Below are 72089 nucleotides of genomic sequence, written 5' to 3'. Positions count from 1 at the left end.
TGAGACAGAAAGGACTGAAAACTGTGTGATCATGAGCTGAGCTTGGCCTAAGGCCCTTTGAGGCTGATTGGTTCTACATCTAGGTTTGTTCTCGTTTGAGTCGAAGCCTTCATTTTGATCCCCTACAGTCACTTTCCTCCTCCATATGTGCCCGTCCTTTGCCAGTTAGTTGATACTGCCACTTGCTTCATTAAGCCTTCCAGCTTCCGAAAGCAAACTTTCTGTGTCTCTTTTCATCTCTTCTGCTTAACAGGCTCATATAAAAACCATCCAAAAATGGATGACACCAGAGGAAGGATAAAGTTTTCAGCTGCTGACCCCAACAGCAAACTGTACCTGCTTCTGTTCCTGGCTTACTTCGAATGAAAACATTCAGAGCAGAAAGATCATCTGTTTAGAACCAGCATTTCAAAAGGCTCAAGGTTTTGTTTTTAATGTTATGAATTCAGCACGTAACTAGAAATATTGGCAGAAGGAACTGGGCCATTGGTCCATGTTGCCAGCTCTCATTTATCTTGCCAAAAACAGCTAGTAAAATGCTGCAAAAAGAAGATGCCAGCAGTAGTGAATTATGGAATAACGTCCCTTTGCAGGAAGCTAAAGAGGCGCTGGACCCTTCTCAAGAACTATTTTGCTTTGCTCTGCTTTTTGCTTTTCCTTTCCTTTTCCTTTTTCCCCCATTGCTGTTCACTTTGTAATAGAGACAGTCTCACAGTTTTCAAGGTTTACTTTTTGTTTTCTGTTATGTATGCCAGGGAGTGCTGTGTTTTAAGTGAGTCAGTGGCATAGCGAGAGGAGAATGGGCCTGTGTTCAACCACTTAGTTATTTTTACACTTATATCCTGCTCTTCCTCCAAGGAGCTCAGAGTACATGGTTATTTTTATCCTCACAACAACCCTGTGAGGTAGGTTAGGCTGAGAGATCCATGACTGGCCCAGAGTCACCCAGTGAGTTGCATGGTTGAATGGGGATTCAAACTCAGGTATTCCCAGTCCTAGTCTGACACTCTAACCACTATACTATGCTGCCTCTTAGTATGGGCAGCCTTCCACCCCCACAGCAGCCCCCCCCGGCATGCATACACACATGCATGCTCAACCCCACCACCACCACCACTCAACTGGGCCACCTCACTACCACTCCTGCGTTCTGCCCACTTGTCAGGGCTTTCAGGCCCATCCTGCTTCCATCCGGCCCACAAGCCCCCCGGGAATGAGGGCACGCATGTGCTATGTGTCTCTATCATTCTCAGCAGGCTCCCAGCCCAAAGGAAGTAGGACAGACTTGGGAGGCAGGGTGAGTGGCATTGGTGGGAGCAGGTGGCTGGTGGCAGCTGGTGGTGGCGACAGGGACAGGCAGGCTGGCCAGTTGGCAGGCCAAAGGAGGGAAGGAAAGAGGCCTGCTGGCTGCCACCACTTGGGAGCTGTAGAACAGAGGCACCACCGGTGGCGAGCAAGTGGTGGGTGAGAAGCTGGCAGCTGGTGGCAACAGCAGCAAAAGTGGCCAGCTGGCCAAGGGGAGGGGAGTGAGATGGCTCTCAGATGCTGGGTGGCTTGCGTCCCTTGAACACATCCACCCAGTTCTAGCTCTGCCCCTGGAGTGAGTGCTTTTTGGACCTTGGCAGCTCATGCAGGGCTTGAAACAGTAGCTCTTGGATGCAGCTTCTGCAGACCCTAAGTAGTAGCAATAAAGAACAGTTGTGTGTTGAGGCCTCTGTGATGCTTGAATTTTTGATACCAGCACAACACATTCCTAAAGAGGAAATCCCTTCATTTTGCTAAGAAGGGATTCCAAGCAAATAAGTGATCAGTTGAAGTGCCTGTACACCTTCTATTAATTCATTACATCTCTTTCCGCTACTGGAGTCAGGCCACTAAGCCAGACTTGCAACTGAGGGCTGTGATTAGTTCCTCCTGACCCCACATCTCTCTAAATAGTTCTAAGTTGAACAACCTCACAGTTCTAGGGAACAACCGACATTCTATTTCCTGCTATGCCTAGTCAACCGAGCAGTGCCTGTTCCCAGCTGCTTCTGCTCCAACTTTCTGTCTCTGTCCTTCTAGTTACACTCCACATTCCTCCCATTTTCAACTTCAACAGATTTAACGATCTGAAAGATTTCCAGCTAAGCTTCATGCCATTCTCTTAGACTTTGTGCCACACAGGGCTGGCCCTACCATGAAGCAAGAAGAAGTGGGTCACTTCCAGGGGACTTTAGAAGTGGGGCCAGTTGAAGTGTATAAGATCGTGGGCCAGTTTTCAGGGGAACTCAGTAGTCCACCTTGCCCAGTCTACTGAGGAGGGAAAGTAAAAAGGAACAACCCTGTTTCTCCTCTTATCTTCCAAACAGAAAAGGAAGGAAGGGTTAGACCAGTGGAGAGGAGAGCTGGTCTTGTGGTAGCAAGCATGACTTGTCTCCTCCCCTTAGCTAAGCAGGGTTGCATATGGATGGGAGATGATGTGTGAGCACTGTAAGATACTCCCCTTAGGGGATGGAGCTGCTCTGGGAAAAGCATCTGCATGCTTGCATGCAGAAGTTCCAAGTTCCCTCCCTGGCACCTCCAAGATAGGGCTGAGAGTGATTCCTGCCTGCAGCCTTGGAGAAGCCACTGCCAGGCAGTGTAGACGGTACTGAGCTAGATGGACCAATGATCTGACTCAGTATATGGCAGCTTCCTATGTTCCAAGTGGTTTCCAACCAGGGTTCCTCCAGATTTTGCTGAACTACAACTCCCATCACCCTGGTTGGGAATCACTGGGGTAGATGATAAAGGAATGGATTTTTTAAAAGACAGATAGATCAAGGAAACAGAGGGGAAGGATGCCATTTGAGGTTCTTCTTTAGGCCACAAAATGTCATGGGCTGCTATTGGTGCTGAATCCTTGTGGGGCCCTTGTCCTGACAGCAGCAATCAGAGTCCTGATAAAGACCTTTGACTTTTCACAGATCTCTGTAAAATGTCGAAAATCTGAACACCCCAGAGCTGAAGTACTCCAATGTACAAGTCGTTTCAGAAAATTACTCTTCAATGCACACATCTTCAAGTTATGCCAGTGGTTTTAATTAAATTATAAAAGCCAGGGGGGAGGGGTACAGTATTGCCATGCTGCTTGTCTGTACTTCAGCAACAGATGTAAATGATCCAATTTGTAACAGTGCTTGGCTTCATTGTGAACAGGCAACCAAAGACTAGAGTGGCCATTTTCAGTACAGTTAACCAAACTGCTGACTAGAACATAAGTGGAAAGTACTGTGCCATGTGTCTTAATGTTTTACCTGCCCACAAAGCAGTACAAGATTTTCTATGGTTCCAGTCATTGCACAAGCATTTACAAACTACAGTTCCAATGAGCTGTAACCTCCTCTTTTTAGAGATGATTTATCAAGTGATTTTGCCATGATGGCTCTGGGTTGAGTTTTTCTAACAGTCAATAGCTGAAATTCTCTAAACTGTACTCTTATTTTCTGCTTTTATAATGCTTCATCTGTCAAAGGAAGTTGGTTATTAGGCATATTTCATGAGAACACCATGGAAGATAGGAGGGTTACAATATACTAGCTCCAGGTGAATAGGAAACCTCTCTGCATGGTTGAAAAACACCAATAGCATCTCCTATAAAGCCCAAATAACTCATATGCTTGTGCAGCAATAAGAAATACATGAGACTATAAAATGTTCAGCACCCAACACTGATTATTTCTAATCTACAACCAGGACACTGAGCTGAAAAAATGCTAGACTTGCATGCTTTTGACCCTGGAGCTCAAAGATTCACTATGGTCAGGTCAGATCTTTATTACGGTCAATGACCAGCAACAGAACAGAAAAGAAAAAGATACAGTTACACAAGGTATCCGTACATTTCTGGCTTATATTGTTTAAGCAGAAACTTCAAGAATACAATGAGCCCTAGAAGCTAAAAAGGGAAATTTAGCTACTTTTAAAGTCACAGGTGGGTCTCTATCATCTAAAAGAAAATTAACATAAAAGACATCCAAGTTACCTGGAAATTTCACTAATATTGGTAAAATCAAGTCTAGCCTCAAATCATGATAAAAGCAACATCAGAGAAAGACATGCATTGTTGACTTACTGGAGCCACAAGTACATTGGTGTTGCAATACGTACACTGGTGTTGCATGCATACACTGCAATCTGCCTTCTAATAATGCTAAGGGAAGGGCATTAAAACGGGCCCTAGAAAAAGCCCAGCAACATTATGAACAAAATTGTTGTTCCGTTACAGTGCAATCCTATACAGGTTTATGTATAGGATTGCGCTGTAATCTGTTAGAGCACAATCATGTGCTGTACTGATACACTGCTGAGGGTCAGCCACTTATCTTTCTGATAAAACTACTGAAGGTTAGCAATGTATCAGAAACATTTCACAGGCAATGCTCCAAACTCTAAGAGCTCTTGTTCAACAGGGGGACTTGGGTGAGGGTTCCTGATGTGTCCCCTCTTTTCCTCAAATCATGCACATTTTATTAGTCAAGATGTTTGCCAGTGGGATTTACATAAATATGTAACAGCCTCCTTGTTGCACAAGAGCTGGAGCATTGCCAGTAGGGATGTGCACGGAACAGTTCGGTTTGAATCCAGACTGGACTTGAACCTGACCGGACCAATTCAGTCCGGCACCCCTTTGAACCCCTCCCCCCCGGTTCAGTTCAGTCCAGGAAAGTTCACAAATTTTTTAATTATTATTTTTAATTTTTTTTTAACCTTTATCCCCTTTGGGGGGCTTCTTCTAGGCCACAAGGTGGGAGTCCGTGAAGGTTCCCCTTCCCCCCACTGGCCTCGCTCATCACTGCTGCAGCCCGTTTGGCTGCTTTTTTTGGCCTGTTCGGGCCTCAGTATTTTGGCACAGTGGCCATTTTGTCCACTGCCGTGCATGCGCAAATGGCCTCTGTGAGGCCTGGCATGGCCCAGGGCCTCACAGAGGCCATTTGCGCATGCATGGCAGCCATTTTAATAATAATATGGTTTCTTACGGCACATTCGAGCCAAGTTCTCCTCCACTTGAATCCTAGTCATCTACCTTGCTGCTTCAGACCCCGTAACTCCTCTGTATAACAAGGGGCCACTTTTAAAGCAGGGCAGAAGGGATGCATAATTGAGTAAGATATGATTCCAAGGCAGGTAAATATGTAAGACCTTCACTGATGAGAAAATTTGGGACCCTGCTTGAATCAGTTTGGCACTCTATGTCCATTATACGCTGTTTGATAGAACCTTTTGCCTGATCATATACCATATTAAGTAGAATCAAAGGGGAAAGGCCCAAGGATGCTATTTTTGTCTCAATTGACCATTTCCATTTAGATTGGTAGTCATCACATAAGGTTAAGGGAGCAAGACCAACGGGGCGAAAGGATAGTCTGAGCCAATAGCTGAGAATGGACATGCATGCCCTGGCCTCCACTTGGACCAGGCCTGTTTGATCAAGTGCGGAGTGGCATTATTTATAAATAAATAAAATAAATAAATTAGAGATGGAACTTGGAGGACTGCCCGTAGGAAATTGGATTGCACACATTCCAGTGGGGCGAAGCTGTGAAAGGGACCCAGTTGTGTGCCATAATGAAGCTGTGCTATAAATCAAATTCATATAACCTCTAATACTCATTTAGGGGATTTAACTTATGGTGATTCGCTGAAAGGGTTCACATGAAAATGTGTTGTGAGAATAATGTAGGCATTAAAAACATTCCCAGGAATATGCATTTGCAGCCAATGGAGTTTTTATGAATATAAGGTGATGTATATATATTTAAAGTCAATTATTCACAACTTCAGAGTTTCCTTTTTAGGAAAATACAGTAGGCAAATTGTTCGCAACTTCGTGTTAGCAATGTGCATGCACATCTATAACCTTCTAGGCCTTAATTCGGTTCTATTTCCTAGTTAGTACGTCAGTTTCCTTTGTAATTCTTGTTTATGTGAGCACTAATTTACTATTCACTACACTGCATAGAAGAAAGCAAAGCAAAATAACAATGGTTATTACTATTAACAATAATTTGGAATTAAAATGAATAAATGCATTCTTTTTACTTTGATGGATGATTGGAAAATACTATATTCTTTTCTAGCATGCACACTCATTAAAGTTGAATGTGCACTTGGAATGATGCCTGAAAAATCAAAAACTCCAAATACACAAGAGTCTAACGCTGTCAGATTTTAAATATAAAGAAGTCTTATTCTGAGTAGTTTAATAAATGATTGTGCCATTTTATACCTTTATTTATGCTCCAAGGGCTTGGCTGTACAGGTGACAAATATGTTAGCCTATTCCACAAAGGGAAACATAAGCAATTTCATTATAGTTAATGAGATTAGTGCTCTCTTCCTTAAAGGTGTGTGAGTGCGTGTGTGTGTACACAACACATGTACACACACACACATACACACACGCTTTTAGAAATGGCCAGTATGAAATACCTTGTGATATTTAGCTCATAAACAATATTTCTAATACAAACGACAATGATGACAACTACTATGATGACCACTAATACTACTACTACAAACTCCTTGTCACTCCTTGGCACCTGTTTTTATTATATAGCAAAATGTGAGCTTTCTAGCAGGAGGCATGAAAGTGCTAGGGGAATCACAAACTCTTATTGGACATCCTCCAAATGGGTGGCTTGACTAGGCTGGAAGGCTGAGTTAAGGGCCATTCGTTGGTGAAAATACCTCCCTAATTACACCTCATTCATGGAACCCACAAGAGGTGAACAATAGTTGAATAAATGGCCAAATCAGGGTCTGCCTTCATATGCCTTCAAGTAACACATGTGCTTGTGGATAAGGTCTTGCTTCTACAGCAGAGGTACTTTTGTGTATGGAGGTTGATATTTGTTGATTTCTCTTTCCACCAAAAGTGCCTTGTGTAATGTACAAATGTGTCTCTGTGGATTGTATGACCCTCAGGGACATATTTGCACATTGCACAGAACACTTCTGAGAGAAGGGAATAAAATAAATAAATAAAAATAATCCCCCATGTGCAAAAATACCTGTGCTTTGGAAGCAGAACTGTATCCACTGCACATGTGCTTCTTTCGGCTGCATGCACCCAGCATTAGCCAGGATGTTGGCCTCTGTGTATAGTGGGCAATGGTACTCCTGTGACTAACATGCTGGGGAGCAGTAAGGTAGAGAGTCATGTAAAGTTAGGTTTTGTTGTTGTGCCTGTAATATCCATGCAAGGGAGAAAGTCGGCGGATGTGCATTCTTCCAAAGAGGCAGCACCCAATAGGAAAAACTAAAAAGCTACAGGAGAAGGTAAATATATTGCAGCCATACACCTCTTGAATGAGAAGCAGGGAGGTGTTCCACAACAGCAACAATCCTGTTGTAGTGACAAAAAACAAAAGAACTCCTTAGGAAATATTGACCTGGTGCAACACAGCGATTAAGACTGCAAATTTAGGTGCATTTACATGGGAATTTGTCCCACTGAGTAAAGTGGATGGCATCCTGACTAACAAAGTGGATGGCATCCTGACTAACTCCTCCAATTCCCCTGTGTGCACACCATTTCACAAGATCCCTTGCAGTTCAGAGCATGGCCTTCATGGTAGAAGCACTCTGTAAGATGTGCTCTCATCTTAAAGAGTAAACAATTTGACTCTCAGCAACTTGATAACAGCCCCGCAGAGCACTTCTAGAGCACTGGTAATGTGCAGAACCAGCTTGACGGTCAAAGGTTTGACATTGAGCCGCTTCAGTTTGAAGGTTCAAGGTTGGACCCAACCACCCGCTGTTTGGTCCAGTCTCGAGCCGAACCCCCTGACTTTCCAGGGGGGTTCATGAATTTTTAATTTTTTTTAACCTTTAGCCCCTTCGAGGGGCTTCCTTTAGGCTGCCGGGTTGGGGGGTCCATGAAGGTTTCCCCTCCCCCCCCCCGCTGGCATCGGTCATCACTGCCATGGCCCGTTCAGCCACCTTTTTCAGCCCATTAAATGTTTTTTTAAAAAAACATGTCCACCACGCATGCACAAATGGCCTCTGCGAGGCCCTGGGCCATGTCAGGCCTCACAGAGGCCATTTGTGCATGCATGGCAGTGGACAAAATGGCCACTGCACCAAAATACTGAGGCCCGAACAGGCTGAAAAAAGCCATTACAACCCAGAGAGACCATATTATTATTGTTGTTGTTGTTGTTGTTAAAAATATTTTTTCATTAAAATATTTCTATACCGCCCAAAACTTGTGGGCAGTTTACAATTATGCCTGTTCTCAAACAGTTGCACCGTCTGCCAATATGTTTCCAGGAAAAATACAAAGTGCTGGTTATCACCTTTAAAGCCCTAAATGGCTTAGGTCCAGGTTACCTTAGAGAGCACCTTCTTATGTATGACCCCCCAACCCTCTCACACTGAGGTCATCTAGAGAGGTCCATCTCCAGTTACCATGGGTGCGTTTGGTGGCCATGTGGAGCCGGGCCTTCTCTGTAGCTGCTCCTGGCCTGTGGGATGCACTCCCAGCAGATAGATATCCGTACCTTGGACTCATTGGCCTTTATGAGAGCCCTAAAGACTTACTTGTTTGGCCTGGCCTTCCAAGGTTATTAAGTTGTTTTTAAGCATTTTTAATTGGTTTTAATTTTAATTTAATTTTAATTTTAATTTTCCCCCTTCTATATTGTTTTAATCTTTTTGTTTTAAATGGTGTTTGTTTCTGTATGTTACTTGCTGTGCACCGCCCAGAGCCTTTGGATGGGGCCATATTAAAATAAAATAAAATAAAACAGATAGATAAAATTCTTTTAAATGTCTCCTTAGGCCTTTTAACGTATCATTATGCATTATAGTTTGCACTTTGTAATCACCCCCTGTATTTTATGCTGGTCTATGACCGTAATAAAGATGATTGATTGAATTTGATTTATCTTAGCATTATTTTAAAGCAGCAGGGCTGGCTCTCACCAGAAGCTCCTACAGTGACCTAATCCTGCACATTAGCTTGGGCCAGTTCAGATGAATTGTGGCTACTACAGGGGTGCATTCCCAGCATATAAGCCATTCTTCAATACTGTATGAATGCAGCTTTGCGCACAGAAAACGGATGCAGACCAGTCCAAATCTTTAATATATGCTTTGACATTTAATCAAATGTATATCAATTTAAAGGGCAACTTTCACTGCATTGTTTTCAGTCCTGACTCTCACTAAAATGTTCCAAGCCAATGAATGGCTTTTCCACTGAAGTGAATGGGCTAAACCAGATGAGCTGAGGGAAATACATAAGCAGTCCCCAAACATATTCCCCAAATGTGCCCCTTGACTTGCAGGCCATTTTTCTGCTCTCTCTTTTTTTCTTGCTCAGATAATTTTGCTTCCACAGGGAAGAGATATGGGGCAGTGTTCTTCACTGTAAGGCCCAGGGGCCAGTGGTGCCCCCCATCAACCCTGATGGCAGCTCCCTGACTAATTGTTTATTGGGCCTGTGTGAAGCTTTGTCCAAAGCTGAATACTCTGCTCAGTCTCCCTGGAAATCTGCAAAGGTTACCATTCTCCCCATGCAGTGCTGTAGCTTTGCCTAGCTCTTGGCGCGGGGGGGGGGGCTCTTTTAAGGGAAACAAAACCCGCTTGAGCACATGCACCATCTTGGAATGTGTACACAGAGTACTGGGAAGTGTAGCCTTTCCCAGTACTTTTCTCCAAGAGCTCTAAGAGAGGGCTGTCTTTCTTAAAGAGCCTCCAGCACTGTGCGGGGATCAGCACAGTGGGAAATGGCTCTCACTTTGAAGATTTTTTTTTTTAACCCAAGCGGCCCCTGCTTGAAAAACAGTGAAGATCACTGAAATGGAATATGGGATAGCTTCATATCGAACGTTTGATCGTTTACTGAGCTGAAAGTAAGCCTTATGTGAAATGAGTACGCCTAAATACTCATATACCTCCCTGATCCTTGTTGTATACCACCCGGGAAATAAAGAAATAAGTCAGTCAGTCTAAAGGATCAATAAACCTATGCACATTTCCTGAGTCTAAAGGAGAGATAAACCTATGCACATTTCCATGAATTTATTTCACTTCCATGTATTTATTTCACTTCTCATTGCATCCATGATTTTCAAGATTACTTTCAGGGAGCACTTTCTGCACTTGTTTGTCTGCCATGGACCTTCTGTGCATTGTGGAGGAATTGGGGTCATGTTGAAATGCACACAGTGGCTGACGTTCAGACTAATATTGGATACGCCAAATAACACTATGCATACCTAACAGAGAAGGATCCATTTTTGCCAATCCACTTTCCTTCTTCAGCCCTCTGTGCCTCCCAGAAATATGTTCCTGAGAGACATATTTAAGGAAGGCATAGAGGGCTCATGAAAGAAGGGAGGTTGGCAAAACTTGCCCCTCCCCCCTTGTCCATGTGAAATGTTATTTGGTGTGTGTAACATTAATCTGGATGTCAGCTGCTCAGTTCCTGTGGAAACTTGGAATTTGTTTAAGAACGCACCTATCAGTCTACTGTGCCTGTACACTGCAGGGGAAAATTGGTATAGGAAGACTGGGTATTAGTCAAGCTGTTTCTCAGGGCAGCTGATCTGACATTATCGATGTTCTCACAAAAGAATCTCGGGCCCAGATAAGCTTCCAGTATTTTATTCGTTCATTCAGTCATTCATTCAATTTATTTATTTAGCATATTTTTATACCGCCCCATACAGAAGTCTCTGGGGAGTTCACAATTAAAACAACCATCAAAACATCAACACGATTAAAACAATTTAAAATAAAAATAAAAATTCTAAAACCCAAAACTTTAAAACTATAAACTAAAAGCCTGGCGAAGCAGGTACATTTTCAGATATTTCTTTAAAACATTCAGAGAAGGGAGGACTCGAATTTCCTCAGGAAGCACATTCCAGAGTCCAGGGCAACTCTAAAAAAGGCCCGGTTTTGAGGCACCACCAGCAAAGCTGGTGGCCACCGCAAATGGACCTGCCCGTATGATCTTAATAGGCAGCACACCATCTAAGATGGAGAAGAAGGTGTTCTTTCAAATACCTCGGACCCAAGCTGTATGGATATGCGAACAGGTTTGACGCCAAACAGGTTCAACGTCGAACCAGTTTGGTTCGACTGTTCAAGGTTGAAATGAACCACCCCCTGTTCAGTCTGACCCTGGACCAAACCTGCCCCCCCCCGGGGGGTTCACAAGGTTTTTTTTTTTTAAAAAATGTAATTAAAAAAAACAAAAACGTACCCCATCCTGGGGAGTTGTCCAAGTCAGTGAGGTGTAGGTCCACGGAGGTTCGCCCTCCCCCACTGGCCTCTTCAGCCTTTCCCCCTTGGCATGGTGGCCATCTTGGAGGCCACCGCACCTGTGCAATAGGCCTTTGCATGGCCCATTTTTGGTGCAGCAACCCAGGCCACACAGAGGCCTATTGCACAGGTGTGGTGGCCTTGATATATGGCATAAGGGAAGCCGTTGGGGGGAGAGGTAACCTCTGCAGACCCGCCCCACCTCCACTGCCTTGGACAACTCCACCGGAGGGTGTAAGGTTAAAAAAAAAATTAAAGCTCGCAACCCTGACTGAACTGTGGGGGGAGGGGGATCGAGGGGGTGCCAGACTGAACTGGCCCAGTCTGGTTCAGGTCCAGTTCAGACTCGAACCAAACCGGACCAGTCGGTTCTGTGCACACCCCTACCAAGCCATTCAGGCCTTTATAGGTAATAACCAGCACTTTCTATTTCACCCAGTAACCTATTGGCAGCCAGTGTAGTTCTTTTTAAATGGGTGTAATGTGATCTCATCGGTCAGCCCCAGAGACCAACCTGGCTGCTACGTTCTGTACTAGCTGAAGTTTCTGAACTACATAGGCAGCCCAATGTAGAGTGCATTGCAGAAGTCAAGTCTGCATGTTACCAGCATATGCACCACTGTTTTATGGTCATTTATCTCTAGAAAAGTATGTAGCTGGCGTAGCAGCTGAAACTGATCGAAAGCACTCCTGGCCACTGCCTCAACCTGAGAAACACAGTCTGCACTACACAATTCAACATGGAATCACAGTTTTTTTCACTCTCTGTGAACAGCTATAGATCATTAAACAAACTTCATTTTGCATAGCTGTTTTTCCCTTTGACAGAGACTAATCTTGCTGAATATTTATTTTTTCTCACAAAGACTTATTGAACAAAGGATAAGAATGCAAAGAATTTCCATCCATTCCCTAAACCTGCTTTCTTTTGTTGCCATACATGCTTGCAACTCAGCTGAAAGAGGATAAATGGAGAGAGAGGTCAGACTCACAGTGTGAAAAATGCAGCATTAAATGAACATTAATCTGCAATACAGGTCCCAAAGAGAAGGAAATTGTCCATGGACTCCTTAAATGTTTGAAGTCATTCACTGAATGGGTGTTGTATTAAGAGTGATCATGTGGAAGTATGAGTGGGCTTACATCAATGAAAAACCTGTTTGCCTAGTGGCACATAGGAAGCGGAGTCTAAATGCTACAGGCTTCTTTAATGAGCTCCATACTTTTTGATTTATATGACCATGATTTTGTCAGAAGCATTGCAGTGACTGGCTCATTAGCCAAGAAGTCTGTGGCTGGTGCCAGTGTAGTTAATGTACTGTCGCACCTACAGGCTGTAGGAAATGCCAACTGAATGATGAAAAATGGGACAAAGCACACATATATATCTTAGTAGCCACACATTTAAGTAAAAAAGAGAGAGGTCTGATCTAGATATTACCAAAATAGCTAAATGCAACAGTTTTTTGTTGGTGATGCATGGCATAATGTATATGGATGGAAATGTTAATGATGATGATGATGATGATGATGATGATGAAGGCAAACGGATAACCTTTGTCAGTGTAAATAAAGTTAGATATTTTATTGAATTGCTATTCTTCCAGAGAGCTCAGAGTACCGACTGTTTGGTTCCAAGATAGTCTTCCATCCAAGCATTTTACAGGTCTGTGCCTGCTTAGCTTCAGCAGTAGAACAGCATCGAATATCTTCATACCATTTTCTGGGTGTTTAACTGTCCTTCTGAAATCAATGGCCTGTGTTCCAAGGGAATGTCACAATTCAGGAGGCAAGGAAGAATCAAAGGCCAAAGGATCACTTGCATGGGGATCTACAGGGATAGCCTGCTAATGAGGTACAGTGAGGTAGCTACCTCAGGCTGTGCTGGTCTGTGACTGTAATAAAGGAATTGAATTGACTGACAGAGTTGATAGCAGGGACTGTCGCACACACACCCTTTGCCTGCTTCCACCAGCCACCTCATCTATCCTCTTTTACAGTTAAGAATCTGTGAAGTGAGATGATTGGGATTGCAGTACCTTGGAGAGCTCCAGGTTGGCAATTTGATCCAACAAAGGCCAGAGCTAGAATGAGATCTTGGCCACCTTCAGATGTAAAGTGGAACTGTGGATCCAATGAACCCATGGTTCCACGCCCCCTTGCCCCCGCTCTCCCATCTGCTTTTGAACGTTCATGAGAGCTGCCTCTCTGCAGTCAGTGAGACCGCAGAGAGGCGGGGGAACTGGCTGTGCAGGTTTCCTTCTTCACAGAAGGACAGGCTGTACAGCCCATCAGGCCAGAGTGTGGGAGGACCTTCCTCCCTCCACTCCGGTTCCATGGAGCCAAAACTGCGGTGCCAGCATTTGGATGTAATGCTGGTTCTGCAGAACCGCCGGTAAAGGTGGCAAAACTCCACACTGACCAAAGGTTCAGAGTGGAGTTTGGGAAGAGAAACCATGAGGAGAAAAACCTTGTAGGGCACTTCTCCTTCCCCATGTATCTTTAAGCTAAAGGACAAAGATCCTCTTGTGTTTCAAAACAGAGCAGGACAAACCATTGCAGAGTAAATGAATACAGAAACCCACAGAAATAATGTAAAGGGAGGTCTTGGACAGCAATGCATGACATAAAAACTGGGGTGTTACAAATACATCCCTGTTTTTATTTGTGAAAAGTTGCAGGGTATACATGTGTTTGGAATTTGGCTGGCAAGTGTGTGCTCATTGCTTTTAATTAAAAGGTTTTAATTTCTAAACAAGGAACAAGAGAATGCAGGAGGAGCTTTGTCAGCCCTGACCTCTTTTCTTAACTGTGAAAACAGATCCTCATGAGCGCTGCCGCCTACCTGAAAATATCAGCTTTTCTTTTTAATTTGCCCCACTCTCCATTAAAATTATTGACTTCCACTCAGCCTAATATATATAGGGTGAATAATTCAATTTCTGTAGGCTGCATTGACAGCACAGGATGTCTGTAATTATGCTTCTTGTTCTTGCATTTGATTAAGCAGGTTGCCTAATAATCCTGGTGTGATAGCTGCAGTATATCATTTGGACCATGGAATAATAGCCTTTGTGATACTTGCAGTCTCCTCTAGTTATTGCAGTGCAGACTTCCACACATAACAAATAAGTAATTTGGAGTATCTGAAGTTAAGAGAAACAGAATGAAAATATACTATGATTGTAACATAAAATATAGTACTATTGCTATTATTATTTCTTGTTTACACAGTCAGACAGGTGTTATTGACTGGTTTGCTTTATCCAGACATCGAGTCCTTCCCAAGGACCTGGGATGGCTGAATTTTATTGTCAATTGTTATAGATATCGTCACAAAATATAGGCTGTTCCCAGTAAAGCTGCTTCTTGTAATTGGCTGATGGTGATTTCTGTGGCCCCTATGGTGTTGAGGTGCTCTTCAAGGTCTTTTGGAACTGCACCCAGGGCAGCAATTACCAATGGGATTATTTGGGTCTTTTTCTGCCTCAGCCTTTCAATTTCAATTTGTAGATCTTTGTATTTTGTGATTTTTTTCTATTTCTTTTTCTTCTATTCTGCTATCCCCTGGTATTGCTATGTCAATTATTTTGACTGGTTTTTCTTTCTTCTCAACTACAGTGATATCTGGTGTATTGTGTGGCAGATGTTTGTCTGTTTGTAGTCGGAAGTCCCATAATATTTTTACATCTTCATTTTCTACAACTTTTTCAATTTTATGGTCCCACCAATGTTTGGCTACAGGTAGCTTGTATTTTTTGCAGATGTTCTAGTGTATCATCTCTGCTACTTTGTCATGCCTTTGTTTGTAGTCAGTCTGTGCGATCTTTTTACAACAGCTGATTAGGTGGTCCACAGTTTCATCTGCTTCTTTACAAAGGCGGCACTTGCTGTTTGTGGTGGATTTTTCAACTTTTGCTCATATTGCATTTGTTCTTAGTGCCTGTTCTTGTGCAGCCAATATTAAACCCTCTGTTTCTTTCTTCAAGTTGCAATTCTTAAACCATTGCCAGGTCTTGGTGATGTCTGATTTTCCACTTATATTGTGCAAATATTGACCATGCAATGGCTTATTTTTCCATTTTTCTGCTTGGTTCTTGACTTGTTCTTTCTTGTAGGCCTGCTTTGTTTCATTGGTGTTGAATAGTTTCTTGTTCTTGACCATTTTAAGTGCATCTTCTTCACTGTCCTTGATATATTCTTCGAGGCCTTTTTTCTCCTGCTCTACTGTTTGATGGACTTGCAGCATTCCTCTTCCGCCTGAGCTGTGAGGGAGGTATAGCATATCTACATCACTGCGGGAATGCAGAGCATGATTGATGGTCATGATTTTCCTGGTCTTATGATCTAGTGTCTCTAGCTCTGCCTGGGTCCAGCCTATTATTCGTGCAGTGTATCTGATAACAGGTATAGCCCAGTTGTTTATGGCTTGTATGGTGTTCCCGCCATTGAGTTTAGACTTGAGGATTTTTCTAACTCTCCTGATGTATTCACTTCCAATTTTTCTTTTAACTTCAGTGTGTGCGATGTTATCAGCCTGGAGAATGCCCAAGTATTTGTAATGTTCTTTCTCTTCAAGGTTCTTGACCTTGCTTCCATTGGGCAGTTCTATTCCTTCTGTGTTTTTTTGTTATCCCTCTGTTCATTATTAATGCAGCACACTTGTCTAGTCCAAACTCCATTGCTATATCGCTACTGAATATACGGACAGTGTTTAGCAGTGATTCGATTTCTGACTGGGACTTTCCATACAACTTCAGATCATCCATGTACAGCAGATGGTTGATTTTACTTGATGTTTTAGATGTTTGGTATCCGAGGCCTGTTTTGTTTAGTATTTGTGAAAGTGGGGTCATGGTGATTACAAACAACAGAGGGGATAGTGAGTCCCCTTGGAAAATGCCTCTTCTAATGCTAACCTGTCCAAGTGTCTCGCCATTGATTGTTAACTGTGTACTCCACATGCTCATTGCTTTTTTAATAAATATCTGAATGTTTTTGCTGACACCAGTTGTTTCTAAACATTTTAGTATCCATGTGTGAGGCAATGAATCAAAGGCTTTCTTGTAGTCAATCCATGCAACACTTAGATTGGTTTTTTTCTCTTGCAATTTTCTAAAATCATTTTGTCAATCAGCAGCTGGTCTTTTGTGCCTCTAGTGTTCGGGCAATTTCCTTTCTGTTCAACTGGAAGCTGTTGGTTAGTTAATAAGTATTGCATCACTTCATCTGCTATTATTCCAGTTAATAATTTGAACATGGTTGGCAGGCAGGTGATCGGTCTATAATTACTTGGAACTGCACCTTTTGCTGGGTCTTTCATTATGAATGAGTTTTCCCAGTTGTTTGCCATTGTTCAATATCACCTCCTTGCAAAATGTGATTGAACTGTTTTGATAGTTGTTTATGAAGGCTTGTTAGATGTTTAAGCCAAAAGCCATGCAGTTCATCATCGCCTGGCGCAGTCCAAATTTTAATTTTCTTTGCTCTTTCACTTATTAATTCTGGTGTTATTATTAGCTCTTGCATTTGTTGGTTACATTTTTTGACCTCTTTCATCCAGCCTGCTTTTTTATTATAATCTATTGGATTGTCCCATAATTTCCCCCAGAATTGCACTGTTTCTTCTTTATTTGGTGTTTCTAGGTTTCTTGCAGTTTCTCCTTCTATGCTTTGGTATAAACGTCTCTGATTCGACTGGAATTGGAGATTCTGCCTGTGTTGTGTAATTCTGGCTTCATACCTGCTAATCTTCTTTGACACTGCTGTTATTTGCTGCTTTATTATTTCCAGGACTTCTCTAATTTTCCTTGAATCTAGGTGGTATTTTTTGATCAGATACTGTTTGGTGTTTTCATTCTTCAGCTTCTTGTCTTTCATATCTTTCAATTTACTAGCATCTGATCTAAGCCTGGAGATTTTATTTTCTAATCTAATCTTCCATTTAGGTGATGTACTACTTTCTTTTTTTACAGGTCCATTGATCTTATATCCGAGCTCTTGTGTTGTTATTGTTGCTGCACTGTACATTAGTTGATTTGTTTCTTGCAAATTCTTGGTTGTTATTTCTGCAAGTGCAGCATTTATATCATTTAATACCTGAGCAAGTTGTTTTTAGAGCTGGAAGTCGAACCCTGGTGGTTGTTTGGTTCATGTGCTCAGTTATTTTTTGCTTTAGTTCTTGTTGCTTTTCTGTTAAATGGCATTTGGGTTTTGAGGTGAAGGCAAAGGGGAGGTTGCCTCGTTTTGATTTTGAAACAGTTCAGCAACAGTGGCATCCTCTATTTCCAACACCTCCTCCACCTGCGCCTGAGCAACTTCTTCAGTTGGTGGTAATTCTTCTTCCATGTCTTGAGCCTGTGTTGCTCTTTGCAGTTCTTCCAGCTCAACTCCTGTGAATACTTTATTTCTTATTATGAATCTTCTCTGGTCTGCTAGCCTTTGTTCTGTTATTTCTGTATCTGGATGCTTCTCTTTCCAAATTTGGTACATTCTTTTTAAATAACCTCTTCTAGTTGGACTAGACTTGTAATAGCAGATCATTATTTCCTTGTTGGCATTTTTTTGTATATTTTTTCTGGTTAAGTGATGTTTCTTCCAGTAACTTTGCTGTCTTCAGCCCTGGTTGCTCAACTGAAGATCCTGAGTCCTGTTGCCCACTTGCCACCAGATGTCCAGGGACTCCAGCACCTGGCATGGTCCTTGTTGACCCGGGCGACGACCGATCCGGTATAGATTTATTAAAGTTACGTCTCACCATATTGTTGATGGGAGAGGCACTCTTTGTCTGGCTCCTCTGGTGAGACCTGTCCAGTATGGTTGGACCTCTGACATAGCTCTCACCTTCCTCAGAGCATGCAAGCCCCACAACCACACCAATGTAGTGCCTCACTGGGGGTTGCTATATTATTATTATTATTATTATTATTATTATTATTATTATTATTCAACAAAAATGTTCTCAAAGTGAAATAAGTACCCAAGACATATACTTGGATGCCAGACCAGCTAAAGCTTCAATGGAATATCTGAAAGGAAATCGCACTGAACAGAGTGGGACTTCTGAATAAACAACACACACACACATATGATTGCATTGCAAAGACAATAGGATTGAAATGGCTGTCCTGTGCACATCTGTTTGGGTATAACCTGTGATGTGCTATACAATTTGGGAGGGGAATAAACAGCCCAGAACCTCACAGGTTGTGTGGATCCCCAACTTGTTTCCTAATATGGACAGTATTTATATTTAATTCTCTAAGATGTACCCGTGGCTAATCCCATGCGTGGCAGCTCTCGCGGGACTTCAGAGAGCTGCCGGATAGCCAAGGGGATGGGGGAAGATTAGCATACAGCCATGGCAGCTCACGGAGTCATGCCTGCTGGTAGAGCTGTGCCAGCGGGCAAAGCTGTGCCAGCAGGAGGAGGAGGCTGGCCAGTGGAGCCACGCCGGCAGGAGGAGCCAAGGAGGCTGCCAGCCAACTGGAGGAGGTGGTGGCAGGCCAGCTGGGCGGAGGCAGCTTGCGGGAAGTTAAGTGCCGGCGGCCAGCTGGTGATAAAACAACAGCAGCAGTAGCGCCGAGCGGGGAAAAATGGCTGGGCCAAACTAGAGGCGCATATGCTCTGCGCCCAGCCCAGCTAGTGTATATCTATTTCAAACATTCAAATTGCTGGTACATTTAGCATGTGGAGAGACAATTGGAATTTGGGCAGCAAAATCCATTTTGCAGGGTACTATGTCACATAGTGGGATCCTACACAAATGTGAATGTGCAATTCACAAATTTGAATATTCAGTTGGCCTCACTTTATGTCAATGTACATTTGGCCTTGCTTTATAAAACTCAGAGATGTGAGTTTTGGTTGGTATAGAAGTGTGTAAAATACGTACATACATACATACCATTGATTTTAATTTGTACATCTTTGACTTTCTCAGTTCCTCTCTGCACATGCAAAGAGTCTTCCTCTCTGTGGAGACTGCAGTTTCACAGAAAGTTGTTCTACTGGTAGCCCTCATTATTTATGGAGGTTCTGTTCTCACCTATAGGTGCAAATACGGAAGCTGCGAATAACGAAATCTTACCCCTATGGGAATCTAGGTGTTAGGTTCCTACACACACACATAGGCTAAAAATGGAGTTGGGGGAAGGGGAGCATAAAAAAGAGAAATAAAGTATTCTACCTTGCTCTCCAGGTCTTCAGCGATGTCCCCCAAAATCCCCAATTCTTCCAATTTTCACAAAAAATTGCAGGAATCTTTTGTAAGAGCCACAAAATGGCTCTGCACTGTAAAATGGCAGCTGGAAATTACATCACAAGTTACTTCCAGCCACTCAAAACCATGAATAGGCAAATTCTAACCTATTTTTATATTGTGGATAAAACAACTGGGTCTCGAAGACCCGTCCATGGATACACAAAACCACGTTTGCTGAAACCACAGATGCTGAGGTCCATCTGTACTGGCTGATATACTGTGCAACACTACATCAGCCTAGTAACACTGCATGCACACAAGTTGTGCAAATGCAAAAACTGCACAAATGACATTACAAAAGAGTAAGCCCAAAAGTCTCCTTTTGTTTCAGTCTGAGTATTTTTGCAAAAGGATTCTTTTTGCCACAAAAATGGCAGGATGTGGATTTCACAGGGAAAGGTGCCACCATAGGAACAGGAAATTTCATTGTGAACTAATCCTCTTTTCCAGGTTCTAGTTTGGCCTGTTTGATTCCTTTTGATTCTGCAACTTATTGATCTTTCCTGGGAAAGATGGAGACTATTTAATAGGGTTGCTAGGTTCTGATGGTGAAATTCTGTGATATTTTGTGATATTCATCACACACAAAAATTTGTGATATTCATCACCAAAAAAATGGAAATAGAGGATGCTTTTCTCTCACACACACACACACACACACACACACACACACACACACGGATCCAAAGAGTCTCCACTTTGAAAATTTTAATAAAAACTAGATAATTTGAGAATAAATAAAGCTCACCACTGTGAAGCTGATGATCAGGTGAACTGTTTGTCTGCTCAGTCTGTTGACCAGGTGCTGAGTTTAGGGATGTGCACGAAACCACGGAGGCGTGGTCCAGCACTGGGGGGCATGTAGCTTTAAGGGGGGGTAGTACTCCCCCACCCCGCCGTTCTTCCCCCTCTGGCGCTGGTGCTGTTAAAAATCTTCATGGGGCAGCAGAGTTCCTCCCTGCTGCCCCTGCCCCCATCGTTGTTCTTCAAAGCCCTCAATGGAGTACAGCTAGCGGTGGCGCGTGACATCATACGGCGTGCGTGCTCCAGTGGTGGAGATGCGTGCGTGCCGCGCAGGGTGCATGCGCGCCGCTAGCTGTACTCCATTGAGGGCTTTGAAGAACATATTAATCCTACTATTTAATGCAGGCTACTCTTTGCCTTAAATGTGTTCTGCACAGGGATGCAGGGATCAGTTACCACCACTAAGTATTTGATGGATTCTCCCCACCAAACATAACAGCCTATACCTGTGTTGCCCCCCCCCCAAAAAAAAGTGAGAAAAACTTTCCCCGTCTGTACCCTTGGTTCTACAGAATATGCAAAATCTAGCTCTACTATTACTATGATATTAGAAATAGATGACTTTTCTTACTCTGTCAGGTTGACCTGCAATGCTGTATGATTTGCAATCTGTTCTCTATTGGTGTTTCCAAATACATAGTTTGTTGCTCATTGACTTAGCCTAGTGTTGGTATTCATCTATTGCCTCTGTAAGCTTTGCTTGACTGAACTGATATATTGTGAACTCAGTGTTTATTTTGAGTTTTAAATAATCTGCAAGACATTTTGGGGCTGCTTAGAAGTCATCTTCATGCTCTGACCAACTTCTCCAAACATAATGAAAGAAAGCTTCTGTCCAGAGGACAGAAACAAAGGTTTCAGTCTCTGACACTTTTTCTACTGTGTGCCTACAACACCATCAGTAAACACTTCAAATTGCAGCAGGCATTGAGCAGCCATTTTAGAAAAACGACAATCACAGTTACAATCTGTAGCACTTTACTTCTCTGGAATAAAGCAAAGCAGTTTTTGCTTCAAAAGCTTACTTGCTTGCTTTTATTGTTTGTTGCTAGGTTTCCAACGCTTTTCACCTCATCACTAGATATATATTGTTCATGAATAACTACTTAGATACTTGCAGTTACTTCAAACACCAACAGAAATCCATTGAACAAGCAGCTTACTATTCCACTCTCTCGCTCCTTACTATGGCCGCGTTTGCACATAATGCCAAACTGGAGGCGAGCCAGCCAGAGGTGTCATAGTCATCTGAATGTGAGAAACCACAGTTTTCTCACAAAAGTGACCTGAGGTTTTAAAGCCAAAACTGTAATCTGAACCTTCGGTTTGTAGTGAATTTTGCTGCTCCAACCTAAGGTTTGAAGACAGCACTGTAGTGTCTGAATTCTGCTACCACCCTAACCTGAGTTTTGTGCTGTGTCTCTCCCTTAAAGTGTCAGTCAAACTTTCTAAATATCCCTATATAAGACACTATTGTTAAGCAAAAATGGAGAAGTGCTGCTGCCAAGCAATCATGTTGCATTCACCACTGTATTAGCTGAAACTATTATGGTGCTGGATATTGGAAGGGGAGTCCCTTTCATATTTGGCCTATATCTGTCCAAACGTCATACCCCTTTGTACTCCACTACTACTTCTTCCCCCTTGTCAAAAATAATTTGTAAAATAAGCTGCAGTGGCAGGGGACCTTTCAATAGTAAAGATCTCAACTGGCAGGCAGGCTCTGGGGCCAATGGACGTGAAGTTGAAAGAAGGTAATTTGGGCCCAATTCAAACTGAGCTCAGATTAACTAATTGTTGTCAGGAGGACCTTTCCAAACTGGGTCTAGAGCAGGCTTCCCCAAACTGCGGCCCTCCAGATGTTGCTGAACTACAACTCCCAGCATCCCGAGCCACAATTTATTGTGGCTGGGTATGCTGGGGGTTGTAGTTCAGCAACATCTGGAGGGCCGCAGTTTGGGGAAGCCTGTTCTAGAAGAAATCACCATTATTAGTTGCCGTTAAATTGTTCCATCAGTTTCAGTGGTATTTAATCACAGTTAACATTTTGGTAAATACTAGAGCAGGAGATCTTGCAAATCAACAGTGACAATTAGGAAAGCAAGCAATGTTGATTTGAACTATGTACATTTAGTATGAGGGGCAGTAGTTTACGTTTCCCCACATTTTGCCTCCTTTCATTTGATCATGAAATAAAATTTTGCTGGGCACTCAGCCACAGCTGCAGCCACCTCTGTAGATCTGCCTGTTCTTCATCCGGGTGAATGATCATATTTTCAAGCCACTAATGATACTGGAAGCTGTTGTGTAATAATGGAATTGGCATTACTTTGGATCCACAGAAGTAGAGATTCCCCAAGGGACCCAGTCATTCAAATCCATATGTCACAGCTACTATCATCAAGCTTTGATACTTGCTTATTTAATCAATTTAAAGTCAAGTCTGCTTATCTCCTTGAATATAAAATATAACGTTATGTCAGGGATTTCCTGATGGGCCACAGGCTGCCACAAGAGATTGGGCTGGCACTCCGGAGCTTACTTTCCCAGTGTGGCCGGCTTCAGTCCCTCCTAGCCATGCAGCCCTGGATGGCTACTTGCCCTGGCCAGGGAGCATCTGCCTGGCCCCCACAGGATAGCAGCAGTGTGCTGTCGCTTGAAGACGGTGAGTCATCACAGGAATAGGGGCAACTCACATGAGATCTCGGCCTGATTTCTCACAAGACTTGCCCCACCTGCCAAGGGATATATAAACTAGAGCTGGCCAGTGATGAGAGGTCAGTCTAGGAGGAGAGTTGCCAAGAGAAGGAGCTCTGTGACTCCCTTGGAGAGCTGGAGGCAGTAGTTCCTTGGGGCAGTCCATGAAAGGAACAGATTGCTGGATGGTGGAAGAGCGCTCCCCCAGTGGCCATAATTCTGAGGTCAGCTGGAACCCTCTATATAGGAGGAGGTGGAACCTTACACAGTACTTGCATACAAATACAAAGCATTGGCTGAAATCGATATTAAATTAATTATGAGTCCAATTCAAATGAATGGGGCAAGTTAGTCATCAACATGGGAAAAATGTTTCTTTCAATGGTTGCACTAGGAACCATGATTAATTTGTCCCATTAATTTCAGTGGGACTTTAATACCACTGAGTACCTTAGTCTGGATGTCAGGTATTTTCCCCAAAACTGCTCATCATGCAAACATAAGTTGCCCTTTTCAGCAAGATGCAAAAAACCAACAAAATTCTGACGTGTATCTTTGTTTTTCCAAGTGGCAATTCCAACCGACTTTTATCATAGGGAGATAATAGGCCTTTTAGTGTGTTGAGAATGGGGCTTTGGATTCACTTGCATTTGTGTGTGTGATTGTTTAAAAACAACTTAGGTTAGTGCTGGAGCTCTCATTGCACTGCAAACGCCTTCCACCACATTGCACACTAATGAACAGCTGTCACAGGGTTAGGGGAAGTAGTAAAATCCCAACAGTCAAGTTGAAGTGATACAGTTCATTACCTACTGAATCATGTTCATACAGGTAACTCCAATCTTGCTGCAGCAGCTTCAATGGACTGTGCATGGCTACATTGTATTACACCTCTGGATCATAAAATTTTATAAAACTGTACATAAAAAATATTGCCAACAAAGACATTTTCTCTGTCTCATGCACATATTCCTCTCTCACAGACTTCTGATACTTAAAATATGCTAGTGTTTGATTTGGGGGAATTAGACAAAACTTGGAAGATGCAAGTTTCTCTAGGAATTGGGCGGTGGGGAGTGAAGTAGCAAGGAATCACAAATAGAAGTTCAATTTCTGACTAACTTTGACTAATATTGTAATTTGGTGACTATCTGTGACCTAGACATTTATTTGCCTTATCTTTATTTTGGATATTCTCCAGTAACTCTACAGACAGATGGAGAGGGTTGAAGTATGTGACATGCTAGTCTTGTAATAAGCTCAGCATGGAAAAAAGTTTTCTTTCTGTGGTTGCACTAGGAAGAAAACTGTAGCAACTGATGGAAAATTGCCACCATGCTCATGCAAGTCCTCACTGTGAAGCAGTGCCTATAGCTGAGCTGGATGTTAGGTCTTCCATGTAGCATCACACACCGAGCAATTCAAGCCACTTCCCATGCTGGAGTGAAAATGTCTACACTTGCCCAAGATAAAGTTTTCTTTGAACTGTAGTTGAATACTAAAGCCTAATGGCTTTCCCGTGTTATTATTTTTAGGTATACACCTAGAAATTGGTGAGAATGCATCAGGATTGGCTGCAGCTCTCCGTCAAGTATACATCAGGGTGATTCTCACGATTGCCATGGGCAGGCAGGGAGGGCAGAGGCGGAAGGCTGCTTTTAACTTACTTTCCCCCCAGTTGATCCAGCAGGTCATTTTTGGTGCCCCTCCCATGTGCCCACACAGGCAGTCCTGCTTGGAGCTTGCAGTGTGGGGCGATCCGGGGCAAGAACTTCTTGTTCTGGCCCTCAGACATCCCACAATGCAATGTGTGGCACTGAATTCAGCCTGAGAAGACACACGATACCCGGTATGCGAATGCACCCTTAATATCAGCTAACGTCCCGGTTAGTTAAGAGGATTAGGTGGGCAGGGAGTGGAGGGATTCACGAGCATCCCGCCGCTTCTCATGACCAGCCTAACCCTGCCTGGGCTATCCCAGGCTGGGTCAGGCTAGTTGTGAGAACAGCCTCACTCAGTGGTAAGCTCCAGTTGGTCCAGAATGAGGCAGCCCAACTGCTTATGGGTGCTAGGAGATATGATAGTGTGACACCTCTTATGCAGTTGTTGCACTGGTTACTTATTTGTTTCCAGGTCCAATTCAAAGTGCTGGTTCTCACCTTTAAAACCCTTCAGGGCTTAGCACCGGCTTACCTGCAGGACCGCCTCTGCCGGCCAGTCCTGTCCCGTCCTGTGAAATCTTCTCAGGTTGCCCTTCTTTTGGTCTCAGAGGGGTCTCAGAGAGGTCCATCGTATTAGTGCCTGTGGAAGGGCTTTCTCTGTTGCTGCCCCTTTACTTTGGAATTCTCTTCCCCCCCAGATTCGGTCTGCCTCCTCCCTTTCAGCCTTCATAACCTTATTGAAGACATTTCTTTTCCAACAGGCATTTGCCCTTTTATTTTATTTTATTTATTTATTTTAGTTTATTTATCCTGCCCCCCTCCCTCCTTAAATCTTGGATGCTGCTCTTATTTGTATAAGATGATTTGTACAAATGATTTGTTTTCATTTGGTGAAAACAAATTAACCCTGAGTTTGTGGATTGGGCAGTATATTAAATCTCTTAATAAATAAAAACAAATAAATACAATTCAAGTTCACATCCATGGTATTATTTTCAGGTGAATTAATCACGAACAATGCCATCCAAGATTGACATTTATCAATCAATCATTTATCAATCAACAAACAATTGCTATCCAAGATTGACATCCTTTCATTTAGATTGTGAGCCCTTTGGGGACAAGGAGCCATTTTAGTTATTTATTTTTATTTCTCTATGTAAACCGCTTTGGGAACTTTTATTGAAAAGTGGTATATAAATATTTGTCGTGTCATGTGTAGTGTTTTGTGTCATGCCATGTCCTTTCTTAACAGGAAGGAGTAATAGCTTTTGGTGAAAACAAATTAACTAAAGAATTTAATAGAGACTTAAGTCTTTTGAAAACAATTCTAATTCAGGATCAGCCAGTGAGCTGGTTGGCTATAATATGTGAAACTCCCAGTGGCAAGGTGTGTGGAAGCACACACCTTGAGAGAAGCACAGTTCCTACTCAGTGCTGCAAGTGGGTGATGGAGACAAAAGGACCTCGGTCAGCACTTAGTCAGTCAGCATTCAGTCCGCCCAGCACAGGCATGAGCTGCTCAATCAGCAGGGGCAGCTACCCAATCAACAACTGCATATTTACTCAGTGCTGACTGAGGCACCAACAACTCTCTTGCCATTTCCTGGCACTTAAGGAAATCAATGGAAATTCCCCTTCCCTCTGTACTGCCATGCAGCCACTAACGGGGGTCTTGCCTAACGAAACCCTCAAACTAGCCACCACTGTTCTAATCTCAACATCCTCAGGGTCTGATTGGGTCTTGGGACTTGTCTGTCTGAATTTAAGCATCACTTTAGTTTGACTTGCACTTCTCATGAGCATTCAACATGTCTTTGAAATATACATTTATCTGATTCTTTTATCTAAGAATAAAAGAAAGGAATCCTTTTATTCCTTTCTTAGGGAAGTGGGGAAGGGGAAGGAAACACACAAGGAGATGCATTGCACACAATGCAAAGACACACATGCATGCACACACACACATACACAGAGAGAGAGAGAGTTGTGTAAATGTGCACAAGTGAAAAGATACAGATTATATTCATTCAAGTCTTTCTCTGTTCATAAGGGCTTACTTCTGAGCAGTGTTTCCTGTAACAGGGATTTGTTACAGGAAATGTGAACCAGTTCTACATCAATAGCAATAGCAATAGCACTTACATTTATATACCGCTTTATAGCTGGAGCTCTCTAAGCGGTTTACAATGATTTAGCATATTGCCCCCAACATTCTGGGTACTCATTTTACCGACCTCGGAAGGAAGGAAGGCTGAGTCAACCTTGTCAGGATCAACCCTGGTCAGGATCGAACTTGTAACCTTCTGGTTACAGGGCGGCAGTTTTACCACTGCGCCACCAGGGGCTCAAGGGGGAGCATGGGATCATGCATGGTGTAGAGAAAGTGGAGAGAGAGAAATTCTTTTCCCTCTCACACAACACTAGAACCAGGGGTCACTCCATGAAATTGATTGCCAGGAGGTCAAGGACCAACAAACGGAAGTAGTTTTGCACACAATGCGTGATCCACTTGTGGAACTCTCTGCCACAGGATGTGGTGACAGCCAACAACCTGGATGGCTTTAAGAGGGGTTTGGATGACTTCATGGAGGAGAGGTCTATCAATGGCTACTAGTTGGAGGGCTGTGGGCCACCTCCAGCCTCAAAGACAGGATGCCTCTGAGTACCAGTTGCAGGGGAATAATGGCAGGAGAGAGGGCACACCCTCAACTCCTGTCTGTGGCTTCCAGCGGCATCTGGTGGGCCACTGTGCGAAACAGGATGCTGGACTAGATGGGCCTTGGGCCTGACCCAGCAGGGCTGTTCTTATGTTCTTATGGGAGCAGCAAAAAGAGTTGTTAAAGTCTCTTACCCAGCTCCTCATTCATGTCTCACCACTCCCTGCTGCTTGCCAAACGTTCCCCCCCCCCCGCTGCTGTCCCCATACTTAGCCAAATAGCCGGCTGGATTGCTCTTAAAACACAGGCCGCCCACACTCTGGAAGTGCAGTTCTGGCCTCCGAGCATTGAGTCACCCAATGAGTTTCATGGCTACAAAGTCTTAGAAACATCATTGTAATACTTGGACTTGGCAGACTGAAAAGCTAACAAAACAAAACAAACAAAACCATGGTGCTTTTTGAGTATTAAAAGCATATCACATACCTGATCTTGTCCTAACCCTTACAACATTCCTTTAAGGCAGGTCAATATTTTTGATGAAGGCTCCCTACTTCCCTGAAATATGCCTATTCCTATAGCAGTGAGACACATCCAACACTGTGAGATGCACAGCCAAGTCAACATGCATAGCATTGAGTTGGAAGTAGGCAGAAAGTCACATGGAGATGCAACAGAAGTTATATTTTGCCTACACAAGAAGACCCAGAACTGCACCCACAAATCTGACAGATGATGAGCAACCAGGAGAGAGTGTGAGGGGTCAGTGAAAACGCTGATCATTTGGCAGTTGTGAAAAGGGCAAATTGTGTGCAGGGCACCAAGGCTTCTTTTGATATGCAACCAGACACAAACCGTTTAGTTCCCCACCCTGCATCCCCCCAAATCATAGATCTAAAAACATGTGTGCAGTTCAAAAATTCGGCACATGCAAAAGTTGTCTTATGTGAGAAGATGTGAGAAGTGAGTGATAACCATGTGAAAAGTCAAGTGAGTAGTCCAGGATCATCTGGAAGCCAGACCCTGATCCAGATTTCCCATTTCTCCTCCCCCTGCAACAGATGCTTCATGTAGATGCTACTCCCCACAGAATTTTTCCCCTTCTGCAATTGTACTGCCAAATTCCCGGCTCTGAGGATCATCTCTTACTCTGTGTAGGTTTCTCAAAGTCACATAATGTGACTTTATGCTACAAAGGATGTGTGCATGGACAAGGAAAATGCACAAATGTATGTTGTAAGATTCACTGAAGAATCAAAGTGGGCTGCTCACTGCTATGATAGTTTTGTTTGTTTGCATCCAATTGAATTTGCTTCTGAGCTGACATGCTTAGAACTCGTAGCTACAAATCAACATATGCATTTATTGATGCATGCATATATACATGTATTATGAAAGTTATCCTGCGTTTCCTCCAAGGAGCTCCAAGGAGTGTGCATGGATCTTTCTTGCTAATTTTATCCTCAAAACAATCCTGTAAGGCAGATTAGGAGGAGAGAGAATGTGTTTGGCCTAAGGTCACACAGTGAGCTTCATGGCTGAATGGGGAAGGATTTTAACCCAGGTCTCTCTGGTCCTAGTTTTAACACTCTAACCCAGGCTTCCCCAAACTGTGGCCCTCCAGATGTTGCTGAACTACAACTTCCAGCATACCCAGCCACAAAAAATTGTGTCTAGGGATGCTGGGAGTTGTAGTTCAGCAACATCTGGAGGGCCGCAGTTTGGGGAAGCCTGCTCAAACCACTACACCACATTGATTCTCAATTGTGAATATTTCTTGTATTGATTAAAAGATAAATTTTATGCAGGAGAAGAAAGGTTTAAATCCTTATTTTACCTATGAAGCAAACTAGTGGGGAAGAGAGTGTTGGATCCCTTTAGCTCTAATTATCAAAATGGGGGCAGGTGTGTAACAAGGTTGGTGTGGGCATGGAGACGAGATTTTAAAATGTGTCCCTCGCTGCCTTCCTCTCCTTCTCCTGGCCCCATGTCTCTGCTGCAGAAGAACGTTAAGGACATGTGTAATATAGTGTAGCAGATTAACAGGTGACAGGAGACTACAGTTACAAGGTGTGAACAATAGCGGAACCAAATGATAAACAGTATCAGCTTTGTGATATACATACAAGGGGGCAATTCATGCTTGCTACCACAAGACCAGCTCTCTTCCCCTTCTGTGGGTTCCAAAAGAAGCTTCTGTTCCAGGCTTAACAATTTTTGTCAGGGCTGTAGCATTGCGGGACTTTTTAAAAAAGCAGACAAACAAACAATATTTTGCATTTAGAAAAGGCAGGTAAAGGAATATCCAAGCAAACCAGTTTAAAATTAGCAAACAATCCAGGATGGTAGGCTAGCTTCACTCTTTCCAAACCCTCAAATATTGTGAGCCATTCTGGGAGGAAGGGACTTTTTTTTTTTTTTTTAAGAACTTGTTTGGTTAGAAAACAATTGGATATATTTTCAACCACCAGCAGCAAAGAACCAGCCAATAAACCCCCTGCCACCACCTCCTCTTTCCTTTCCACAGAGAGGAAAACTACTCATTGCAAGTTCTGAGGGGAAGATCACATAGGTCAGGACTTAGAGGGAAGAACCCAATAATTTCAAATCATTTTATAAAAGTTAAAAGCTGAGGCACAAATAAGGGCGGGGGGGGGGCACAGCCACATAAAGGAAGGCTTTCAATTGAGGATAGAATCTCTCTCTCTCTCTCTCTCTCTCTCTCTCTCTCACACACACACACACACACACACACACACACACACACACACACACACCATAAATGTCAGAAGCAAAAAAATAAATAAATCACAAAACACACAGAAAGAGAGATAAGGGTTGTTGTTTAAATTTCCTTTCCACTTGAACAGCTAGCTCCCCAATGAGCTCTGTCCTTAGTTCAGCAACTGCACTCTGTTGCTGAGTGAGTCAGGAGCTCAAGATGAGAAGGACCCATCAGAGCTGGCGGCTGCTGCTGGGGAAATACAGGGCTGCTTTGAGCCTTTCCTTTCTCTGCAGCTGCAGCCGCTCTCCTCCCGACTGACAAAATAGAAATCGTGAGTCACAGTAAAGCTGCTTGGGGGATGGCAGCTCAGCAGGGGGTGAAAGAGAAACATTTGAGGTGGCAAGGCCTGCTATTGCCCACACTTTTGACTACAAGCCTGGAGAGAGGGCAAGGACTAGCCCCTCAGAGGCTGTGGGCCAGGAGACATTCGTCTCCCTTTGTCTTATTGACAGTACACTCCTGGGGGCATGGGTGGAGAATGTGGGCCTCAGCCAGGCCCTGTGGGCCTGGATCTTTTCAATACCGCGCAATGCCCCTGCTTCCCTGAGGCATCTGGTTGATCACTGTGAAAAACAGAATGCTGGACTAGAGAGGCCTGGGCCTGATCCAGCAGGGCTATTGTTGTTGTTGTTGTTGTTGTTGTTTGTTACATTTATATCCTTAAGATACTGATGGTGCCCTGGTCAAATTCAGTAGGGCTCTTCCAGTGCTCTGGAGGGTGCAGCAGCACCCATTGTGACATCACCAACTGTCTATTGGTTAGAGTGAGAGCCCCTGGCAAGCCAGACAGAGCTACAGAGAAAGCTGATAGAAAGCTCTTTCTCAAGATAGACCAATTAGGTCAACCTTAGGAAGGCCTCTCTCCTGAGGCAGACTCAGGTTTGTTGTGGTCAAGAAATGGTTAATAGGGTCTGCAAGCTGCTCTAATTGCAAACTGCAAACAGCACAATAACTCTTGTTGACTGTGGAATGCAGGCTGGGGCCTCTCTGATATCTCCAGATAGCAGGGCGCTAGCTACAACACCTTCAAGGACACGTTTGGAAAAGGGAGTGAAATAGTTTGGCTGTATGGAGGGAGGAGGAGGTCAATTATAGTTAGAGGAATATTGTCTAATTGTAATAATTGTAAAATGATGATTAAGTGATGCTAACCAATGAGGATTGTATCCACTGAATGTAATTGAAATGGATATAAAAGTTAAAGTCACGATGTAATCGGCATCTCAGGCTTTGGAGTGTATTCCACTGAGATCAATTGCTGGCAATAAATTCTGCTTTCTCTCAACTGCTGGTGTCAATCTCTCACTCAGAACCCGGGGGGCAATTCTGCTACACTCCCACCCTGAGCCAGGCCATAGTCTGTCATGAAAACAAGAGAGGGGGTTGGTGGAAATTAAATATCTTTAAACTCCTTCCCTATTGTGGCTTAATATGGTAATTCAGAACAACAACAACAAATACTTATATACTGCTTTTCAACAAAAGTTTCCAAAGCAGTTTAAATAGAGAAGTAATAAATAAGATGGCTCCCTGTCCCCAAAGGGTTCACAATCTAAACAGAACCATAAGATAGACACCAGCAACAGTCACTGGAGGTACTGTGCTGGGGGTGGATAGGGCCAGTTACTCTCCCCCTGCTAAATAACCACGTTTAAATCACCACGTTTAAATGGTGCCTCTTTGCCCAGTTAGCAAGGGAAACAAATATTCAAAAATGAAACAATGTTTATGTAACTTTAAAGAGCTCTAAATATTCAGTGTTTGTAAATGAAAACAAATCGCTAAATGCTAACTTCACTGGCTGACATCTAGAGCAGCGGTCTGAGCAGGAGGGAAGAGCAATTTTCTCTCATCTCCTCTGCCTCCAGAAGTGTACTTTGCCTTCCAGATATATGTCCCTGAGGAGTATAACCCTCAGAGATATGTATCTGGAAGGTAAAGAGTGCTTCTGGATACAGAGGAAATTAGAAAAATGTCACTCCACCAGAGAGAGAGAGAGAGAGAGAGAGAGAGAGAGAGAGAGAGAGAGAGCGAGAGCTGGTCTTGTGGTAGCAAGCATGACTTGTCCCCTTAGCTAAGCAGGGTCCACCCTGGTTGCATATGAAAGGGAGGCTTGATGTGTGAGCCCTGCAAGATATTCCCCTCAGGGGATGGAGCCGCTCTGAGAAGAGCAGAAGGTTCCAATTTCCCTCCCTGGCTTCTCCAAGATAGGGCTGAGAGAGATTCCTGCCTGCAACCTTGGAGAAGCCACTGCCAGTCTGTGAAGACAATACTGAGCTAGATAGACCAATGGTCTGACTCAGTATATGGCAGCTTCCTATGTTCCTATGTTCTTGAGAAGCCTCTGGATGTGAGAATGCAGCCTCTCTGCAAGGAGAAAGCTGCTGTTACATCACCATACCACTGTTCTGGAAGTCACCCATTGTTAGCTTTCATCCATTTCATGCATCAAGGTATGACAGTTAACTTCCACAAACATTTCAATGGTTAGCAAGAAACCATTTTCTTCTGAGTACTTGAATGTAGGCATTCTGTGTTTGATGGTTTGCTAAGACATGTCCAAGACTTTAAAAACAAAAATCTTGGATTCAAGAAAATAGCTTTCTTAGAAAAACGTTTCATGCCTACTTTATGCTGTCAAAGTCCTATCACTAGTCAATGTCTAGTGCCACAAATATATCAGGTAGGAGAAGGTCCAGATAATGTTCTGTTATGATGCCACTACTATGGATAAATTGTTCTTTTGGACCAACAGCCTACATACTTTCTACTGTTGAATTAACAGTTGAAATAAATGATTTATTTCTATTCTAAAATGTTCAATCTCCCAGCCTGGAAAAAAAAATCTGATTTGTGGTGCCAGAGGCCTACTGGAATAGTATAAATATATTTATGTGTTCTTGTAATTATATTTATAGTATACCTGGGGGATTCTGGCTCTGCAAATAAATCTAGCTATTTTCTACCCTGTGCAAATAAACATTCTGTAGTGGAAATAAATCATTTGTCCCACTATAGAATCATTATCCAGCCCTTTCCTTCCACATCTGGGAGAAAATCATACCGTTGAAACCAAAGGTTATCTAGCCAGATTTGGTCATTGTTGATATGATACTATATTTGATGGTAGAAAGTCCCATTCAATTTACCCAATGCAATGTAAGAAATTTACAATATAATTTCAAGTAGTGAAAAAACTGGGTGTGTGGAGGTGGGGTCGGGGGGGACGACCACTGATAAACTAAGCAGAGTGTGATGCCAAAGGTACTACTTTGACAAAGCAATGTTTATCCTAGAGCTGGTCCTGTTGCCAAGCATGTAAAACTGTGGACTAAGGAAAAAATTTCCAAGTTGTAAGAAACAGAGATAGTCCACACTTAATAACATTCAGTCCTTTCGGTTTTTATAACATTAACTCCTTTCGGTTTTTCATGTAACACGTATCTGTATCTGTATTCAAGAGGTCTGGGCCTAAATTTAGATCCTATGTAACTACAAAGACCTTCCTGCTATACTCTTGACCACTTAAAAAGGAATGATGTGCAGCTTGTGCACAAAAGAATGTTTTTTGCTCTCAGGCCATTTGCTAGAGTGTCTCTTCCTGTAGAACACAGATGTTGTTCATTCCTTGTCTAGATTATCAAAGTATAGGTTAGGACCCCTTGACAGACCACATTACACTTGCAGGGGAGATGCAACTACTGGTATTCTGGGAACAATCCATTCCTGCAGCAAGAGAAGCAGTAAGTAGAGGCCTCTCTCTCAGAGATCTCAAAGGGAACTCTGTAGGCAGCTACACAAATTCCTGCCCTTCCAGTAGAAACTTAAAGCAGTCACATGGGTCTTGTTTGCAAGGTAATAGGACTAAGCAAGGGATAGTGGTAGCACTCACCACTATCCAAAGTTTAAAAACGATTTTAAAATCAGTTCTGCCCAATCCAGAAACTCACATGCAGCAACACAGAGACAAGTACACAATAAACCAACTAAACAGATGGTTGATATGGGACTGGAGGGTCCCAGAAGGAAGAATTAGTTTAGAAGAGGAACTGATGGCAAGGTCAGTAGAGCACTTCAGATGTAATACAGGAAGAAAAGACATTATAAATATAACTTTCCTAAGAGATCATTGTTCCTTGAATCACAGGAAACCAAAATGGACTCTATGCACGATCAGGTAGTATTTGCTCCAATTTAGAGATTATTCAAGTGACAAAAATTAAAACTGACTAAACAATCTAGTCCAGATGGATGAGAAACCATCTGTTTCCAAGCATAAAGTGATGTACATTGGGATGAAGAACCCCAACTTTAAGTATTCGCTGATGGGATCTGAGCTGTCGTCGGTGACTGACCTGGAGAGGGATCTTGGCATCATGGTGGACAGCTCCTTGAAAGTGTCAACTCAATGTGCGGCAGCTGTGAAAACGGCCAATTCCATGCTAGGGAGCATTAGGAAGGGGATTGAAAAAAAACTGCTAATATTATAATGCCCTTATACAAAACTATGGTGCGACCACACCTGGAGTACTGCATACAATTCTCGTCATCACATCTAAAAAAGGACATTGTAGAACTGGAAAAGGTGCAGAAGAGGGCAACCAAGATGATCAGGGGCCTAGAGCACCTTTCTTATGAGGCAAGGCTACAACACCTGGGGCTATTTAGTTTAGAAAAAAACAACTGCGGGCAAACATGATAGAGTTCTATAAAATCATGCATGGTGTGGAGAAAATGGATAGGGAGAAATTCTTCTCCCTCTCACATAACACTAGAACCTAGGGTCATCTGATAAAATTGATTGCCAGGAAATCTAGGACCAACAAACGGAAGATAGATAGATAGATAGATAGATAGATAGATAGATAGATAGATAGATAACTTATTAGAAGAAGTCTGTGCTATTTTCCTGAGACCTTGGGTTAGGGTTGTATAAAAATGTGCTAAATAAATAAATAAAATTAATATGCCACAATTGGCTTTAAACAATCTTGCTTTATTTTATTTTATTTTATTTTTATTTTATTTTATTATTGCTCTATAGCAAACATTCAATGCAGAATATATAAAAAACCAAGCTGCAGAAAAATAGAACAAGAGCACATTGATTTCAGATTCAAGATATAAATGAGAAGGAAAAGCTTATTTCCCTAAACATTTTTTATTCAAGATCTCTCTTGCCAATCATTTGTGCTACATCATCCTCAAAGAGATAAATATTCATTATCTTGAAAGAAGGAGGGAAAGGATTTTCATACTTTTTATGTGAAGAGATACACACCACCTGTCCTTTTTTAAAAAATGAGAAGGAAAAAAGGAACAATTCTGCAGCTATACACACCTGTTCTGAGGTAAAAACAATTTCACATGTTCCCAAATGGCTAGAGAAACTTGGACTAAAAATACTTTCAAGTTCAAATATGTAAATCCAACTCTGAAAAACAGCAACTGGGATTTTGCTTGTGTATAGCTTGTACCCTGCTTTAAAGCCATTCTTATTTAGGATAATTATCAAAAGCATTTGATGGACGGGATGGATGGAAGAGAACTTGAATTTCACTATAGTGCTGAGTTTTACCAAAGACAAGGGATCTCCTAGGCAAGTTATCTAATCAAAGCATATGATTCTACTGTATTGTATATTTGCTGGCCACACAAATGGCCTCTGTGCCTGTGCGGAGCCCAGGTGAGTGATGGAGCTGATCCCCCACAGCTGGGGGTGCTGGTCGGTGCACCTCTGCTCGGACCAGCTTTCAGATGCAGCAGTACTGGAGGTAAGCTTCTACTAATTTATCCTTAAAGGTGCCTCTGGTTGCTGCCCCGGCAGCGCCTTCACCCGACACCACTGAGTTTAATGATATAATGAATTGTCATAAGCCCTATCCAGATATTATACTGAACACTTCTACAGCAAGTATACAGTGTATACAGGAGTCCTCTTCAGACAATATAGAAGAGATGGTATACTCACGAACAGTGTCCAGAAGTCCCACCCAGCCCATCGGTCATTCTCGTCAGTGGCATTTGTCTGTAGAGAGAAATGCTGTAACCATGATAGCTGCCATTTCCATTATCAGCAACCATCACCATTACAGCATTTCCCTCTGTCATACTGTGGTAACCATGAGAAGTGCACTACCAGAAGTGATTGACAGGCCAGGTGCTGTCACCTGTGTATGCCAGTACAACCTCTCTTCTATAATGTCTACAGAGGGCTATGTTTAGAACTGTTTAAGGGTACAGTTATTCACACACATGTTGAAAATGGGTACAGCAGTACACTTCCTTTCTGTACCAAGCAAGGGGCCTGTACTCAGGTTCACTTTTAAAATGAACACAGGTAGAGTCAGTAACAAAAACAGTGTGTGCAGACATCTGTATTATATTTTAATATAAATGGGCAGAGGTGTAGATCCCCTCTAAACATTTAAGGAGTTCTCCCTCGTTTTACTGAACACTTTCCCCCTGCCAAACTCAAACGTCCACCCCAAAGTTTATTTTCTTCTCTCCCACAAAAAATAGAAATAAAAATTGAGGAGCTGCTCCTCAAGCTTTCCCACTGTCTGGGTACCTGGAAATGGGTATGACTACCTAGGAATGCAGCCGCTCACCAACAGCTGTGTCTGGGGCATGGCTTCTTTGCCCAAGCCTTGCTCAGATGGAACGTGAGGCAGCAGCCTGTGATGCTTGGTCCTTGGAGGTTTGGAGGCAGGGACTGCTCGGCCATTTCGGCACCTGCCTCCAAGCCTCCTCAGCCACCTTTTAGGAAGTGAACAGGTCGGACGCATCCTCTAGCTTTACTGGGGTGGCGGGAAGCATTAGAGGTGGTGGTGGCAGGGGCGGTGGCATGGTCAATGCTCAGGCTCGGACTGGCTCACCGAGCAGCAAGGCATTTTCCTGGTGCACCCTCGCCTGTTGCACCCTCCTGCGCTCGCTGGGCTCTCCCCGTGCCAGCTGCCTGGCTCCCCTTTCCCCCTCTCCCTGTCCAGAGAGCCCCACCTCCTCTCCTTCCGATTGGTTGTGAGAAGTAGGCTCAGACTGCCCTTAGGGCAACAGGGCATATTCCCGGTGTGCCCCACCTGCCCCACCCCACCTGCTGCACCCCACCCCACCTGGTGTGCCCCGCCCCGCCCCACCCCTGCACCCCAACTCCCACCCTTAATTACGCGTTCTGCTTAAAACCTGCCCCCTCCCCACATATATTCCACCAACCTCTCAGTGCCCCCAGTCCGGCTCTGTCAATGCTCCAGATCTCCTCGTACTTTGCAGAGCATGTTCCCAGGCTTATTGTGGAGTCAGTCAGCTTCTGGCAGCAGGCTTTCAGTGTCTGTCTGGGTGAGTGGGCCTGCAGGCCTGGGGTTTTCTTACTTTGCTGCGGGGGGGGGGGTGTACAGCAGCGACCAGGGGTTTGGAGGGTTCTTCCCTATGAGGGTGGGATTATTTGGGCATGAGCAATCTATTGGGGATGCCTGGGGCCTTATCCCTTATCCCCCTTATCCCCCCCCCCCCCGGGTACAGCATCAGTTTTGTTCAGAGGTCTGCACAGATTGCCACTCTGGGACCCTCACTAGGTTGAGCATTGGGGGGTGTATTAGGCCCCTGGTCCAATTATTGGATGGTCCCTGGATGGGCTTGACTTGTGCACCTGCTTTGCATACAGGAGGTCCCAGGTCCATGCCCATGGACAGACCCAAGGGCAATTGTACAGTGCATTTGTTCTGGGTGCTACAGGCCTTTGGTCCAATCACTGCAGAGCCCCTCGGGCACTTGTGAGCGGGATTTTTGCTGGTTGGGGGGCAGGTTGGTGATTTGGGTGGGGGTAGTCTAGTGTGTCTGCCATGCTTAGTAGTCATGCCACCCAAGAAGGCAGCAGGGGGGGATGTAGACGGCCTCTGTGACCAGCCAGACCCTCCTCAGCTCTCCTCCTCCTCTGAGGATGAAGAAGACTTTGGCATAGTCCATGCTCTTATAGCCAGGCTGGAAGCCTTGGAAAAGGCCAAGAAACAGCCCCCTGCTGGTCCTGATCTGGCAGGTCCTTCCAGAGGTCCTTCTTGTCCCAAGGTTTTAGTTTTTATAATTCTTAGTTTTTAGCTTTAAGATTTTAATTTGGAATTTTAAAAGCTATTTTTGAATGTGCTTTTAGCTTGGATTTTCAACTTGTTTAATTTGATTAACTTTATTAGTCTGATTTTATATTGTAACTGTTTTATAAATGTTGTGAGCTGCCCTGAGCAGTAATGTACTGGTGGGGCACGGTATAAATGTTTTGAAAAATAAATAAATAAATAAATAAATAAGCAAGCAAGCAGGATCCCAAAGAAACTAAGTGGGCAGAGATGATGCAATCTTTGTTTGACTGCATTGTCAGGATTCTTTGTTTGTTTATTCAATTTATTTATTCAGGTTGGAGATGAAGGGCACATACAAGCCCTCCAGAGCACATTCACAGCCAGCATTTCCTGGCTGTGTGCATTTATTTCCCTTCCTCTCCCTCCAGCAAGGGAGAGAAAGGGAAATAAATGCACCCAGCTAGCCAACGCTGGCCGGAAATGAACTCCAGAGGGCTTGTGTGGCCCTTCGGTGGCTCGCGGCCAGGTTCTTTGAACCTGTCTGTTCAATGGTAGCTTGGCAGTTCTCTGTAGTTACAAGTCTATATGTGTTACCAATATTTCACATTAGCAGAAAATAAAGTTTCAGATCAGATCCATTGGGTATTACAGACTACTCCAAACAAAATACAAATTACTGACTAGTATAGAGCATGCTCTGAAGCATTTTACAAATGCACTCATTTAAATTGATTTCATTCAAACATCCTTGACAAATCCTTCCTCTGCCTTGAAGATAGTTCAGAGGTGAGAAGAATGCCTACCACAACTACCTACCCAAACATTTTACCACAGCTCAGGTGCTAACAAACATTTCTATTGTTCAAGAGTCAAAGGAATGTAAACCACCCTGATCCATTTTTGGAAGGGCGATATAGAAATCGAAGGAAGGAAGGAAGGAATTGTTTTCATATTAGGAATAGATAAAGGAATCTGGTATCTTGTATTTACAAAAAGTGCTAATTGGCACTCTGTTTGGGATGGTCTCTGCACCATTCACTGTATTTATTCATTTTTAATATATATATTCTGCTTTTCTCTAGGCATTCCACAGCTTTTCACTAGACATACCACAGGGCAGGAGCTGCCTCTAAAACCTCTTCCAGATGTTGGCTGCCAGCATTATGCAGAAAGGGGACATCTCTCTGATCCAACAGTAAAAGGTGTAAAAGGTAGTGCATTCAACTAATTTCTGTGGCAGAATTGTGTTTGCAAAAGTTGGGTATCTATAGTTCATCAGGAAGTATGATATTCAGATCTTTGTTTCAAAAAAACTACCCAAAAATTATTTTAATTTTCCCTGAGCATATTTATTTTAATGTTATTCTATTTATGTATTGTTAAATTTATACCCCGCCTATCATTAAGAAAATCCCAAGGTGGCTCACAATAAAATTTAAAAACAAGATCATAAAAAAGACACATTAAAACACTGAGCTAAAAAATATAAAAACAAATCTGATTTTTAAAAAAAATTAAAACACAAGCATAAAAACAGTACAAAATATTCTGGTGTAAAAGCAATGCATGCAGTTAATTTAAGTTGCAGGGCAAGGAAGAGAGGAAGAAAAGCATTAGAGAAAGGCGGGGGAGGAAGACAGAATGTGGGATGAGGTGGGCACAAAGTGACATAAGGCGGAGCGAGGCTATGTGCCCCCCCCCGAGGTGCAATGGGATCAAATCTGGCCCACTACCAATTGAGTTTGACAGCCCTGTTTAGGGAGTTTCCCCTGTGTTCAAGCAAATCACTTTTAGAACACCTGATATAATCTGTGTCTGTATTTGCTGGCATCATCAACTATACTTTCAGCTTCCATATGCTCCAGTTTTTGGAGCGGGCTGGAGAGATATACAATCTTGGCAGGTGAAATTTTCAGACCTAAACTTGGCACACGTTTGCCTAACATGGGTATTGGGGTGTCATTTCCTCTTCATTGCTTTTATGGCATCCCTTCCTAAGAGGCAAGTAAGAGCCCAGTACAATATTGCATAAACGTCTGAGATATTATTTCCCCAGCCCTCTCCACCACTACCCGCCATGATTGTGCAAACGCTTGTTTACACAAAGGCTAAAAATCTTATTATTGTTGCCTTTATCTTTGAACTGACCTTTAATCTATTTGTTCTACTATATACTCTCTGTTCAGTGAAATTTCTTTGAAAAAAAATATATCACTAGATGAGATTCAGGAAAGAGGTTGCTTAAGTGTTCAAGGTCTCTTTTGTGTGTGTCTGAACAGAAAGCATAACATTTATATTAGAGGAAGGCACTTGGAAAATTGCTTTGGCTTCTTTTTAAATACAAAGTTTCATTTGACTGAGACTGGTTTTACCATTCTGCATATATGCTTCATTTCTGAAAGCAGTGAATGAGTATATCCAAAGCGTATCCTGCTGAGAGTAATGTGTACTCACATGTTAAACAGAGAAATGATTAAAAAAAAGAAGTTGAAGTTTCTGCTCAGTGGAAACACAATGGACCACTAAAAGCCACATAGGAAAAGTGCTTTTAACAAAAGCCTTTCAGATACAAGAAGAAAGCATGAATGGGCACAGACAGCATTTGAAGGCCTGGATTGACAGGCCAATTACTTCTTTCCTGTACTTAAACCAGTAATACTGAAGCAGCAGCAGAAGAAGCAGTAGTAATGGTGGTGGTGGTGGTAGTAGTTTACCTAAGTCAGTGATCTTCAAGTGGAGGCCACTTTTGCAAACACACACACACACATCCTTCAGTGTGAGAGTAATTTCTCACTGTTCTGACCTCCACACAATACTGTGGTTTTCTCAGTGCTGGGAGGGCCCTTTAAGAGAAACAGAAAACACTAGGAAGGGCTACATTTCCCAGCATTCTGTGCACATCTTCCAAGATGGTATAGGGGCTGAAGAGGGCTCATTTTCCTTTACAGCCCCCTTCCCCACTTCTTGCTCAGAAATGCTGATAATGGCCATCTTGGCATGGTGCCAGGGGGACTTCAAAGTATTCAGCTTTGGCCAAAGCTTCACACAGGCCCAATAAACAATTAGTCAAGGCAGTGCAGATAGGGTTAAGGGGAGCTGACACTGGCCCCTGGACCTTACAATGAAGAACACTGACCTAGTCAAGAGGCTTATGTTATTTCAGTAACCCTTACAACAACTCTGCAGAGTAGGCCTCTATTATCCCTGCTAAATAAATGTTTGGGAAATTCTTCGTAGGATGGTGGTGGGGGCACTCCATCAGTATCACACACATAACCCCACTAACTAGGCACAGAAGCACCTTTCAAAGTGGTAGCACTCTTATATTTAGCAGAGAGAAAGCAACTATTCCTCTTCCATACAGCATGGTGTCTATCCACTCGCTGTTGCTCGAGTGTTCCTCGCATTACTGTATAGATTGTGAGCCAGTTTGAGACAGAGAACTGTTTTCTTAATCTTTTTGCTATGTAATCTGCTTGGAGAACTTGCTGGAAAGCAGTAACTAAATATTATTGTTAATAAGAATAAATGGAATTCTTGACAAAAAGGTCATGTCAGATCTGAAATCTCAGATGTTATTTTGGTAGGGAGGGACAGACTAGGGCATTGAAAGACAACATTAAGGTATGAACAGTATGCCTTCACAGCTCCCTAGTTTCTCCAATACTTTTTAACATCTACATGAAACCTCTGGGACCAGGGGTGTAGCAAGGTTCCCAGCAGTCGGGAGACAAAGTTAGGCAGGGGCCTCCATTGTGTGTGAGCTCCAAGCCATGCCCCCTGCATTTGAGGTTAGACACAAGGGGTGGGGCAACCTTACCCCCCACAAGTCTTCCCTTCCCCATCTCTTGAACTCACTGTTTGGTGAGTCTTTTGGAAGGGGGCCGCAGTAGTGGCAGATTGGGGCCAGGGAGTGGAGTAGTGGTGAGGGGCTGGGAGGAGGAAGCGCAGGGGAAGCCGGGGGAAATAGTGGGGGGAAGCATCGCGTGCCCCAGCAGTGCCCGGTGGCAGCCCTGTGGGCGCCTTGTGGGCCCCCTGACCCTCCAGGCCAGGGGACATTTGTCCTATGTCCAATGGACGCTACGTCCACGTCTGGGAGAGATCATTGGGATATTTGGTGCAGGGTGTTATCAGTATGATGATGACACCCCAATCTATCTCTCCATGTCAGCGTCATCAGGTGAAGGCATAGCCTCCCTAAATTACAGCTGGGGCCATATTTGGATCATTTCAGGTCTCTGCACATGCACACAGAGGCCAAAAATGGGCTGAAAATGGGCCAGGCTCTCATTTGGGTGGCAGGCGGGCTCAAGGAAGGAGCTCCTGCTGCTGCTTCCTCCTCCCCCACCCCTCGGTCTCCCCTCACCTTCAGAGCCTGTCCCCTGCTGGTGGCCCCCTGTTTCTGGTACCACCCCTGCTGCACAGTAGCAGCTGAAAAAAGTTTTTAAAAAAAAGATTTAACTTGCCCCCAAGCCCCAAATTTGCCGCCTCCCATAATTTTCTACCATAGGCAAGTGACTATCTTGCCCATGTGTTAATCCTCCCCTGTCCAGGCTTTCCCTCAAAACTAACTTTTTTGGGCATGCCTTGTGGTCCCTCCAAACACCAAAAATGCCACCACTATTAATAGGAACTTGCAAAGACTCTGTGCAAGTCTCTCCAATAAGTCTCAGCAATATATTCATAGATACTGAGTGACTGCCAGAGACTCCTGGGTATGTGAGGATTAACACAGGAATCTGTGGTCATCTGTGGCACTGTGGTCATCTCTGACTCCCAACCCAGTAGTTCTGAATGTGGGTAGCCCAGATCCACTACCCCGATTAAAAGTGAGGTAGGACAAAAATGGAGACCATCCTACCTTTTGTTTTGGTCATCTGTGCTGCTGTGCTGTTTTAAATTGTTCTCAGGCAAATAGCTGCCATGTTTATCATAGAGTCCTGTGGCTTGTGGGCCCATACAGAATGGAGCTGCTGCAGTACTGAGGGCTGCCTCTGCACTGATCATGTGGAGGACCCAGCTCCTGATATCAGCAAGGGAGAATGCTGCTGCAGTGTTCTTGTGGTCACGTAAGCTGCAGAGCCAAAAGGAGGCTCTGGTCATCTGGGAGGCACAAGGTAGGAGTGTGCCTCCCCTCCAGCCTACCTCCATATGGTTATGAGAACAAGCTTACTGGCTGACATGATGTGCAGCACTGCAGCATAATGCTGGCATTTCTCTTCCATCAGGGCTATTGCATACATAAAATCTAGCCCCAGCTGAGCTGCACAAAAGCACAGCTGTGCAACAGAACAGAAATACACACCCACACTTGCACATTGAAAACAATGGGTGCCCTGCTGTACAAGTGTGGGCATGTCTTTCCAATTCATTTTGCATCTGCACTCTTGCACCACTCTGCCAGGGCTAGATGTTTGTGCTCAGCAGCCACAGTGGAAGGGAAATGCCCGCATTAGGCATTTCATGTTGGCCCATCATAATGCCCCTTCAAAGTCCCAACACCGTTCCTTTTTCTACAATTCATCTCGCAGGACCAGGTATCTCCTGAGGCCCATGTCTCCTAGGTACCTGACGTGATGCCAGTTTATACACCTGGTGGTGGTCCGCCTGATCACAGAAACTGCCACAGCTTATTCTCTCTAGCCATGCCCATCTTTGAGTCCTGCATCAGGCTCAGAACAGGTGGAATGGGCAGGGACCACATGAAATTCACAGAGGAAAATGATGTAGCACATCTTGAAGATGGCAGTGCAAAGGAGCATATACATGTGGGTGCAAAGGAGCATATACCATGCATTTCCACTGTCAGGGTTTTCAGTTGTGAAGTAAGCCACTGATCCATTTTAAATCTGGCTTGTGCCTCATGGACTATGTGAAGTACAGAGCGGGGAAAGAGAGATTTTCAGCTGCTAGAATTGCCAGTTACTTAATCTAGGTCTTAATCCTGATTTTGAGTGGCATCACACTTACAGCAATTAATCAAGTTAACTATTTCCCATCACTCTGTTTCTACTCTCAAGTTAAAGGATTAGGTGAATGGCGGGCAAAAGGTTGACTACTCTAGCAGCTGGGCTGGCAGTTTCTTTTCACAGATCATAGTGATTGCTTTAGATACTCCTCATGTGTATAATCAAAGTTGATTGCTTTATCAGATGTTTTAAAGATGAAAATATTAGTGTGATTTGCTCAGTTTACAGTGAAGTTACATTTGTAGTCAATAAATTTCTGATATTTTGACTTCTAGGATAGAAAGGTACCTTAGGTGGCACATCTGTTAGGGATGTGCACAGAATGAGGTGGGGGTGGCTCGATGGGGGGCGGTTCACTTTAAGGGTGGGGGAGGGTTGTACCTACCCCTCCCTCCACTTTCCTCCCACCGCTGCTTGGTATTTTTAACGTCCTACGGGGCAATAGCATACTTCCCTGCTGCCCTGTTTGTTCTTTGGCTGGAAATGGCTGGAAGTAGCTGGCGCATGCGCACCGGCCGGGCATGTGCACACATTGCGCTCACGCTTGAGCACGTCAGGCGGGCTCGTGCACGAGTGTGATGTGTGCGTGCACCCAGTGGGTGCCCACACACCCACTATTTCCAGCCTCTTCCGGCTAAGGAACAAATGGGGCTGCAGGGAAGTATGCTGCCACCCCATAGGAAGTTAAAAATACCGAGCGCTGACGGGGGAAGGCAGAGGGAGGGGTAAGTACACCCTCCCCCACCCTTAAAGTGAGACCCCCCCACCTTCAAACTTCAACCCCCCCCCAGTGTTCAATCTCATTTGGAGGCCCATAAAAGGGCCCTCGAACAGGTTTGTGCACATCCCTAACACCTAGTAATACAGGGTCCAAAATAATATCTGCATACAAACAAAGGAAGCTGCCTTTTACCAAGTCAGACCATTGGTCCATCTAGTTCAGTACTGTCTGCACAGACTGGCACAGGCTTCTCCAAGGTTGCAGGCAAGAATCTTTCCTAGCCTTATCTTAGAGATGCCATGAAGGGAACTTGGAACTTAGATGGTCTTCCCAGAGTGGCCCCAAACAAATAGATTAGTACTATAACATCAGATCACCAATATTTGCTTATATATTCCATTAATATTTTATTTTATTTTATTTTATTTATTTTATTTTAATGGTTGTGTGTTTGTGTGCGAATAATTCTGAACCTTAAAAAAAAATAGCATCAGCCTCTGCCAGTCAGTTTGAACAGATGAAAGATTCCATCCAGATTCATGACTTTTTAGTGGGTATGACTCATTGATTACACGCACTGATGATTCTCTTGATTTCAATGAGGATTTAGAATGTCAGCTTGAGGAGATAAACCCATCAAGGAAGTTTTCCTCGGTCAATGGTATTCATTTACAGATTTCTGTGGGACAGTGGTGGGGGGAGATGCTTAGCAAGGTTGAAAAGTCTGTTCTTTGACAGTGTAGTGGATTTAACCTAGCCTTTGTCTTAGAGCAAGCTCACATGAGGGGAAGAAAAATGCTGAATCATATTCTCTCTTGCTTTTACCCACAAAGACTGCTCCCCAAAACTTTCCTGGTAGATTATACACTGCCACCACACCCACTTATCAAGAGCTTATTCCCCCCCTGGCTTGGGTGAATTTCCAGGGAAACTCTCCTTCTCTTTACTATTGGAAAAGTACACAAACACCTCCATGTGCAAGCGTACACATGATGAGAACACTTAGTAGAGTTGCTGAACAATCAAATTGAGGCATGTTTGCAGCAGAGTAAACCCCTTTCCAGCCCTGCTTTCCTGAGTTAAAAATCCACTCAAAGAGACTGGTTACAATGGCAAAGAACAAAAAAAGAAAAAGAAACTTTATTCAAAATACTAAAGACTGTTTCCATCTGAGGCTTTCCTAGCTTTTAGTTACGGGTAAAAGGAACACTCAATAGCTGCAAGAATACTTCAAAAAGCCCCCTCAGATGATATTGGGGTGGCACACTTTAAAAATCGTGGTTACCTAGTTGCAAGGTACATAGATGTAAGAAAATACAAAAAGCACCTATAAGAGTTTACAGAGACTTTTGCAGTGCCCTGTTGGAATGGCGCAGGCTCAGCATTTCTTAGCTTAGTTGCATTACTGATAAAACATCATAGAACAGTTGTCAGGATATGCAAGGCACACAAAAGTAAAAATAAGTTTCTGACTAGCAAATGGTTCCCTAGACTAAATGTCCAGAAGCCAGAAACCCTGGCTTCCTTCACCCTTAAACTCACCCCAAACTCCAGGCGAGAATTTAAGCTTCATGCAATCCTGTTCCTCAAAGATCTTCAGATGTCCTTTCATGAGATAATTATCCTGGCTAGCTGTTGACCAGGAGGCAACAAAATTCCATTGCTCCTCACTAAGCCTTCCGCCCGTCCTCTCTCACCTCCCACCTAGCTGCATCTGCACAAAAGGAAGTTCTCTTCCTGCCGCATGGCCCTCAAGGTCCCACTCACCATGTGCTGAGTGGCTGATCCCTAGAGATCACCGCCTGTCAGTCAGGACAGGGTTCACTTCCAGTTCACTCTTGAGGGGAAAGGAGAGGCTGTTCAGTGAGTGATCACTACAGACAGATGTGGATTAAATTGCTAGAGAAAGAGCAAGTACTGTGTTTATGAAGCATAAGAAGCTGCCTTTACTAAGTCAAAGCATTGGTACAGCTTGACCGGTATAGTCAACTCATCTGCTATCTGATAATTTTGAAAAGCAACAACTGGAGATGCCAGAAATTGAGTCTAGGACCTTCTACCTGCAAAACATGGCTTCTATGTGTTAATCACCTATGGCTTTTTAACAGAGATTTTTGTTGTTATTGCAGTTGTTGTTATCAACATACCTTGTTTAAACAAGTGTATTTGTGCCTTTGGTACACACATACCTGTTACAGCAGTCACTTTATTTGGACTGCTTTAATGCGGGTTCAGATGTAGAACCCATGGACCCATGGCTCCACACACCCCTCTCCCTGCTCTCCCGACCACATTCGGATGTTGGGGAGAGGCGAAGGAGCTGGCTGTGTGTCGTAAGTCTGTTGGCTCAGCTGACCCGACAGGATTTACAGTCCCTCTACTTCTGTGAGTCAAACAGAAAGTCTGGAGATAAGAATCGCAGCCTAGCTGCATGAATGAAAGCGAAAAATGACTCACCAAGAAAAGTAGCATAAACAAAATAAAGCCCCTTGAACTAAACTAGGTACCCCCCACTACGATAACTGAGCAATAACTGAAAACAACGGAACAAGGAATGAACAGAACAAGGACAAGCTGAAACACGAAAGGTTGAATAAGTCTTAAGTACGGGCACTGTCTGCGATAGGCAACATTGCTGACAGTGTTGACTTAGAAACCGCATCGGCTTGATATAGGGCTCGCGATAACCGGCAGCCAATCAGGCTTTCCTCACTCAGCATTTCTATTGCCTCTCCTATAAGATCTTGAGCCTGCTTGTCTCCCACTGAGCCTTTCTCTTGAGACGTCTTCTTAACACAGGTGAAATTCCAGCTTCCTCCTGATCAGTCTCCTCAGCCCTCATCTCTGCTAGCTGTTCAGATTGCTCTGTCTGCTGCCGTACCAGCTCAGCTCCAGAGTCTGTTCTCACAGTCAAATCCTGCTGCTGTACCTCTGAGCCTGTACTCCCACCCATGTCCTGCCGCTCCTCTTCTCTCTTCTGACTCAGAGGTCTGGGCCATGACACTGTGCTGGCTTGCTTTCTGACAGAAGGACAGCCTGCACAGCCAATCAGGATGGAGTGAGGGATGAGCTTCTTCCCTCAACTCCAGTCCCATTGGGCCCAAACTGCGGTGCCGGTGTTCAAACGTAGCACTGGCACTGCAAAACCAGAGTTAGGGGTGGCAAAACTCCACTCTGAATGAAGGTACAGAATGGAGTTTGGCGAGAGGAACTGCAGACCCCTTTTCACCCTTACCCGCAGTTTGCTGAGTTTGGATGTGCAGCTTCAGGAATGAGAGATGAGGGGACTTCCAATTTCCTATTTCGTCTGAACTCAGCCTTAGAAACAATATTCTCTCACAGTACGGAATCATAATCAGAAACATGGGTGCCCCTTAAGATTAATCCCATGTGATCTGAAACATTGTAAAGATACTTCCTATCCTCCATAAATAGCATCCCTTCACATTCTATTTTCAAGTGAGTAAAAAGGCAGGTTAAATGTAAATCAAACAGCAGACTCAGTCCACAAATACAGACAAATCAGAATAATGTCCAAGTTATTTAAGATAACTCCTTCTTCTTCATCAACCCCACCCCCTGTTAAGATCAGCTCGATTGATGGCGGCTCGAAACGGGCCCTTTTCTAGAGTTGCCCCGGGACTCTGGGCAGTGGCTTTCTTACCCTGGATCTTGAAGCCCCAGTCCGTGGCCTCCAAGACCTGGTGGGAGCTCCAAATGGCCAGGGGGCCCTCCTGCCGCCACCCCGCGCCCACACTGCCGCAACAAACCTCTGATTTTTTTCATAATTTCAGCTGCCACGTGTGTGGCCGAGGGGTGTTGGCCAGAGGGTGAGCCGAACAGGCCTCCCCCCACTCTGCGCAGCAGCAGAGGGTGGCTGTGGTGGACAGAGTGATCACTGGACCTGTCCAGCCGGCCCAGCAGCTCTTGAGAACTATGAGGCACTCCAGTGCACCCACACAGTTGAAATAGATCATCACAAGCCCGTGACATCACAGGCTTGCCACTATCTATTTCAACTATGCAGATGTGCTGGAGTACCTTGCTGTTCTCAAGAGCCACTGGGCCGGATGGACAGGCCCAGCAATTGCTCCATCTGCCGCTGACATGTGGGGCAAGGCCTACCTGGCTCAACCCCTGGCCGCCACCCCCTTGGCCGCACACATAGTGGCTGAAATTGGGGGGGGGGAATCAAAGGTTCAACGCTGTGAGGCAGGCATGGAGTGGCGGCAGGAGGCCCTCAAAAACAGGTTTGGGGAGGAGCCTCGCAGCAGTGGGGGGCCTCATGGTGGGAGTGGTCCAGGCACCAAAATTACTTAGATGTGCCACTGACTCTGGAATGTACTTCCTAATGAAATTAGAGTTCCCCCTTTTCTTAATGTTTTTTAAGAAGGAACTAAAAACACACTGTTTAGTCAAGCTTTTAGCTTATAGTTCTACAGCTTCGGTTTTGAGAGTTTTTATTGTATTTTAAACTGTTTTAATTATGTTAATGTTTTAATGGTTTTTTTATATTGTGAACCACCCAGGGACATTTTTGTATGGGGCAGTATACAAATGTACTAAATAAATAACTAAAATAAATAAATAATGTAAGGCTAGTAATATATAAAATCCATCATTCTGTTGTTCCCAGAAAACTACTTTGGTCCCAGAAAACCTACTTTGATGGGTCTCCTCTTGAAAGTGTCTGCTGTGAATAAAAAGGAGCAGCTGGCACAATAACAGTTTAAATGCAAACCTAGTTATACACTGCAAGGAGTTTAGGTAGATTGCATCTTAACAATAAGCCGTTGGCACCACAAAAAGGTAAGGCTAATACTTCCATGTGCTAAAAGCTCACACTTAAGACATTATCTACATAAAGTGACTAAAATATTTGCATTGTTAATTATCAGTCTTATAGGAAGCAATGATCTTAAGAGCTTAAAATGCTAGAAGTGTTTGGGGGAAATTCAAAGGGAAAGTAAAGCATTTTGAATCCTATTGATAATTTCACGGAGAACATTAAACGTGTGCTTAGGATCTGCAGTTAAAAATCGGTGCGACTTAAAACTGCTTAACCTTGTCTAGACCTTGTCTAGAATGTGGCCATCATTCCCTCTAATAGCACACTTAGCAACCCTGAAAGGAACTGGTCTTGTAGTAGCAAGCATGACTTGCCCCCTTAGCTAAGCAGGGTCCACACTGGTTGCATATGGGAGGGAGACTAGAAGTGTGAGCACTGTAAGACATTCCCTTTAGGGGATGGAACCACTCTGGGAAGAGCAGAAGGTTTCAAGTCCCCTCCCTGGCAGCATCTCCAAGATAGGGCTGAGAGAGGTTCCTGCCTCCAACCTTGGAGAAGCCACTGCCAGTCTGTGTAGACAATACCAAGCTAGATATACCAATGGTTTGACTTGGTATGCAGCAGCTTCCGATGTTCCTAGACAACGGGTACAGCAACCAGCCTCAGAATTGATAATGAAGACATTGAAGTGGTGGATAGCTTCTGCCTTTTAGGATTGACCATCAACAGTAAAGAATCTAGCAGTCAAGAAATACACCACAGACAAGCACTTGGTAGGGTTGCAGTGAAGGCCTTAGAAAGGATATTTAGCTGCCATGAAGTGTCTATACCTACAAAGATTAGAATTATCCAGACAATGGTTTTCCCCGTGACATTCTATGGATGTGAAAGCTGGACTTTGATAGAAAAAGCATTGATGCTTTTGAACTTTGGTGCTGAAGAAGACTTTTGAGGTTACCATGAACAACCAGGAAAACAAAAAAATGGATCATAGAACAAATCAATCCAGAATTTTCATTTGAGGCACAAATGACCAGGCTAAAACTATCATTCTTTGGACACATTCTGTGAAGACCCAGCTCCCTTGATAAGTCCATAATGCTGGGAAAAGTTGAAGGAGAGAGAAGAAGAGGATGACCAGCAGCAAGGTGGATGGACTCAACCATGACAGCAATGAATGTACCACTGAGAGACCCTAAAACCTGAAGACAGATCATCTTGGAGAGAATCTATCTATGTGGTCGCTAAGAGTTGACACCGGCTTGATGGCACTCAATCAAACAATCAATCAATTAATTAATCACTCTCAAGTGTGAGATAGCTTACAATGTTATCTGATGAGGGACATCTGCTTGCAAGCTTCTTCAGTACTCAGACTAATAAGCAAGCTTGACAATGAAGCTTCTAGGGCTCAGAGAGATCCCTTACCTTGCTTGGACTTATCAGTACGAGAAGACTTCCTTCTAGTGAGGCTTGTTCCTTGAAGTTCTCTTCCTTGGCCCAGCCTAGATAGTGATAGACACTACAAACTAGTCCCATTTTTATACTGCTCAGGCCACTGATCTGTATGGGATGGAGCATGGGCGGAACTATAATAGAGTCTGCAGATTTAAAGAACATGAGCTGTCCTGTGTCCAGGAGCTGCAAAGTGTCTGGGAGCTGCCCCGCTCCTATTGGCCAGGGCACCCACCACCCCCACCATTGGACACCTGCTGCCTCATCACTCACCACCATCGGCCATCCACTTCGGCTGCTTGCCTAGCTCCCAGGCCCATCCTCCTTCCATCAGCTGGGCTCCCACATGGAAGGAGGGTGCACATGCACTCCTGTTGAGCTCACACTCCCAATGGAAGGAAGATGGGCCTGGAGCCAGGCAGCTGATGGAAGGAGGGTATGCACGCACTCCCAATGGGCCAATGGAAGGAGAGTGACCTGGGAGCTGGGTGGCATGAGGCCCACCAGCCAAGTTAGTGGGGGAGGCAAATGTGGGGGGATTGAGTGGGGGATGCCACCACGCGTGGGGGGGTCACCCATGTTCACTATGTGACAACATACCCACTCTCCCCTCTCTACACCGCTGGTCTGGAGTCCTAACACAATTTAAGGAAAAACTAGCATCCCTTGCTGGGCTGGGCTGAAAAGCCACCTTAACAGGTCAATTTTTGTTCCTATTAGAGTAAGCCACCAGAACCAAAATCTCCTCCAAAAAAAAAAAAAAAGAGTGTGTATTAATCCTCAATATCACCAATCCAAATTTGCCCTCCCAATCAATCAATTAAAACTTTCATTCTATTGAGTAAACTGATTAAAGTTTGCAGCCCTAGTAAAAATAGATGAAACCAATTAACTTGGAACATACTGAATTAAATATATCCAGAAAAAAACACCACTACTCTTTGTTGCCTGATGCATTTTAAATGCAGTAGCTCTTATTTTCATTGCTGCTGCTTCTGCAAACCTGAGTTTGTAGTTACAGGTAACTCAGTTGTCTCCATTAAGTGGCTGCACTAATTTTTGCAGTTCCATAAGGTGAGAAAAGCAATGCAGCAGGGGGCTGAGTCCTCCTCCTCCTCCCTTGCCATATGTGCAACGAATGATGCCAATTGAGAGTTGGTCTTCTTTTGCTGACCTTCAAGTACTGCCAATGGCATGGCTTGAAACTTTAATATGGACACGGCTCTGCAAAACCTGTACACAACAGCTGAATCCCCAAAGTAATTTTCAGACAAATGAATGCACGTTAGCTCTCACAGCAACCAAGAGGGAAACTGTAGTGGACCCTGTTGCTTCCATACCACTCAACATTTCAGAAACAAAAATAAGGATATGCTTACACTCGGGGGCAAAACTGTAATTGGCCCATCATGTTCTAAGATCATGAGCTGTGAGGGCTCCTCATCTGTCTAGGAACATAGGAAGCTGCCATATATTGAGTCAGACCATTGGTATATCTAGCTCGGTATAATCTACACAGACTGGCAGCGGCTTCTCCAAGGTTGCAGGCAGGAATCTCTCTCAGCCCTATCTTGGAGATGCCAGAGAGGGAACTTGAAACCTTCTGCTCTTCCCAGAGTGGCTCCATCCCCTGAGGGAAATATCTTACAGTGCTCACATGTGGTCTTCCATTCAATGCAACCAGAGTAGACCTGCTTAGCTAGGGGAACAAGTCATGCTTGCTACCACAAGACCAGCAATCCTCACATAGACCAGCTCTCCTCTCATGGGGTCTATCCCCACCCCTGTTCACCTGCCGCCTCCATGGTGTACCCATGAAGCCCACAGGCTTGCTAAGTTGTTGCCAGCTGAAGCACAATATAATGACATCACAGCCTGGTGACAGGCACTGGCCATGACCCCATTATACCACACTGTGGCCAGTAACTGCATGCAGGGGCTGATGGCTTTGTAGGACTGCCCCAGTGGCCATTGGAGGAAGCAGATGAGAAGCAAATGGGAAGCTGCAGGTGGGGTGAAAGGTGAAAGTGAGGCTACAGCAGCAGTATCCAACAACAACAACAAATGAACACGGACCACCACCAATGTCGCTATGCCATTTGTTGTACCACCCCAATTCTCATACCAGCAATTACTGCCTGAGCTCCCCCAATTACTATGACACATGCTGCAGATTGAACTTTATTCTCCAGATACAACTTCAAATTCAACTTTGTTCCTGCAGATTCAATTTCATTCAAATTCAACTTCATTCCTGTACACTGTATTCATTCTGTCTTCCACTGCTTTAAAGGCCAGGGTATTTGCTTTTTAGGTAAAGATATACCTGATAAGCATATTTCAAATATGGTGGCCACAGAATCAGCAACTGCCTATCAGGAAAAGAAGATGGAAGCAGCAGCTAGGTGGGAAATGCCACCATTGCTAGAACTTCCTGCTGCTCCCCTTCAAGCTATGCTGGAACTAGGCCCTCCTTCCTCAAAGAGGAACCGCCAACTGCCTGTGAGGAAGGAAGAGAGGAAGGAAGAACAAGCAACACTGCTGTTTTATTGTTTTAAAAATTCTTTATTGATGTTGTAAACTGCCTTGGGGTCTTTGGACAAAAGGCAGTATAGGAATGCAATAAGTAAAGATAATAATTGTCCTGAAACAAGTTATCAAAAGTTTGAAAATAGACCTCAGTGATTATCCTCATGTGTGAAACAGCAAGCTCTATTTTGTATAGTCCTTAGCATTCATGCACAAAGTTATACTAGAAATAAGATGCATCCATCCCCCATTCTCTGAGATTTTGAAAGACTCTGGGGGAGGAAGCTGAAACTTAAAGAATGATATCTCTGGACACTAATATATTTTGAAACAAAACGTTTCCCCAAAAGCTAAAATAGGGACCATGGTTTACCAAGCACAGAAAACAGAGAGGCTATTCTCACGACAAGCAAAAACAGTGCTTGAGGTCTGAAGGCAGGGTTAGCACTCCCATGTGAAACCTCAGCAAGCTCTCTAACAGGGCTCTGTCAAAAGAGAGCCACCCAGTTCCCAGCCCCTCCTCTAAAACCAGGTTCAGCAAGCAGGGGAGGTTGCCTACCCCCTCCCAGTGCTCTTGTGGAGCCACGGAACGCTGTCGGACGCTGCTTGAGGCTCCCTCCCCAGGGATACCATAGAGCCTGGATACCAGAGTGGACTGCAAAGCAAGCAGAAGTTTTCTTGGGGAAAGCCTGTCCAACAAACAGCACTGAGCTTCCTTAAAGTGTCAGGCACCTTGCAAATGAGCCCAAGGGAAAATATGAACATAGGAAGCTGCCTTCCACTGAGTCAGACCATTGGTCCATCCAGCTTAATACTGTCTACTCTACACAGACTGGCAGTGGCTTCCCGGGGCTCTCAGGCAGGATTCCCGCTCAGCCTGACCTGGTGATGCCAGGCAGGGAGCTCACCTGTGGCATCGCACCTCCGCAATGCTCTTGCTTGCTCTCGCTGCCCCCACAATGCTCTTGCTCACTCTCGCCACCCCCCGCAATGCTCTTGCTTGCTCTCGCCGCCCCCCGCAATGCTCTTGCTTGCTCTCGCCGCCCCCCGCAATGCTCTTGCTTGCTCTCGCCGCCCCCCAATGCTCCTGCTTGCTCTTGCTGCTCCCGCAACGCTCTTGCTCGCTCTTGCCACCCCTGCAACGCTCTCGCTCGCTCTCACTGCCCCCTGCAATGCTCTCGCTCACTCTTGACACCCCCGGCAATGCTCTCGCCACCCCCACTCGCCCCCGGCAAGTCTCCCCCCCCGCAAGTCTCGTACTCATGCTCTCTGTTCTCCATCTTTCTATCTCTGATTTGCAGTCTTTGTTTCTCCCTGCCACTGCCAGGGACTGTCGTCTGCTCGCCTGACAGCCTACGAGCTCCCTGCTCCCTGAGGCAAAACAGCGCAGCTCAGCCAACTGTTTGCCGCCTGCAGCCCTCAGAGCCAACTGTCCAGCTCCCGAAGCTGCCCCCAGCCTCCGAGCTCCCTGCTGCTTCACAGTCCCCCAATCCAACTGTCAAACTGCTTTCCAGCCGCCCCACAGGGCACATGGCCCGTCTTGAAGAATTAATAATATAGAATATCCCGCTCTTCCTCCAAGGAGCCCAGAGCGGTGTACTACATACTCAAGTTCCTGCTCACAACAACCCTGTGAAGTAGGTCAGGCTGAGAGTGAAGTGACTCTTCCTGTTCCCTGCAAGTCACTGGACAAGAGCAGGAGTGTCCCTGCCCTTGCCTGCAGCTACCGTTGCCTGCAGCGTGATGTAGTGGTTAGAGTGCTGGATTAGGACTGGGGAGACCCAAGTTCAAATCCCCATTCAGCCATGAGATTTGCTGGGTGACTCTGGGCCAGTCACTTCTCTCTCAACCTAACCTACTTCACAGGGTTGTTGTGAGGATAAACTTGAGTATGTAGTACAGCGCTCTGGGCTCTGCCAGTTCCTCCTTCCATCTGCTGCCTCAGAGGAGATGCTTCCTGACCCCCCACTCCCCGCCGACCACCAAGGAAAGGGCAACAGCACCCTTGCCCTTTCCAGGTGGAAACTGCACAGGTGAAACTGCACAGGAAACGGCTGATCTCCACTTCCTGGTGCCAGTGGCATTGGGGGGGGGGAGTGCATGCTTGTCCGCTATATGGTAGGAAGAAGCCTGCAGCACAGTGGCATCATCAAAGGAGATAGCAGCTGCCATGGGGAAAAAGGCTTCCATTAGCGGGGACCCACCAGTGCTACCCTCCCAGGGGTAGCAGGGCCAGTGTACACAGCAAAGAGTGCTCCTTGCCAGTGTGCTCCTCCTTCCCAAGCAGACGGCAGCTGCTCCGGGTCGGTCCGACAACGTCTCCAACAGGCAGGGAGTGGGTGGGATGGCCGGCCGACCTTCCTGCAGGCAGGGGAGCCCCTTCTCGAAGCGCAACATCCCACCTCCAGAGACTCCCAGAGGTTTGGCCCGCTGTCACACTCGCTTCCAGGCTGGGCCATGGCGGTGGCAACAGAACTGGCCACTGCTAACCAGGGCCCTTCTGCGGCACCCCGCTGGAGTATGGGGCTCTCCTTCCTGGGCGTGCTCCTGCCCTCACACCTCGCAGCTGCGCGTGAGGGAGCCCTTCGCACCCTTTGAGGGGATGTTGAAATGCGCTCCATACGGGGAGTATGTGGGGCCCACGAACATGCGGGGCCGTAGCATATGGACAGTGGATGAGGTGGGTGGACAGATGTTCAGCATCACCCACCCGCCGCAAAGCCAAACTGCTGATCTTTGCAAGTATTTAGCTACCATGTGTGTGGTGGTGGGGGGCTGGAGTAGGCTCCTGTGGTGGCGGGGGGTGGAACAGGAATGACCGCTGGACTGACAGACTGTCCATGCAAGGGTCATGTAGGCGGAGGGTCAGCCCAGCAGCCGCTTCTGGTCTGCCTGCCACTGCCCTGGTGGTGGTGGGGGGAGCAGTGCGCACATGGTGACTGGGATACTTGCAAAGTGTTTCAGCCTCATGGTGGCAATGGCAGTGGTGGCAGGGGGCTTGCGGTGGCCGCAGGGGCTCAGCGGCAGGCAGAGCAGCTCCTACACCCACTCGCCTGGTAACATGAGTGGCCTCTGTGCACGCGCAGAGGACCAAAATGGGTTGCAGATTGAGTTACCTGTTATTAGGGAGGCTGGCAGGGGATGGCAGTGGCAGATTGATGGGGAGGCAGAGTTGCCACTTGGCTATGGTGGCAGGTGGGGGCAAGGGGGGTTCTTACCATCTACACACACTATACAGTTGGATTGGGGATGTCATGGAGGCCACAGCTGCGGGGAGGGTGAGGGGGCGGGGCAGGTTCCTCCTTCTGCCTTCCCAAACCATGCTGTTGTACGGTGGGATGGGGCTATGGGGGCTGCCACAGCAAGAGTGAAGGGGGTGGTGTCACATGTGGCAAGGAGGGCAGGTGCACACTCCCCCTTGCCTGCTTGTCTACCCGTCCACTGTGATCGGGGGGCAACTGGACAGGGGTGGTAGGAGACACATCTCATTGCCCTTGCCACCAGCTTAGTACCTGGGCTAGTTGTGGGGGCATCTGCCGACTGCTCTCACCGGCATTTGGCAACTGCTCCAGGGGGCATCTGCTGTGTCCCTCCTGGATCTGGGGTATGTGTTGGGGTTTGTGTGTGTTCATGTTGGCTATTCCTTTGCTGGCAGCTGCAATTGGAGCTGCTCTCTTCTCTCTCCTGCCTTGTTGTGAGCAGGGAGTTTTGGCCATTGGGATGGAGTTCAGTGCCTTTGGCAGTGCTACAGTTGCCAGGGAAGGGTTAACTGAGGCTACCAATCAGGGAGCAGCAAATCGGGACTGCAGCTTGGAGCCCTATGAGTGGTCTCCTTGGCTCATGTGCTTGCCCTGTCCACTCACAGAGCTGCTGTTGCCAGGGGCGGGGCTAGAGGACCAACAATGCTAGCTGTGGCTGGGAAATCTTAAAATGTTAATCATCTGTCACTCACACTCCCTGCCGAGTCTGCAGCATGTACCTGGCTGTTTGCTATGAGATGAAAATAGGGTTCTGTCTGCTTTCAGTAGGTCACTCTGTTTTCTGCTCGTGTGAGTAGCTTCAGAGATTGTGCCTTGTCCTGTTGTACAGCTATATCTTTCTGCCTTTGCTTGACCTGAATCCTTGTTCTATCCCTTTCAGAAAGTAAGTTAGTGAATTAAAAAGTGGGAGTGGCAATGGGAACGCACTCCCAATGGGCCGCATGCTCGCCCTCTTTCCATTAACCAAGTTCCCGGCTGATGGAAGGAAGATGGGTGGAGCTGGGTAAGTGGCCAAAGGGAGTGGCTGGCGGGGAAGGTGGTTGGTGGTGGCGGCAGTGGCAGAAACCCCAGTCTGGGGGAGGAATGGGGAGCGGGTACAGGCCCACTCTCCCCTCACTGTGTTCCGGTTTGGTATTGGGTAGTAAACAGTCAATAACTCCTCGCATCATGCCATCTAAATGTTTTCTCAAACAAGACTGTCCCACAGTCTCCCATGAGGGCTAAAGTAAGATTTATGCCAGCACCCATAATGTATTCAGTACATACATTTTGCAATGGTTATTATGCCCAGAGTGTTTTATTTGTGTTGAACTGGGGAATATTGCAACTTACTTAGTTCTCCGCCTCCAAAGAAACAAAAGGAGGCTGCTCTATAAATCTCTGCTCTTAGTGGTGTATGGTCTTTGGTGTACATATTTAGGGGATCATTTCCTGAAAGGATTCTTGGGGAAGAAATAAACGCTTGTCCTTGAAAAGTGAGAGCAAGTTACTATATTTTCCCTCTCAAGTACCTCATAATGTGAGCGGTGAAATGCCAAGAATAATGTAAACTGTATAGTAAAACAGCATGAAATACTGTACCTAGAAATATCTCAGCTTAATAGGTGTTGTGCCATTAGCAGTGGATTTTATGGAAGTCAGTAGATGTAAATCTGCCACATAGACAAAGATTTACAGTAATATTACGCTCCGGTGGATGATTTCCATCATATTCAGGACTGCTGTGCAACTTGTGTGTTTTCCAGACGCATTTTAGGCATGAAGGCCCCTTCATATTAATAAAAAGTTGGCATTTTGACCTTCATGTATTCTTCACTTATGGTCTAGGCTGTCCATTGTTCCTTCCATTACTCCAAAGACAGATATAAACTTTGAATTTTTTTTACAGGCATCAACTTTTGGCATGTCAAGGTTAAGGAACTGACACCCAGACTTAAGAAAGTCCTACCACTGCACCTTCAGACCAGAAGATAATTTTCTTAAAGAATAAATGGTTGCTTTAGTGTATCAGTGAATCATCCGTGGGTTTTTAAATCTACGGCCCTGTTAAAACTCCATAATAATCATTCTTCTCTCATTTTGCTTTAATTGCAGTTAAAATGAATTATTTCCATCTTTAGCCAAAAGCAAAATTATTTTCCTTTCTGAAATGAACACTTAACCAGCATTCCCTGAATATGTTTCTATAGGATTAGCTTGAAGAAAACCACAATTTATCTCCTATTTGCTGACTCATGTTTACAAGTAGATTTCCAATAGGTTCTAAACCTTGCTGATAAATCTTATTTAAAATCAGCTTAGTTTATATCCCTTCATTGCATACATATTTCCATAGCCCAATATTTTCTAATTTTGGAATACTTTCCCCATGTATGCAAAAAGTCCCTTCCACAGTTCCAACACCTGTTATTTCCTGATTTGCCTTTAATTATCCTCAGCAACAATCTGCATTGTTGTAAACTTGGGAGAAACATTTGGTCTTGTGGTAGCAAGCATGACGTCCCCTTACCTAAGCAGGGTCCGTCCTGGTTGCATATGAAAGGAAGACTAGAAGTGTGAGCACTGTAATATATTCACCTTAGGGGATGGGAAGAGCATCTAGGTTTCAAGTTCCCTCCCTGGCAGCATCTCCAAGATAGGGCTGAGAGAGATTCCTGCCTTTAACCTTGGAGAAGACACTGCCAGTCTGTATAGACAATACTGAGCAAGATGGACCTATGGTCTGACTCAGTATATGGCAGCTTCCTATGTTCCTAACTTTGCTTCTGCAAAGAGTTTCATTGATTACAAGAAGAGAGTGGCCTATATGTTCCACGGTTTAATGCAGGTGCACTGCTGATGTCTAATAGTGGATCCACTCACACTTCTGTAGGCTCCTGGTGAGGTGCCAGCAGTGTTGGGCATTTTAGGAAAAAGTGCAAAAACTTCAAATATCAAAAACTTATAAAATAATAATAATAATTTGATAAAAAATATCAAAAAAAAACCTTCAAAAACTTCCAGACTTCCCACAGTCTGGAAGTGCTACATAGACAGGACACATGTCACTTGAGTGTCAGCAATGTGTTTTTGATCTAATTAGCCCTTCTGGAGTGAGGGCAGGCTACTTGAAGTATTTGTGCTCCTGCACAAATGCCCAGCACCACTGGCACCTCATCGGGAGCCCACAAAAGTATAGCTGAATCTCTCACCAGCTTGTGGTAGCCTGTGCAAATTTGGCTGCAAAACATGTGGGCCAGTGCTTTTCTCTTATTTTTACTATTTATGCTGAGGTTTGATAGGACACACTTGAAATGTACACATACATTATCCTGGTCATCCTCCTGACAGTCCTGTAAGGTTATCGATATTGAGGCTATTCACATGCATGTGCAAAACCAGGCTAAGGGAGCCCAGCCCAGTTTTGCATGCGTGTATAACCACTGGGATAGGGCTGATCGTGTCAGCACCACGGTGGCAAACCCACCTAAATAGCCACCCTTGAAAATGAGGTTAAGGCAGCTAGCTTCTCACTGCTTGTGAGAAGAGGCTCATTAACTTCATTCATCCACATAGTGCAGATGTAGGGTTGGGCTGAGAGTGTTTTCTTAAGATCGCCTAATGTGTTCATGGCTAATGTAAGACTTCAGCCAAAAACATTTCAGATCACGCTCATACTCCCTACACTTCACTAGCTCCCAACAATTACCTTTCTTCCCGTATTTGCTTTTATTATTTAAATTTTCTTTCTACCCAGCATGACCCTTTAAGGACAGGTCTGTCTAATTAAAAATCCAACTGAGGGTCAACCAGTGCATCTCTTGTTGAGCATCTCTTGTTAACAGTTTCCTGCTAGGGCTGAGTAGCAGGAAACACAATATAATGTGTTGCTCTTAAGGGTGAGCTTAAGCATTATCTGGAGCTAACAAAGCCACTTTGTATTATCTTTGTTGATATTTAAATAAATCATAATTCAAGTGCTCACAAAAGACAAACTTGCTATCATGTTAAGAAAACGGAACATTGCTAGGAAACCCCACCCCCCTCACTTGGGATTTCCTGAAGAGATAATGTCCTCTGAGGGTATATGTGACAAAGTAAACATTGGCTAGCCTGAGGGACGGCGCCTTGATTTATTGTGATGTGGTTCAGGCTATTAGAAAACTACAGTAACCGTTATCCCCTGTACCACACTTGGGAACCACAATTTCACAGTTTGATTCCTGGATCTACCTGGAAGGGCAGCAGTCGTAATGAGTTTCCGCACCTTCATGCACAACGCAAGCAAGTCTTGCCGTGGCTTCCCAAGAGAAAAGGCAGAAAACACGGTGGGGGGGGGGGAGTGGATTCTCAGCTTTGATAAAACAAAAGGCACAGGATGAAGTGTTCTGAATTCTCCACTGTAGGTGAACACGGAATACTGTCATATTCTGTTTCTCTCTCATGAAGGATTATTATTTCAGAGCACTGATGCAGCCACTTCTACACAAGTTAAAGTACAGGGAACATATGGGAGAATGAGAGAGGGTATTTTGTGCATGATCCATGAATTCTCCTGACTGCCGGCTGCGTCGTTTCACACTAAAGAAAAAAACCATTCTAATTGAAAAGCACCAGGAACTGGTCAACCAGGCAAATTGTGATGAGAAAAACCATTATATGTGGATGACTCACTGTTGCTATTCTTTAACATTTTAATATGTGTGTTCTGTATCAAGAAAATGCTGTTTCTAATGCACTTCCAAAAACAGAAAGAAAACCTCCCATACCCTGCTGTACTGTCTTGCTTAAATACATTGGCAATAGCATCTCATTTCTTCCGCTTTATCAATGAGTATTCACGTGACTAAGGGGCTCTTGTGTTAGTGGTCAGTAATATCTCTCCCAGGAGTATCCACCTATAAAATATAGAGGTTGGTATCCTGACTAATGCAGCAGTAGCACAAAGGGAGGACCAGTGTAGCACCAGTGCTTCTGGAGAGTTCCAGACTAAAGCTGTACTGGATGGTGCTAGTGTGTGTGTGCCTGCACATGTGTAGATTTCAGCTACTTCCCCTGCTCCCAGAAGCCCTCTGTGTCATTGGCAAATATGTTCCTGAGGGCTATGCGACCCTCAGGGATATATTTTTGGGTGGCACAGAGTGATTCCTGGGGAATGGTGGGCTGTTGCAATTTGCCCCCCTGCCACTGAGCCAGCAGTGGAGTGGAGTTGGTTGAACTTTTGAGAAGCACCGGTGCTGTTAGTATGTCAGCCACTGTGTGTTGTGAAGTCCAGTTTCAGAAGCCACTTTGGGTCAAACTAAAATGAAATTTTTACTGCATGTTTAACACTTGAACGCCTTGTCTTATTTTTCTTAGCTGCAGCTGCAGAAAGGCCTGATCCAAACTGGAACAATGGTGCAGGGACATTGCTCCTTCTTCAGTCCCAATCCATGTTGTGGCTACTATTGGTCTCTTGAGGGAGGGGAGCTCCCATAGGTGCCAATAGGAGCTTTTATCTGAGAGCAAACTGCAACCACAGAGTGCCCTGATCTAGATTAGGCCCATAGCAGGGGGGCACAGGGTTAAAGCCACCCCTGCCCATGCCATGATCTCTCAATTACACACATAAAAGCACTAAGCATGCAGTAAACATCTCTTCTAGCCTGAGCCTCTTTTTCATTAGAATGAAGGTAGTTGGACTGCACCATCTGCTTGTTTTTTTTCCCATGCTATGACTCAGAGCAGCTGATGCAATCTGGATATTCTCAGAGGTATCCCTAATTAGAGCAAGTTCCACACATCTTGTCATGGGGGGGGGAGTATTTAAGGAATTATTAACTTTCTCGAAACTTACTGGATATTTGGAAAGACAATACAAAGAATATCATCCTGTCAGAGCTCAGCTGGGCTTACCTACAACTACATACTGTTGGTGAATTTACCACCACCCTGACAGAGCTTTGGAATGAGGAACTCATCTGAATAGTTGACACTGTCACCCCTTGGTTCCTTCTCCCTCTGGGAAGAGCTTGTTCAGCTCCAGAGTATAAACAGTGAGGAGCAGTAGGCAAGGAGGCATTTAGGAGGATGGCTAGAACAAGGTAGAGGAAACCCTTAGGCTGAATTTGACAGGTGAGAATTGTTGGAGATGCAGCTCCTGCATGGCATCAACTCTTAGCACCAGCAACCCTATTGACCACCTTGGCACTAGGGGTAGGGATAGTGAGCAAAGGAATCCCCTCTCTGACTATGCTTTCTATACTCTACCTCCCATTTGTTAGATAGATAGTCTCATTCTGATAGGTTTCATTCTTTCACCTGGAGAGAAAAACTTCTCCCTTCCCTTCGTCCTGTATGTAGCAAGCAGCCAGGCATGTAGGTTTATCTATCTCCCTGATGGATTTCCTAAACAAACTATTTTATTTAGAACTTCAACTCCATGAGGCTATTCTCACGATCACCCCAAAGCGAGCCTAGCCCGCTTTGGGGTGATTGTGTGCTGCAACAGGAGCAGGGCATCCTGGAACTTCTGGGGGCTGCGCAACCCATGATCCCCACAGCCCCTGCCAGCTCCGTGACAGAGCCGGCAGTTGTGTGGGTGGCCAATTTGGCCACCCAGGGCTACCTTGGGATCGTCTGTGGGGAGAGCGGGCTAAGCCTCCTCTCCCCGCAGACCTGGAAGAAGCTCTTCTCACTGATCATGAGAAGAGCTTCCATGTCCCCAGACAATGTTAACTAGCAGTTTCCTCCTTACCTGTGCACTTCCAATGCAGCTTTCGTAGATAAGGAAATCTCCCCTCCAAGCTCTCTAAGAAAAGCCTGTATCAAAGTCTGCTCTGTGGCATGATGGTGAAGTGCACTTACTTACATAAGAACATAACAGCCCTGCTGGATCAGGCCCAAGGCCCATCTAGTCCAGCATCCTGTTGCACACAGTAGCTCACCAGATGCCTCTGGGAAGCCCACAGGCAAGAAGTGAGGGCATTTCCCCTCTCCTGCCTTTGCTTCCCTGCAGTCTTGCTTGTCTGCCACCATTCCGTTTCAGACCGTGAAATTTCTCTGAGTAGATCGAGGCTTCACCATGATTGTTCATATGATAATACTGATTGCTTGCTAACCCACTTTTGACTTGTTGGCTAAACTCTTTGCAGATAAAGTTTCTTGCATCCACTCTGACTGGGATTCCCTTCTGTTGCAAGCTTGCATACCTGAAGTGCCTTGCATAGCTTGCATACCTGTTTTTAAATTGTTGCATTTTTTAAATTTTTTATGTGTTTTAATTGTTTTTATGTTAATTGCCCAGAGACGAACATTTGGGCGGTATAGAAGTCAAATAAATAAAGAAAGAAAGAAAGAAAGAAAGAAAGTAAGTATTCCTAGCCTCCATATAATAATGGCTGGTGGCTGATATTTATGTTTCCCAGAAGTCCACTAGGGATGATGCTACAAGGTAGCCTAGTGGTGACTGGGGACTTTGATATGATGAACCCCCAGTCTTCCTGCAACTTCTGCCATTCTGTTAGCTTATCCCTACTTCTACAGGCCTTGTTTGCTATAATTTCTTGGCTAACTGTTTTTGCAGCTCTGTTCTATTCATGTTTTTTTTTTAAAAAAATAGCAGACTACTGTATCAGCAGCAACCACAGAAAAGAAAACCATATCAAAGTCACTGAACATGCTGCAGGTTTATGAATGATCTCACTGGGTCAAACTACGAAGAGAGTATTAGACTGGCAGAGTCTCAGATATCTTGTTAGCTGTGGGGTTTTTTTATGAATTAGCCTCACTAATAAGCTAGGAAATAATTAGCTTTTGATCCTATAATGAATAATGATTTTGTAATTCTCCAACTCTGTACTTATGATATATGTATTACTGTATTTCATTCAAAACACCTGGCATATGTATTCTATATAGCAATTTAGAATAATTGTAATCATGCCCCTATCCCCTCCTTCCTCAAATTGCCTTATTTGAAAGTCTGATGAAGACTTTGTGACCAAAGGACCAGAAAGGAAAAGTGATGACTGTTGAACAGTTAGTATCTAGCCATACCAAGGCGGAAGATTTGGATTTAAAAGAAAATGTAAACAACTTGTTTTGACTATCTGGGGATGCAGAAGATAAGAGGCTGTGTATGCTGACAAGATGAGAGAATGAAGCTCTTCTCACGATCCATAAGAAGAGCTTCTGTCGGGCTTGCAGGGAGAGTGGGTTTAGCCTGCTCTCCCTGCAGATGAGCAGCTGCTTGTAGCTGGGAGGCTGGCTCCATCACAGAGCCAGCAGGGGTTGCAGGGATCAGGGGCCACATGGCCCCCAGAAGTCCCAGGATGCCCCACGCGAGAGTGCGGGGCATCCTGGAGAGACCCCCAAGCCCGGGAGGTTGCTTGCAGCTTCCCAGTGGGGGTCTCCTCGTGTGTTGCTGTGGCACGGAGCAACACTGCAGCAGCACACAAGCAACCATCCCCTCCTCCCTTTCCCTCTTCCCTTCCATTGCCAGGTATTAGGGTTAGGTAAATTAGCGTTGATTGCCAGGACCTTATATCTATTGTACCTTTCAAAATTTATTTCCTTAAGTAAACATTATAAAAGACAATGAGACTCTCCACACAAGTAGTGTGGAGAGCCTTACCGGGCTCTGCAGGAAGATTGGGCTTAGCCCGCTCTCCCCGCAAATGAGCAGGGAGCCATCCCTGGGCAGCCGGGTTTACTGCCCACATGACTAACTGGTCCGTCACGGAGCCAGTAGGGGCTGTCAGGATCGGGGGCCGCCTGGCCCCTGGAATTCCCAGGATTCCCCGCGTGATTATGCAGGGCAGCCTGGGGAGACCCCCGAGGCCAGGAGGCTTGTGTTAGCCTCCCAGTCAGGGGTCTCCTCATGAGTCACCATAGCGTGGAGTCACACCGTGCTGTCTCACAATCAGACAAATGGGGTTAGCAGAGCACTCGCTCTGCTAACCTCATTTAGGGGGAGGGGTAGGGTACTTACTGGGGTTTCTGCCGGGAGACGCATGGCTCCCTTTGCAGCACATGACTGCAGGAAAGCGGGCTAGGCTCCCTTAGCCTGCTTTCCTGAGGTCATGAGAATCACCTCAATCCCTGCTCGATTGCTTGGGTCTCCTTGCACATCCATGGACTGAACCTATGCTAAGGGGTTTTTAGTTAACTGAGAGTATATGAGATTTGGGATGCATGAATACACTGGTTTGTCAGTGGACTGGTAGACTGGTCCACATTCTCCCACATATTGCCTGAACAGAAAACCTCTTTAGTTCAAAACAACTTCTGTAAAATAAAATAGTGCAGCAACCTGCCGGCCAGAAAAGCAGTGGGGATGCAGAGCTGGTCTTCTGGCAATGAGCATGAGTTGACCTCTTTGTTAAACAGAATTCACTTTGGTTTGCACTTGGATGGATGACTATATGCAAGCAGTGTCTGCTGTATGATATCCCCCTTAGGGAATGGGGCCGTAGCTCAGTTGTAGACCATCTACTTGCATACAGAAGGTCCCAGGTTCAATCTCTGGTATCTCTAGGTATGGCTGGGAAAGAGCCCTGTCTGAAACCTCAGAGAGCTGCTGCCAAGGAGTATAGACAATACTGAGCTAGATGGACCAATGGAATGACTTGGTATAAGGCAGCTTCCTGATTTCCTGTGTTCCACTCCATCCACTGTTGTGCAAGTAGCAGTAGTGACACAAGGAGCCAGGTCTCACGACCAGTGAGACCCAGTTTGGGGCAGTGAGCGGAGAGGGAGTCCTAGGCAGCCAGATTGGCCGCCCACATGATTTCCGGCTCTGTGACGGAGCCGGCAGGGGCTGGAGGGAGCGGGGGCCGATTTGCCCCCACAAGCACGCAGGGCATGCTGGTGAGACCCCCGGAGCTGGGAGGCGGCTTTTCGCCTCCCCTCCTGGGGTCTCCTCGTGAGTAGCAATGGCGCCGAGCCGCACTGTGGCTACTCATGATCAGAAAGCCCGGGTTTGCAGAGCGCTCTCTCTGCAAACCCGGGCTTTAGGGAGGCCTACCAAAGCGGGTGACCCCGTGAGCCCGGTGGTTTATACAATCAACAAAAATCGGGCAAGGCTCTCCTAGCCCGATTTTTGTTGATCGTGAGAATAGCCCCAAGGTTTTTCCACTCTTTTCTCCCAATTTTGGCTCAGCCCATTTTTTTTTAACACATCATGGAACATTAATATAATCCAAATAGCCTCCAAATGCAATCCAAAATGGTACAGTCCAGCAGTGCATATGTCACATGTGCAACACATATGTGCTGCCACACATACAATCACATATGGTGATTGTGTTGCTTACTGTCAGCTTTGTGGTCCTCCAGGGGACAACTCTAACTGATCTGGCCTAACTGGGATGTTTTGTTCGATATAATCCTGTTGGGTTCATTGGGCCTGGGACTTTTACACACAGCATGCTTTACCATGATTTTACTGGGAGGCTTTACTGACAACCCAAAGTGGTCCCCAAAAAACAACACAAATAGTAGATTTTTTTAACTCCAGATATAAATTGGGCTACACTCTTAACGTGCAGTAAAAAACTGGAATTGTGTGTGAACAGCTCCCCAATAACTCGCAGGGAGTTCGGGGTAAATCTGGCCAATATGTGAATGCACCCCCTCCATTCTGGAGAAACTTTAAAAGCCCCCATGTGAAAAACTCCCTGCTGCAAAATAAATTGTAACACTGAATATTGATCTATTAAAAGGACAAGTTATTTATCAGGAAGAGAGAGTTGGCAAAGTATCCTAAAGACTGTATCTACATGTCTTGTATTTGTGAAAAGGAAACACATAACACACTTGCGTAGACCAAGTCCAAGACATTCCTCCATCTGACATTACTTCAGTCTCACAAACAGAAGAGGCAGCTACTTCAGTCCCTAGTCTGTGTTGCCCGCCATGTGGTGCCTTTCTTTGTTCCACTATCTGACCTGGATTCAATTCATGTGCTTCATTAAAGCATTGAATCACATATTCAGAGTATCACCAAGCCATCAGTCTACTGTAGGAGCCAAAGCTGCATTTACTCTTTTTTCTATAATCTTAACCATTCTTAATTGCCATATTGACAAGAAAGAAACAGTTGTTTACCTTGCAAAGTCTCTGGAGTGCCTACCAAATTAATCCTTTTAAGTAGTGTTTCTTCAGCTCCAGAGATAAGTAAGGAGCATGCAAAGCAGCCAGGGGCTCCCTTAAGAGGCTGAACGTACACGCACAACTTCGAAATTAACCTTGATGGGTGAGAACCTGTCAAAGATTTCATCCTTCCTGTTCTATAAAGTCATGAGCTTGCAGGAGTGGGGAGAACTGGGATGAGCAGCTAAAGGATCCTTTTTAAATGATGCTCATTTCCTATGGGCACAAAACAGTTCAAAAGGACACATGGCAAATGTACAGGGTATGCCAGATTGTTTCACAAATGTCTTTCTAAAGGACATAAGAAAAACCACACCAGATCAGGCAAAAGGTCCAGTTAGTCCAGGGTCCTGCCTCCCACAGTTGACTCCAAATTTGTCTGTGAAACCTGCAAGCAGGCCCTGAAGATTGTACTCTCTCTTACTGTTGCTCCCAAGTAACTTATATTCATTGGTACACTCTCTCTGAACATGGAGGTTCTATGACTAATAGCTATCAATAGCCTAGTCTTCCAGGAATTTGCCCACTCCCTGTTTGAAGCAATCTAAGATGGAGGTTGCCAACTTTGGCCACTGTGGCTAGAGATTACGGGAGTTGAAGTCCAACATCTGGGGATACAAACTTGGAAACCTCTGCTTTCCAGTAGATCTTAGCCCGATCCAGAAATTATGCTGTATGAGTATACAGATGTCTGTACACTCAAACATGTGATTGTGTGAATGACTGTACCTGTGTTCATTTTAAAAGTGAACCTGGATACAGGCCCTTCAAATGCATGGTGCAGCTAGGAAGTGTACTTCTGTGCCTTGTTCAGCATAACATGTGAATGACTGTACCTGTGTACAGAACTGTACCTGTGTACACTGTACACTCATTGCATGAGTGTTTAAAATAACATGTGAATGGGCTTCTTGGGGCAGTTAATTCCATGAATTAACTATGAATTGTATGAAGTAGTACATACTTTTGGCTGCACCAATGCTACTGACAGTCAATTTCACCGGAAGACACCAAGTTCTGAAATTATGAGAGAAAGACCCCTGCTAATTGACCAAGAAGCCTGCTGAGCAGGAGGCAGAAAGTGACGGGGGGAGAGGGGGCTACAAGAGGCCGCATTTCAGGTCTTGCCCCCAGGACACTTCCTTACTATGCCGCTGGCACATCTTTACTACAGCACAATCTTACTGTGCCCCTGGCACATCGCCTCTGGCACCACAATACCTTTGGCTGTCCCTGCTCCTAGTTTTATGCTCAGTTCTTTTCCTAATAATCCCTAAAACAGAAATGGAGTTTTTGGAAACAGAACTATTAATATTTTTGTTGTGATGTAGTAGTAGTAGTAGTAGTAGTAGTAATGTTGCATTTGAGAGACAGCGTGGTGTAGTGGTTAGAGGGCAGGACTAGGAATGGGAAGACCCGCGTTCAAATCCCCATTCAGCCATGAAACTCACTGGGTGACTTTGGGCCAGTCACTGATCTCTCAGCCTAACCTACCTCACAGGGTTGTTGTGAGGATAAACATAACCCTGTACACTACTCTGGCCTCCTTGGAGGAAGAGTGGGATATAAATGTAAAAATAAAAAAAATGTGAGAATACCTAGACACTTTTCTGTTTAGCTCTGGGTGTGCATATTTTCCTTCCAGCTTCTCATGCTCACATTTATCTGGCATAAGGCAGAGATTCTATTGTATTATTGACATTTTGCAATGCACAGCCCTTTCTTGACAGAAATGCCACAGTCCCCGTGTGCTGTTTTTTCAAAACCTTGGTTCACTTCAGTGAGACATGCACAGACTTTGCACAACACTTGGTAGTTTGTTCAGAGTGCTGAATTAGCTTGACACTGCCTGGCATGTAACTGCAGTCCTCCTGCAAAGGAAGCAACTGCTCTGAAAGAGCCTGAAAGCATGACCCAGGTAAAGCATGTCTTCTTAGCCTGTAGCAGAACAACTCTTGTGATCTCTGTGTGCTCTTCTTCTTTCTGGATAGAGTTGTCTTCCTGCCATTCTGCTTTCATTAAGCCATTGGAAACTTGGAATTCTGCAGAAGTAAGCCACTCTTTCACCTGTAATTAAAAATAATGAAAATGTGTTTCCTCTGACATGGTGGCTGCACCCGAGCTGCTAATGAGTTGAATTTCTGCTGTGAAAACCCAAATAGGAGGCATTTAATTCAAAACTGAACTAGAGCACAGCCTGCTAAGAATCACTCTGAAAGAACAGCCCCCTCTCCACTGAACTTGAACATCTTGGCCTTTTGTTTGTTCTGGAGCACTGGACAAATAAGATATTGATATTTTTGTCTTGGCCTTTTTGAAAACAATGAAGAGGGTTGTTTTTTCAAGCTGTAGCTGTATCTTTCTATTACTATTTGCCAGGGGCACATGGAAAGAAGACCCAGGATACAGGTACAGTAATCACACGCAGTGGGGAAATGACTTGATTAGCAAGCCAGAGGTTGCCAGTTTGAATCCCCACTGGTATATTTTCCAGACTATGGGAAACACCTATATCAGGCAGCAGCGATATGGGAAGATGCTGAAAGGCATCATCATCAGGAGCCAGCGTGGTGTAGTGGTTAGAGTGCTGGACTAGGACCAGGGAGACCCGAGTTCAAATCCCCATTCAGCCATAAAACTAGCTGGGTGACTCTGGGCCAGTCACTTCTCTCTCAGCCTAACCTACTTCACAGGGTTGTTGTGAAAAGAGAAACTCAAGTATGTAGTATACTGCTCTGGGCTCCTTGGAGGAAGAGCGGGATATAAATGTAATAATAATAATAATAATAATAATCTCATACTGCATGGAAGGTGGCAATGGCAAACCCTCCTATATTCTACCAAAGACAACCACCGGGCTCTATGGTCGCCACGAGTCAACACCGACTCAACAGCACACTTAGAATCACAATGCAATATACTTGTACTATCATATCATGGGGATTAGGAATGTGCACGGTCCGGACCGGCACCGAGGGGGGGTGTCTCCCTTTAAGGGCAGGGAGGTAGAACTTACCCCACCCGCCGCTCTTCCCCCTCCGGCGCTGTCGTATTTAGCGAAGATTTTGGGGCAGCAGCGTTCCCTGCTGCCGCCCCTGACCCCGTCATCGTCAGTAAAGCCTTTCTAAGCGCTGCACGCATGCGCGCGCGCCACCTACGTTGCACGCACGCTGCGTGCAGCGCTTAGAAAGGGGAACGCTGCCACCCCAAAATCTTCGCTAAATACGACAGCACCGGAGGGGGAAGAGCAGCGGGAGGGGTAAGCTCGGTGCCGGACCGCCGGACCGGTCCGTGCACATCCCTAATGGGGATAGTGGGTGGGGGAGAGCTAGTCATGTAGTAGCAACCATGAACTGTTGCCTTTGCTAAGCAGGGTCCACCTTGGTTTGCATTTGGATGGGTGACTACATGTGAGCACTGTAAGATACTCCCCTTAGGGGATGGGGCCATAGCTCAGTGCATACATGTTTGCATGCATGCAGACAGTCCGAGGTTCACTCCCTGGCATCTGGGAGAGTCAAGGTTCACTCCCTGGCATCTCCAGTAGGGCTGGGAAAGACTCCTGCCTGAAACCTTGAAGAGCCACTGCCAGTCAGTGTAGACAACACTGAGCTAGATGAAGCAAGAGTCTGATTCAGTATAAGGCAGCTTCCTGTGTCCCTTTGAGGCATAACTGAGTCCACTGCAACTCTGTTGGAATTGTTGGAGATCCAGCTCCAGATGGCATCAAACCTTTGCACCAATAACCTTAATGACTTCTAGGGGCATTGAGAGTAGAGCTAGTCAGTTAAGGTCTCCTCCTCTTTCCTGCTTTATCTCTGCTTCTATGACTCCTCCTTGATAGAACGTACTCAGGAACTTCCTGGGAGTGACCTCCTTATTCTTCTTCCCAGACTCTTGCTGAATTCAGATGTAACACAAAATCAGAGGTTGACAAACCCACAGTTTCCATTTAAAACTGTAAATTGCACCACAGATGTTCTTCCAACCGCAGTCCACCAACCTCCAGTTCCAGGA

The 72089-nt window shown here is 44.8% G+C and overlaps 2 long non-coding RNA genes across 2 annotated transcripts in view; both read left to right on the top strand.

Moving 5' to 3' along the window:
* Positions 1 to 717, top strand: part of LOC128349408 (uncharacterized) — a 5499-nt gene extending 4782 nt beyond the window's left edge. Inside the window, exon 2 of the long non-coding RNA XR_008318808.1 lies at positions 254 to 717. This is a non-coding gene — a long non-coding RNA (uncharacterized LOC128349408). The remainder of the gene's footprint in view (positions 1 to 253) is intronic.
* A 56872-nt stretch (positions 718 to 57589) lies between these two features.
* LOC128352548 (uncharacterized) lies at positions 57590 to 58967 on the top strand. Its single transcript, XR_008320482.1, has 3 exons — positions 57590 to 57749; positions 57841 to 57963; positions 58849 to 58967. It is a non-coding gene; the product is annotated as an uncharacterized LOC128352548 (long non-coding RNA).
* The last annotated feature ends 13122 nt before the right edge of the window (positions 58968 to 72089 follow it).

This window comes from Hemicordylus capensis, chromosome 3, assembly GCF_027244095.1.
Source record: "Hemicordylus capensis ecotype Gifberg chromosome 3, rHemCap1.1.pri, whole genome shotgun sequence".
NCBI lineage: Eukaryota > Metazoa > Chordata > Lepidosauria > Squamata > Cordylidae > Hemicordylus > Hemicordylus capensis.
The sequence above is the reverse complement of the archived record's forward strand: the minus strand, read 5'-3'. Positions and strand labels throughout refer to the sequence as shown.